Genomic DNA, 72,089 nt, shown 5'->3' on the forward strand with positions numbered 1-72,089 from the left:
ATGAGATCAGGCTGGCAAGGTCATACAGCTCAGGACCACTAGGGGTGCTCACATCACAAAAAATAGTTGTAATTTCATTAAAAAAATTCAGAAGAGATATGCTTTTCATTATCCCCACTTCAAGATAGTTGATACTGATTTGGAAATATGTTTCAGGATCATTTTGGGGTTCATGGATTTCACGGGGAGGATTTTCTAAAAGAAAATAATAGCTTTCTGGAGCAGCTATTTCTTTTAAAGCAAAGGGCCCCAAAATTACAGGTAAACTGGTCCTCCTGGATCATACCATTTTGTTGAGGCACTTGGAGGAGGCATAAGTAGGTATCAGGGGATGCGTGCTGAACTTTCCTAATTTCAGGTTCTTTTCTCCTTTGCTCTTATCCCCTGAAAAAAAGTATCTCAAAATTCCTACCAGGAGAAGGAGGCATGACTATTGTATAGGATGCATGCTGTTTCTCATTCCTCTCATTCTCCTCCTGGGCTATGAAGCTGTAATGTTTTGCTCGATTTCAACTGTTGCATTAACCCCCCCCCCCCCAAAAAAAGCTGTTTTAAAATAATATTGGTGGAAGAATTTCACGTACATCAGCTGTTGCCTTCCACATTCTTCTGATGGTCCTTTTGAAACATTACCCTGAAAGCAGATGGGATTCCATCTCGGGTCAAGCAAATTTGATGAGCCCATCAAAGAAAAATAAGCAAATAAAATCACAATGAGGTACTCTGGGAAGCCTGTCTACCTAAAGGCGTGTCTGCCCTGACATGGATGGCCCAGGCTAGCCTGATCTTGTCAGATCTTGGAAGCTAAGCTGTGTTGATCCTGGTCAGTACATGGATTGGAGCCCACCAAGTAAGTCCAGGGATGCTACACAGAGACAGGCAATGAAGAACTACATCTCCTGCCCTGAGAACCCTATGGTGTTGCCTTAACTTGACTGTAGCTTGACAGCACTTCCCACCACCACAAAGGCTTGTTCTGTGACTCCCTGAGATCACCTCCATGAGAGCCAGAGTGGTGTAGTGGTTAATAGCAGTGGACTCTAATCTGGAGAACAGAGCTGGATTCCCCACTCCTCCACATGAGTGGCAGACTCTAATCTGGAGAACCGGGCTGGATTCCCCACTCTCCCACATGAGCGGCAGACTCTAATGTCATGAACCGGGTTGGTTTCCCTCTCCTACACATGATGCCAGCTGGGTGACCTTGGGCTAGTCACAGTTCTCTCCCAACTCTCTCAGCCCCACAAACCTCACAAGGTGTCTGTTGTGGGGAGAGGAAGGGAAGGTTTGAGACTCCTTAAAAGTAGAGAAAATTGGGGTATAAAATCTAAGTCTTCTTCTTCTTCTAAGTTAGTTGACAAAGCAAAGACCATCTTTGGACTTTGGGGTTGGACTAGATGACCCTGGCGGTCCCTTCCAACTCTATGATTCTATGATCTTCTGTTTACATAGCCCAGATCATTTTTTGATGATACAATTCCTACTTCTGTTCCAGGAGCACACAACCACAATGCCCACCATTTTTTTTAACATACCAGCTTTCAGACATGACTCTCCTTTCTCTTCATTCTGTCTCCTTCTACTATATGGTCTTCCTCTTGCTACTCTGCATCTTTCTCTAAAACCTCAACCATTCTTATTTACTGTATACTTCCCTCCCTTCCTGACATCTCCTTCTCCCCTGGAGTTCTCTTGCTGAAGTCCTGATCAACCCATATCCTCCTCCTGTTGCCCATAGTGCTCATTTCATCCCCTCACTGGTTCTCTTTCTCAAGCCCTTTCCCCCTTCTCTGGGTATCATGTAGATATGACCAAACACATTATTCTATGGTATAATTGATGTGTTGGAAGCATCTTAATTTGAGTACTGGTCACACTAGGAAATTCTTTCCTTGAATTTCATTTTAAAGTTTTGTGTCTCTTTTGCGATTTTCGATCTCTTGCACATCGTCAATAAATTCCACTTATAACCTTCAGAATTGTCTCTTTCCTGATATTACTCCAAACCATCCTTAGCTATAGAAAGACTTACAGTTCTAGAATGCTAGAATGGGATGTTCTTGTGCAGACACACTGCCATATATGACTTTGTTTCATGGATAATACCACAAGGATGTCTATTTTGATCACTGTTTTACTCATTTCTAATACTCATTTCCAACACATTTGAATTGGAACCAGAGGTGTGCTTTTCAAAAAAAAATTGTGTTGGGATTTCACAAAGGCCACGTTTTCATTATACCAGAATTACAGATGCATTGATACTGTTTTGGAAATACATTTCAGAGAAATACATTTTTCAAGTTCTGAAATTTAATGGCATTATTTCCCAAAAATAATATATTTTCATAGAATCCTAGAGTTGGAAGGGACCACCATGGTTATGTAGTCCAACCCCTGGCAGGGGTCTGGCCACCCATCCTTGCACACAAACCCCTTAATCTTACATATGTTGCTTTCTTAATGCCTCAGAAAAGGAGAAGAAGGGTGTGGTTTTTTTTTTAGCTATATTGCCTATACAGTTACTGGCTCAGAGAGACCTTGGGTCCTCAGGAGTGAACTTGCAATGCTCTCAAAAGAAACAAAAGCTGGTATGGTGTCAGGTGAGGAAAACAAGCCAACCTGCTTGACCAGATTAGCATCCACCGCTCATGTGGAGGAGAGGGGAATCAAACCCAGTTCTCCAGAGTTCATTGCTCTTAACCACTGCACCATGTTGGTTCTCGAGATTAGAGTCCACCGCTTCTAACCACTACACCACACTGGCTCTATCTTCCATTACTTGACATGGTGGGTTGAGGTTAGAACACTCTTAGTGCTGAGTAAAAGCGACCAAATATTCGGTTGTTTTAAAAGAATGTAGGGGGTTAGGGCATGGGTTTTCTACTCATGTGCAGGAGAGAATATAGGTCAACTACTACTGCTGAACATGGTAGAGATGCCCAAATGTTGGCAACTACTGGGCTGCCAGGTCTCAACCTGCCCATGTCTCCATTTGGTGGTGTCACATGGACTGTTTCCATGAAGCCACTCAATTCTAGTTTCCCACATGCTGACTTGGAGCACAATCCTGAAGTGGGGGCCAAATCGGCACAGGAGCTGGTATGACTCTGCGCTGGTGTAAGTGCCCACTTATCCTGGGATAAGGGGGACTTACGCTAGCATGGGGGGGCATTCATGCTGGCCCCAAGACACCACACCACTGTGCGGGGATCCACTGCTGTCACTGCTATATGTGTGTGTGTAAAGGGCCGTCCAGTCGCAGTCAACTTATGGCGACCCCTTCTCGGGGTTTTCATGGCAAGAGACTAACAGAGGTGGTTTGCCAGTGCCTTCCTCTGCATTGCAACCCTGCTATTCCTTGGTGGTCTCCCATCCAAATACTAACCAGGGCTGACCCTGCTTAGCTTCTGAGATCTGACGAGATCAGGCTAGCCTGGGCCATCCAGGTCAGGGCTGTCACTGCTATAGCAACAGCTAAATCCTGGAAGTGGGAGCCCACATCGGCATGGAGGAAGGGTTCCGTGGTGTTCCAAGGGATGGAGCAAATATTAGTCAGCTTTCCCCTTTCCCCTTAACCCCTTTCGCCCCGGGTACACCGGCTTGAGCAGTGGCGTTGCTACACCACCTTTTTTGGTGGAGTAAATGGTAAAGGTCCCCTGTGCAAGCACTGGGTCATTCCTGACTCATGGGATGACATCACATCCTGACGTTTACTAGGCAGACTTTTTTTTACGGGGTGGTTTGCCGTCGCCTTCCCCAGTCATCTTCCCTTTACCCCCAGCAAGCTGGGTCCTCATTTTACCGACCTCAGAAGGATGGAAGGCTGAGTCAACCTTGAGCTGGCTACCTGAAACTGACTTCCACTGGGATCAAACTCAGGTCGTGAGCAGAGCCTGGACTGCAGTACTGCAGCTTACCCCTCTGTGCCACAGGGCTCTTTGGTGGCGTAGCCCATTTGATTTCTATGGGGGTATTTTCTTTTTGGAACTTTAAAATTGTTCTATTTTCCCTATGGCAGCTGGGAGTGGTGCAGCCGCACCACCTTCTCAGAGATCGTGGATCTATCCCCCCCCTTCAGGGATGGGATACCTGTCTTCTGAATTAACCTGTTGGCTAGAATCATGTTTGATAAGGTTTAGGACACTGCACAACCTGCTTTTGGGATAGCAGAGCCTCAGGATTATGACTACTACTTGAAGGTTGACTACTACCTTGGTATGGCAATGAGACCTTTCTTGCCAGAGGTAGTGACATTCCTCAGTAAATGTAACTGTCATTCCAGTTACATGGATTGTGTTTTAGATTGAAAACTGACGGTGTTATAATTCAGTGGAGCACATGTATCTGAGAAAAATAGGGTGAATGTGACATTTTTTGGGAGAAGAAGCAAAGCTTTTAATTGTTGAACACATGAAGCTGCCTTATACTGAATCAGACCCTTGGTCCATCAAAGTCACTATTGTCTACTCAGTCTGGCAGTGGCTCTCCAGGGTCTCAGGCAGAGATCTTTCACGTCACCTACTTGCCTGGTCCCTTTAACTGGAGATGCCGGGGATTGAACCTGGGACCTTCTGCATGCCAACCAGATGCTCTACCACTGAGGCACGGCCCCTCCATCTTGAGTTTTGGTAAGCCAGTCCATGGATCCAAATTAAAACAATCCTCTAAGTGCCCTCTGGCCAGATGTGGGAATCACACAGTTATCTGTAGAACACTGGCTTAGTCATGCATTACATGAGTTAATTCTCTTGTGGACAATATGCCCCTAGCTGATGAACGCATACCAGAAAATAGCACATTATTTATAATAATACTTTGTTATGATGCCTCACTTCCTATGGGAAAGGTGCATGCAACTTTATAAAAGGGCTCACAATCCAATAGCTCTTCGCTTGCTTAACTAGGTTCATAAGCCTGCTAAGTTTCTTCCAGTGAAACGAGGTAGGTACGTTCCATGAAATTTTCCACTATTTATCTTGTTATGTATCAGTGTGTGGTGTATTTGTTGTCTAAGTTCTAATGCTAATAATCTTATAGCAAAATGTTGCTTAAATGGGTTGCTTGCTACAGACCAATTTAAGGTCAGCACATGGTTGTCCTCATGTCCAAAGGGAATCATCCCACTCCAAAGTGATGATTGTGTAAACACTCAGGATAATATTGATAGGAGCATAATAGAACTTAGGAGTGAGGGTAGGATGGTGAAAGAGAAGAAGAAGAAGAAGAAGAAGAAGAAGAGTTTATTTCACTTTTTAATAGATAGCCACAGATTCCTTTCATTTTCCTGTTTCTTTTTTGAAATCAGGATTTCTCTTTGATTTCTCTTTCCAAAAAGAATCGGATTGAAGTGGACTCCAGATTCCTAAAACAAAAAGAAATGAGGGTGGTCCAACGGTGGAATGCGCTGCCTCAGGGGGTGGGTGGGTGGAGTCCCCGTCTTTGGAGGTCTTTAAGCAGAGGTTGGATGGCCATCTGTCAGGAGTGCTTTCATTGTGGGATCCTGCATGGCAGGGGGTTGGACTGGATTGCCCTTGAGGTCTCTTCCAACCTTGTGTGATTTTGAGTCGCTGAATTTCAAGAAGTAACTGGGTAAAGAAGATTTAAGAGAACAACTTTTCGCAGTGCTGCCAGGCAGCCAACCTCGACTGTAGTAGAGCTTTGGTGGGCAGCTATGATTATAGGCCTCTTATGGCTAAGCAGTTTCCAATGAAAAATGAGAACAGGATCTGGGTCATCAGCCCCCACTTTCCCCCAGTAGCCAAAGGATGCCAGTTGCAAGGGAATGCTTAAAAAAATTCTATATAATATTCTCATACTAAAGCAATAAAGCAAGAGCCATTTTTTAAAACGCAAAAGGCCTTCCATTGGCATGGGGTTGGAGGAGACAGAATGACACGCACAGGGATCTCCCTTGTGTGGCTCCATCATTTCAGCTAGGTTCCTCTTCACCACCAGCGGGAGGTTTTGGGGGCAGAGCCTGAGAGGGGCAGGATTTGGAGAGGGGAGGGACTTCAATGCCATAGAGTCCAATTGCCAAAGTGGCCATTTTTCTCCAGTGGAACTGATCTCTATCGGTGGGAGATCTGTTGTAATAGCAGGAGATCTCCAGCTACTACCTGGAGGTTGGCAACCCTAATTTGGGCTGTAAAAATGTTTACATTTGCAGTGGCAGAGAGAACCTTGGGAGGATTCATCTTCATGAGGGGAGGGGCTGTGGCTCAGTGTTAGAGCATTTGCTTGGTATGCAGAAGGTCCCAGGTTCAATCCCTGGCATCTCCAGTTAAAGGGACTAGGCAAGTAGGTGATGTGAAAGACCCCTGCCTGAGACCCTGGAGAACCACTGCCGGTCTGAATAGACAACACTGACTTTGATGGACCAAGGGTCTGATTCAGTAGAAGGCAGCTCCATGTGTTCATGTGGGAGCAGCCCAGCATACAATCCCCCCAGCAGTAATGTGTGAATTCTAGCTTCAAAACATGAACACGGAGACAAGCTGACTTCACCCAAAACCCCGATCTCGTAGTTTTAAATGTCATTTTGGCTCTTAAACTCAAGGTGCCTTTCATGTGTTTCAGCCTCCCTTCCCCGTAGACAATGTCATGCGGCTGCGGGGGTAACGACAGCGACTCGACCATCCTCTGCATCCCCTGCGGGAACCAGGGTTGTTGCTGCCAACCTGGCTGCTGCTGCCAGCCTTGCTGCTGCTGCCAGTCCCGCTGCCAGCCGTGCTGTTGTCAGTGCAAGGAATGCTGTTGAAGAACTCTGAGCAGTCCTGATGCAAAGTGGATGGTCCAAGACCTGAAACAAAACCGGCATGCTGAGCATCTTTGGGAAGACCTGCCTATCGGAATTCCGAGCTCCTTATTTATTTTGTCGAAGTTTTGCACCTGCCTCCTTTCCTCCATTCAGCTTCTTTTCTTCCTTGCTTTACTCCCTGAAAAAGTCTCTCATAAGAACATGAGAAAGGCCCTTCTGGATCACACCAAGGCCCATCAAGTCCAGCAGTCTGTTCACACAGGGGCCAACCAGGTGCTCCATCGGGTTGCCGGGTCCCTCTTCACCACCGGCGGGAGGTTTTCGGGGCAGAGTTTAAGGAGGGTGGGGTTTGGGGAGGGGAGGGACTTCAATGCCATAGAGTTCAATTGCCAAAGCAGCCATTTTCTCCAGGTGAACTGATCTCTATCGGCGGGAGATCAGTTGTAATAGCAGGAGATCTCGTTGTAATATCAGGAGTTCTCCAGCTAGTACCTGGAGGTTGGCAACCCTAAGCCTCTAGGAAGCCCACAGACAAGACGACTGCAGCAACATTTTCCTGCCAACATCTCACAGTCACAAAGTCGTCTTTGATGTATTATTTATGGCTGTAATTTTCATTTGTAAGGACGCCTTAAACAAAGGAAGAAGTTTTGCAGTTTTATATGTTAATTGTGATTCTGCAAACACAACGCACATATAGTCACAAAGAATTTTAGTAATTTGATGTATATTTGTAGTATGGAATGGTGATTGTTTAGACCACTGAAGAAGACAGTATGGCCGAAACGTGTATGGTCTGAGTTTCATTGTATGATTCCATGTATAATTGTGTTATATCAATCAATCAAGTTTTATTTAGATACAAAATCAGCTCTGGATAAAAATCCATTGTGTTATATGAGTATATTTACTTGGTAGGCTTTTGCAGGGCCGTTTATGTGTTATATGTGTTATTAAATTTTAACCTGTAATAAATTTATATAGACATTGTGCCCTGACATAACCTTTTAATTGTTTTATTATTAAATGTATAACTTTTGACCTTGAAAGTTTCTTTCTTTTTTCTTGACCTTTTGGGTACTTAATTGATGATCTGGTAGAGACCTGAATTATGGCTCTCACATTACCGCCACACTTGTATAGTCATGACAGTGTTCACTTCTCCATCAACAGATGTGACATCTTTCTGACATATCTTCATCATGGCCTGCATGGCATTATATCCAACAGGAGGGACAAGGGGTTGTTAAACTCAGTAGAGTTGTGCAGCATTTGGGGGGCGGGGGAACGACATTTTTTGGGTTCAGGTATAATAAACCTGGAAATTTTCAAAAAAATCCAAAAAGCCGAACATAATGGATTCGGCTTTTATGTTAAACCCAAACCTGAAAAAAAATCTGTGGCTCAGAGCTGAGCACTGAGCCCAGCCCAGAATTAAGTTCTGCACTGCTGGAGGGGGTCAGATCAGCGCTGCTTGCTGGCAGCAAGGGGAGGGAGAGGGGAACTTTTGGTGGAGCCAAAACAGCCCTAAATAATGCTGGAAAAAAACAATATTATTCGGATCTGCCTTTTGGGCTCCCTTTTATCACTGCCATTTTTTTTACCAGTAAAAAATATCGTAGCAATAAAAGGAGCCCAAAAGGCGGATCTGAATAATATCAATTTTTTCCAGCATTATTTTTTACCAGTAAAAAAATGCTGGAAAATCCTGAAAATGTTTTTGGGGTGGAAAAGTTCTGTTTCAGGTTTACTGAATGCACAACCCTGAAACTCAGTTAATCCCTCTGTATAGCAATGAACTGGTGGATTATTTAATATTGGTCGAGCAAATTGGGAGTGCCCTGAGACGCTGAATGAAGGAGAGTCATTCTCAAAATATCCCATCTTTCGTTACTGGGCAGGGTGGGTTGGGGTTAGAATGCCCTTAATGCTGAGTAACATCAACCAAACCATGAGTTGTTTGACAAGCATGCTGGGGAAAACTGATGAGGTTTGGTACTTCTTAGCACTTCTTAGTTGGTTTTTATATGCCAACTTTCTCTACCACTTAATGGAGAATCAAACCGGCGTACAATCGCCTTCCCTTCCCCTCACCACAACAGACACCCTGTTAGGTAGGTGGAGCTGAGAGACCTCTGAGAAAGCTGTGACTAGCCCTAGGTCACCCAGCCGGCTTCATGTGCAGGAGCGGGGAAACCAACCCGATTCAACAGATTAGCATCCGCCGCTCATGTGGAAGAGTGGGGAATCAAACCTGGTTTTCCACTGGGCTGCCAAATTCCAACCTGCTCATAAAGAAGAATTATATATGAGGAGGCAAATCAGCTCTTGAATAAACAAGTTGAACCCAACTCTTGACTCTATTTGGTCCTGCTACCAGGAATGTTTTCCTAAAGCCACTCATTTCTCATTCCCCATGGGCTGACTCGGTCCTCTGAATTAACCTCTAGGCCTGACCCTTATTTGGAAAGGTTGATGACATTGCAAAGCCTGTTTCTTGGATAGTAAAGCCTCAATATCATTATGTCTGTGCCTTGAAGATAGCTCTACCTTGACGTGGCAATGAGACTAGGGCTGTTGAATTTTTTTTTTGGTAAAATTCAGATTCAGCAAAATTTGGCCTGTTTTTATTCAGGAAATGCCGAAGTCCGAACTCCCCCGCTTTGGGTCTGTGCAATTCGGCATGAGATCTGGAGTTCGGGGAAAAAATCGGCTGAATAAAGCCATTTAAAACACAATCGCGCCTTTCTGCGGCTCCGGGGGGGCATTTTTTGGGGTAGAGGTCCCAAACTTTCAGCGTAGCTTGAGGGGACCCTTCTTGCAAAAATCCCCAAGTTTTGTAAAGATTGGGTTGGGGGGGCTGAGATATGGGCCCTGAAAGGGGTCCCCCCTCCTTAATGTGCATCTCTGACAATGGGGGTTTGCAATTAGCAGAGCTTGCTGCCCACTCCCGAAGCTCCCAGCCCCGACAAACAGCTGAGCTGCAGGGAGCAAGGGCGGGGCAGGTGCGAAGAAGTTTGCAAACCATGCAAAGCAACACGTTTGCAACCATGCAAACCATGCAAAGCAACACGTTTGCAACCATGCAAACCATGCAAAGCAACACGTTTGCAACCATGCAAAGCAACACGTGATGCCTGGGAGTTTGCAAACCATGGAAAGGGACAGAGGCAGGCTAGCTATGCATAAGGAGCAGGAGGGGGCAGAATTTCCCCTTTTGCATTGGACTCAGGACCAGGCAAATGCATTCTTTAAGTCACAATTTGAAAACCAGTTTTGAGCAAGCATCAAAATAGACCTAACCGATCTTTGAATGAGGGAAAACCTGAGGACACACAACTGAAGCCCCCCCCCTCAAACCAGGGAGAGAGAGACTCAGGGGGCACCCCCCCCCCGCAGAACAGGCGAAAGCCCCCTTTGGCTTCCCCCCACCCACAGAAACTGCTCCCTCCTCACACACACACAGGCTCTGCTTCCCCCCCACACACACACAGGAGAAAAATTATAGAGAAAAGCCCTAAAATGGGTCTTACTGTGGATGTCTTCTGTTCCATCTTCTTCGCACCTGCCCCGCCCTTGCTCCCCGCAGCTCAGCTGTTTGTCGGGGCTAGGAGCTTTGGGCATGGGCGGCAAGCTCTGCTAATTGCAAACCCCCATTGTCAGAGATGCACATTAAGGGTGGGGAAGAAGACCCAGCTTGGTCACCGATTGGCCACAGGAGAATGCTGCTTACTAACTGCGCCGAACCCCGAATTTGCTGAATTTATTCGCCGAACACCCCAAACTCGCTGAATTCGGCTCCCCATTTTCCCGCCTTTTTTGAGTTCGGTTCCATCTAAACTAAAAACCGCCGAATCAGGGGAAATTCGGCTGTTTTTCGGTTCGGGACGAGCCGAATCGACAGCCCTAAATGAGACCTTCCTTGCCAGAAGTAGCAACATTCCTTAATAAACATAACTGTCATTGCAGGCACATGGAGTGGATGCTGGGCTTTGAAAATGACTTTGTGATCACTTGGTGGAACATATGTAACCAAGCAAATGTGGATGAATCTGACATTTTTGATAATCAGAAGCTCATATTCAGTTCCCGGGCTTTGCTAAAGTAGTCCAGGGATCAAAATTAAAGTAATCCTCTAAGTGCCCTCTGGTCAGATCTGGCAAACACACAGTTATTTGCAGATCACAGGCTTTATAATGTGTTTCGTGAGTTACTTGTCTCGCGGGCAATATGCCTCTAGCTGACGGACACGAATGAGATGATATCACGGTGTTTACCATAGTGTTTTGTTCTCTAACAAACAGTTTAATGTTTTGTTGGGGATTTCTCACTTCCTCTGGGGAAGGTATAAAAGAGGATCACCAACCAAGAGCTCTTCACATGGATTGTATTTTGGCCTTGAACAATGACTGCATGAAATGTATTTGTATGTCATACCCAGCAGGTGGAACAGGGGTTGTTACGGTTAGTTAACCCCACTGTGCAGCAATAAGTGGGTGGATTGCTCAGTATAGGTAGAGCACATTGGCAGTACCCTGAGACATTGATTGGAAAAAGGAACATTCCCAAAATAGTCCATAGAATCATTGAATCATAGATTTGGATAGGGCCATACAGGCCATCTAGTCCAAACCCCTGCTCAATGCAGGATCAGTCTAAAGCATCCCTGTCCAGCCACTGCTTGAAGATTGCCAGTGAGGAGGAGCTCAGCTCACCACCTCCTTAGGCAGCTGATTCCACTGCTGAATTACTCTCACTGTAAGGAAAAAAAACATATTCCTAACATCCGGTCGGTACCTTTCTGCTCGTAATTTATACCCATTACTGCGAGTCCTAAGCTCTGCTGCCAGCAGCTCCCTGCCCTCCTCTGACTGACAGCCTTTCAAATACTTAAATGCAGCAATCCTGTCCTCCCTGAACATCCTCTTATCCAGCCTGAACATTCCCAAGTCCCTCAGTCTTTCCTCATATGGCTTAGTCTCCAGGCCCCCGATCATCCTCATCGCTCTCCTCTGCATCTGCCTAATTCTGTCCACATCCATCTTGAAGTGAGGCCCCCAGAACTTCATATGGTACTCCAGTGCAGCCTAACCAATGTGGTGTACAGTGGGACTATGACATTTTGCAGTTTGGATGTTATGCCCCTGTTGATACACCCTAAGACTGCATTAGCCTTTTTTGCTGCTGCATCACACCGACTACTCATATTCAGCTTACAGTTTACCCGTACCCCTAGACCTTGTGAACACAGTGTTACCCAGAAGTGTATCCCCCATCCAGTAAGTGTGCTTCTCATTTTTGCTATCCAGATATAGAATTCTGAACTTGTCCTTGTGGAATGGCATCTTGTTCACATCTGCCCACTTTTCCAATGCATTCAGATCTTGTTGAATTCTATCTTTATCTTCTGGGGGGTTTGCTACTCCTCCCAATTTTGGTGTCATCTGGATATTTAATGAGCAGTCCTTCCACATTCTCGTCCAGATCATTTATAAAAAGTATATTCATTACTTTGCATGGTGGGTTGAGGCTGGAACACTATTGAGTATTATCAACCAAACCATGAGTTGTTTGAAATGTGTGTTGGGGGTGAGGGAATGGGTTTGGTACTTCTTGACACCACGCATGTGCTGGAGATGATATACAAGTTCCAGGACTACTGCTGACCATGGTAGAGATGTCCAAATGTTGGTAACTACTAGGCTTCCAAGTGCCAGTCGGCCCATAATGGAGAATTATATATGAGGAGGCAAATCAGCTATTGAATAAGAAATTTAGCCCAACTTTTGACCCAACTAAACCAACTTTAGTTGTCTTGCGTCTCCATTTGGTGTTGGTACAAGGACTGTTTCCCTAAAGCCACTTAGTTCTCATTCCCCACGTGGCAACTGGGTTTTCTGAATTAATCTTTAGGCCAGAACCTTATTTGGAAAGGTTAATGACATTATACAGCCTGTTTTTGGGATAGCAGAGCCCTGTTATCATTATCAATATTATTTGAGTGATACTCTATCTTGACATAGCAGGGACACCTTTCTTCTCAGAGGTAGCAACATTCCTCAATAAACAGAACAAACTTTGCATTTACATGGCTGGAGTTTTTGGCTTAGAAAATGTCTGCGTGATCATTCGGTGGAACACATGTAACCAAGCAAACGAGGGTGTATCTGACATTTTTGAGAATAAGAAGCACAGCTTTCATTTCCTGGGTTTTGCTAAGCCAGTCCATGGATCAAAATTAAAGCTCTCCTCTAAGAGCCCTCTGGTCAGATCTGGCAACCACATTCGTTTGTAGATCACATGCTTTGTAATGCATGATGTGAGTTAATCTTTTCATAGGCAATATGTCCCTAGCTGACGAACAAGCACAAGAAGGAAGTACGTTGTTTACAGAAATCCCTTGTTACCTAAAAAACAATGCATGGTTTAGTTGGTGATCCCTCACTTCCTCTGGGGAAGGTGTGCGGAGTGGTATAAAAGAGGTTCCCCTACCGAGAGCTCTTCACTTACTTAACTAGGTTCATAAACCTAACAAGTTACGTGCATTGAAACCAGGTATGTATGTTCCCTTCAATGTTGCAGTATGAACTTTATCTTGTTAGTGATCTGTTTATAATGTATTTTGTCTAAGTCAAATATTAACAGTCTTATAGCAAACTTTTGCTTTTTTCAGTTGCTTGCTAACCAGCATGATGTAGTAGTTAAGAGCGGCGGACTCTAATCTGGAGAACCGGATTGGATTCCCCACTCCTCCACATGAGTCGTAGATGAAAGCTTCTTTTAATTTACAAATAGTTCTTTTTCATCTCCCTTGATTTGGAAGTTAATTCATAGCTACTAAGATACCAGGGTGTGATGAGAGGGTTGTTGAAGTATCTGCTTCTGCCAGCGTGGTGTAGTGGTTAGGAGCGGTGGACTCTAATCTGAAGAACCAGGTTTGATCCCCCACTCCTCCGCATGAGTGGCAGACTCTAATCCAGTGAACTGAGTTGCTTTCCCCACTCCTGCACATGAAGCCAGGTGGGTGAGTTTGGGCCAGTCACAGTTCTCTTCGAGCTCCCTCAGCCTCACCTACCTCACAAGATGTCTGTTGTAGGGAGAGGAAGGGAAGGAGATTATAAGATGGTTTGCTTCTCCTTAAAAAGTAGAGAAAATTGGCACATAAAAAACAGCTGTTGCTCCTCCTCCTCTTCTTCTAAAAAGGCAATTTTAGGTCAGCTTGTTGTTGCCTTCATAGGCCAAATTTGGATTTTGAGGGATGCCAGCTAAAACAGCATGTTCAGCAGTGAAATCGGCAGCCTAGGGAGGTGGCAAGTTCCTATGAATTTCCTATAAATTGTGAATTCAAAATACGAACAACGAAACTGGTTGGTTTTAACCAGAGCACTGAACGTTTCCCCCCAAGTGTCATTCTAGCTTTTAAGCAAACTCAAAGGTGCCTTTCCTCTGTTTCAGCCTTCCTTTCCACAATGTTGTGTGATTGTGGGGGTTCCTCTAACGGCGGCTCGACCATCATCTGCATCCCCTGCGGGAACCAGGGTTGCTGCTGCCAATCCTGCTGCTGCTGCCAACCTTGCCGTTGCTGCCGGCCATGCTGTTGCTGCCACCAATGCTGTTGCCCGTACAGGAAGTGCTGATGATGAACCTTTGGAGCTCAGGGAAGTCCCGAGACAACGTGGACTGTCTGAGACCTGCGACAAAACCAGCACTATGGGCATCTTTGGGAAGACCTGCCTATTGGAATACTGAGCTCTTTCTTTCTTGTCGAAGTTTTGCGCCTGCCTCCTTTTCTCATTTCAGATTCTTCTCTCCTTTGCGCTCATTCCCTGAAAAAAAAAAGTCTCTCCAAAATTCCTGCTAATAGGAGGAGGCATGATTGTTGTGTAGGATACATTTTGCTTTCTCATTCCTCTCATTCCCTTCCTGGGCTAGGAAACTATCTCGCTTTTGTCTACTTCAACTGCTGTGTGTTTAACAAACTTTATTGTTTAAATATTGATGGAAGAATATCACTAATTCTGTGCGGCTACTTCAGCTGTTGTCTCCCAACAATCCTCTTGAAAGGTTACCCTGAAACCAAAGTACAGAGAAGTCTCTGGTGTAGCAGAAGGACTCCATCTTAAGTCAAGGAATTTTGAAGGATCCATCTCAGAAAGATATCAGTGAGGAAATCAGGGGAATATGTCCACAGAAAGGAAGCCATCCTCAATTTGCAAGACCTGAGCAAGGCTGTTAATGATAGGATGTTTTGGAGGTCATTAATTCATAGGGTTGTCATGAGTCAGAAGTGACGGCACTTAATATTTATACAACAATTTGCCTGCCATCATATGGATGGCCCAGGGTAGCCTGATCTCATCAGATCTTGGAAGCTAAGCAGGGTCGGCCCTGGATAGGACTTGGATGAGAAGTCCAGGGTTGCTACGCAGAGGCTGGCAATGGCAAGCAACCTCTGTTTATCTCTTAACTTGGAAACCCTATAGGGTCACCTTAGTTGGCCGCAGCTTCACAGCACTTTCTACCACCACAAAGGTTTTGTCTTTGGCCTCCATGAGATCTTCCTCAATCGAGACAAATAGAATGACTGGAGCTGGTGATATAGTTTCCCACATGTGTAGCGAATTAAAAATGAAACACTGAGCCATCAGATAGCCTTCCTGAGTTAACAGCCAAAGCAAAGATCATCTTAGGGGAGGGGCTGTGATTCAGTTTGCAGAGTTTTTAACAGTAAGGGTAGTAAGGGTAGTTCAGCAGTGGTATCGGCTGCCTACGGAGGTGATGAGCCCCCCCTCACTAGCAGTCTTCAAGCAGCGGCTAGACAGACACTTGCCAGGGATGCTTTAGGATGATCCTGCATTGAGCAGGAGGTTGACTAGATGGCCTGTATGGCCCCTTCCATCTCTATGATTCTACTGTGTTTTGTGAGCATTTGAGAGGTAAAATCTATCCATCTCTGTCATCAGAAGAACCAGCCTGTCAGTTCTATAACACTAGGAAGCTGTGTGACAGATCTGAGTCAAATGTGTGTTTGTTTTTCTTTTGTTATATCCCCCCCATTGGTTGTTTCCTTGCAGGTTTGTAAGGTAGGATATTGTTAACCTTGGGCTGTGTGTATGCACCTGTTTGATTCTTAGTGTGGCTCTCACTGTTTCTACTTGCTAATTTCCCAATAAATTTCATTTTGGTCTATTTTCTGCCTGGCTATTTCTGAGAACTTTTCTATTTCCCACACTCTTAGTGAAGCCCTATTCAAAATGAGACACCCCCTCCCCGGTCTATACCAGACAGTGATCCCTTTAAAATGTTATGCCCGTGTTTGTACATGAACATATAAAGCTGCCTTATACTGAACCAGACCGTTGGTCCATCAAAGTCAGTATTGTCTACTCAGACCGGCAGCGGCTCTCCAAAGTCTCAGGCAGAGGTCTTTCACATCACCTGCTTCCCTGGTTCCTTTAACTGGAGATGCCGGGGATTGAACGTGGGACCTTCCGCATGCCTAGCAGATGTGAGCCAGAGCCCCTCCCTTCATGTTTGGACTTGACATGTAAGGGGAACATTCCAAATGTTGAGGACCCTACACATCTACCCCGGTTGGGAAACAACCAGGTGTGCGCATAATGAAATACCAAGGTGAAGATACATATGGAAATTGCTGTTTGGGGTTGTTACTGTGAATGTTCCAGAACTTAAGAATCCAGGATTCTTAGTGAAATGAAACTACCCACCCCAAAGAAATCTGTGCTTTTTAAAAAAAAAAAAACTTCGGGTGCTGGAGTGCTAACAGGCAATATGCACTCATATCCTTCCTTGATTCTACTGATTTCTCAAGGAATGGCTTTTCTCCCTTCCAATTGGATCCTTGCAGTGGAGAATAGGGTTGCCAGCTCTGCGCTGGGAAATACCTGGAGATTTTTGGGGTGGAGCCTGAGGAGGGTGGGGTTTGGGGAGGGGAGGGATTTCAATGCCATTGAGTCCAATTGCCAAAGCGGCCATTTTCTCCAGGTGAACTGATCTCTATTGGCTGGAGATCAGTTGTAATAGCGGGAGATGAAAAGTTCATTCAGCACAACCACATCATCCATATGCTCCCTTAAGATTGTACTTCAGGGTTCACCCATGCTGACATTATCTTTATAAACAGCTGCCCCAGACATTTCCTATTGAAAATCATGGTCCCAAACTCCAAAACTATGTGACTTGGAATCCTGAAATGGTAATGTCCTACCTAAAAATAAGCCCTCATGGTAAAAATTCCACCCCTCCCAAGCCCAGATCCAAAGTTATATTGAATTATTTCTCACCATATACCCCTGTAACACCTGTCAGTTAGCGTGGTATAGTGGTTAAGAACAGTGGATTCTAATCTGGAGAACTGGGTTTGATTCCCCACTCCTTCATATGAGCGGCGGACTCTTATGTGGTGAACTGGGTTGGTTTCCCCAACACATGAAGCCAGCTGGGTGAACTTGTGCTAGTCACAGTTTTCTCTGAACTCTCCCAGCCCCACCTACCTCACAAGGTGTCTGTTGCAGGGAGGGGAAGGGAAGGTTATTGTAAGCTGGTTTGAGACTTCTTAAAGGAAACCAGGTCATGTCCAAGGAAGATGTAGTGGAACTGATAGGGTTGGAACCATTTTACAGACTTGTGCCTGAAGAACATACATGAACTATCAAAGATAACAAACCTGTCTCAGTGGCAAAGGCCACAGCGATTATAGACAGTATTGAGGTGGAAATGTGCAGGTATAAGTTGCCCTCAGGGACCAAAAATAAGCAGACATTTAAGACAAAGGAAAATACTATCCCTCAAAAGCCCAGTACAGAGAGGCTCATTCGTTGTGAGGTGTTTGACAAAGACAGAGGGCGAAAACACATGGTCGCTTTAGCCTCCTTTATTCCCTGTTTCAGCCAGGATTCAGCCAGGATCGCATGCGTTTCACTGAACCCTGGCGATCAATGGGGTGACAGATGTCGGAGCCAGATTGCCCTCCCATCCATGGTGGCAGACAAATGAATAATAAACAAAAAAGGGGGGAAGATACCCAACCTTAAAAACATGAAAGCTGGGTACCCAAGGTTGGGAGGAGAAGGTAAAATGATATAATCGAGAGATATTTGTATTTTAAGGTGCTTATATCAGGGTTAAGGTGCTTATATCAGAATTAAAACATTAAAATGATAAGGCACAATGGCAACTCATAAGGTTGTTAGATGTAAACCACACACCATAAGCATTTCGGCCAAGAGGCCTTCATCAGTGGTCAAATAAAAACCCATATAATGCACACACAAGTAGTATACAAATGTATCACCATATATTATGCCGCACCGGATTTCCAACTGAGATTGCGATTTGGGGCACAACTTTATCTCCCTTTTTGTTTATTTTGGTATGGTCTGGACATGTCCCCAAACTTAGTCCTTTCAGAAAAGTGGGGGTAGAATGTAGAAAAAAGCACACACAATAAAAAAAAGGAGAGGAGAGGGGGGGAAAGGGAGGGGGAAATGGCGGGCGCAGGATGGCTCGGACAGAGCCCGACACAAAAACCAGCTTCGTCTGGACCCGCTGAAAGTCAGGGGAGCCCAAAACCCATGGACCTTGGAGAGGGGGAGTTCCAAATTTGGTTCTTCACCCCCAGGGGGCCTAATTCAATTAGACTCCCCTCCTGCAGATAAGTGCTGAGAGCAGCTCAGTGAAACTGTGCTGCTCTTCGGCTGCGTCCACCGGAAGTCTGCTCTATCTCCCTTTTTTAATGCAATGACTATTGCAAGTGTGTGGGGTGAAGCGTTTAATAAGCAATGAGCTACCAAATTCCGACCTGTCCATAAAGAAGAATTATATACAAGGAGACAAATCAGCTCTTGAATTAACAAGTTGAGCCCAACTCTTGTCTCCATGCGGTGATGCTACCAGGAATGTTTTCATAAAGCCATTTAGTTCTCATTCCCTCATGCTGACTTGGTCTTCTGAATAAACCTCTAGGCCAGACCCTGATATGGAAAGGTTCATGACATTGCACAGCCTCTTTCTGGGGTAGTCATGTCTCAATATCATTATGACTGTTACTTGAAGATAAGTCAACTTGACATGGCAATGAGACCTTTCTTGCTAGAGGTAGCCACATTCCTTAAGAAACATAACTGTCATTGGGGTCACATGGATTGGATTTTGGGCTTGGAAAATGACTGTGCAATCATTTGGTGGAACACATGTAATCAAGCAAATGAGGGTGAATCTGACATGTTTGATAATAAGCACCTATTTCAGTTCCTGGACTCTGCTAAAAAGTCCAAGGATAAAAATTAAAGTAATTCTACAAGTGCCCTCTGGTCAGATCTGACAATCACAGTTAGTTGTAGATTACAGGCTTCATAACATGTTACTTGACTCAATTGTCTCATGGGCAATATGTTCCTAGATGATGAACACGCACGAGAAGATAGCACGTTGTTTACAGCAATGCGTTGTTGTCTAATAAACAGTTTACTGTTTTGTTGGCGATGCCTCACTTCCTCTGAGGAAGGTGTGTGGAGTAGTATAAAAGGGGATCCCCAACTGAGAGCTCTTCACTTACTTAACTAGGTTCATAAGCCTTTCAAGTTTCTTCCACTGAAACAAGGTATGTATCTTCCTTTCAATTTGCCAGTATGAACTTTATGTTGTTATTTATCTATGCATAGGTGTATTTTCACCCTCTTAAATTCCAATATTAATAGTCTAATAACAAAAATAGTATTAAATTGTGGAACCCGCTGTCCCAGAATGTGGTGATGGCTGCCAACTTGGAAGGCTTTAAGAGGGGAGTGGACATGTTCATGGAGGAGAGGGCTATTCATGGATACTAGTCATGATGCATACCTATTCTCTCCAGGATCAGAGGAGCATGCCTATTATATTAGGTTCTTTGGACACAGGCAGGACAATGCTGCTGCAGTTGTCTTGTTTGTGGGCTTCCTAGAGGCACCTGGTTGGCCGCTGTGTGAACAGACTGCTGGACTTGATGGACTTCAGTCTGATCCTGCATGGCCTTTCTTATGTTCTTAACTGTTGTTGAATTGAGTTGCATGCTACAAACCAATTTAAGGTCAGAACGCTGCTGCCCTCATAGGCCAAATTTGGACCTCTGAGAGACGGCAGGCAGAACAGCACACGCTGACCCAGAGCTAAAAAATGGAAGAGTTTTGAAATAGTGGATACTTTGGAGGAAAATAAAACCCTTGCTCTACCTCCTCCATATTCTTTCAGTATGTCAGCATGCAATGTGTATTCATCAACTATTAGTACTATTAATTGCCAAAAGAAATCTTGATGAAAACCAAACAGATTTTAACATGGAGGGCATACCTTTTAAATGCCAAAAAATGTATTTTATTTGATTGGAAACAAACTCAAACAGTTAATTGGAGACTCCAGGGCTTTTTGCACATGAACAATTTGTAGTACTGTTAAGGGGAGAGGAATTCCTTTTTCTGAAATTACCTTTTTCAGATATAGCCATTGATTCTTCTTATTCTCATTTTTCTCTTTTGAAAGTGGGGTTTCTCATTGAAGAGAAATCAATGCAAGGGGAGGGGCCGCGGCTCAGTGGTAGAGCATCTGCTTGGCATGCAGAAGGTCCCAGGTTCAATCCCCGGCATCTCCAGTGAAAGGGACCAGGCAAGTAGGTGATGTGAAAGACCTCAGCCTGAGACCCCGGAGAGCCACTGCGGGTCAGAGTAGACTATACTGACTTTGATGGACCAAGGGCCTGATTCAGTATAAGGCAGCTTCATGTGTTCATGTGTACTTATTTTTTTTTTAAAAAAAAAAACATTGATGGAAAAATATCCCTAATTCCCCAGTGTGTATGCTCCATTGCTGCTGGAAATGCAGCTACATTAGCAGTGGCTGTGAGTGCCCCGGGAGAAATCATCTCCCTGTGGAAGCAGCCCAGAATACAACTATTTTCCTATAAATTCCTTTCCTTCTTTGCTTCTATGACCCATAAGTCCTGAGCAGTTATTTCTTAGAGGAAAATAAGAGGGAGAGATATTTGGCCATGGCCAGTGTTATATTTGGATCTCTATTCATCAGCAAAAAGGGGACTATTTTGGCTCTTGTGATGGGGGCAGCAATTCTCGCCAATATGAAGGTGATCCGTTTATCTCGGTGGTGTTTAAAGAGGGGGCATTCCATCCTCTTACAAGATAATGTGTCAATTATCTTTGAATTGCATGAGCAAAGTCTGTTGGAGTATGGTAGATTTCCATATCTTCCATTTAATACTGCTGAGGGTGCAGCATTTAAATGGGCGAGCATAAAGGATCTTCGGAAGGAAGGGACTGCCAGGTTGTAAAAGTATAGTGGAGTTAGCAAAGGGGGAGGAATGCCAACGAATTGAGTTGAACATACTCTCCGAGGTTTCCTATAAATTGTGATTTCCCGATTCGAAAGATGAACCCTGAACCTAGTCGATTTTACACAGAGCCCTGACGGTGGTTTGAAACATCATTCTGGCTCTTCAGCCAACTCAACGGGCCTTTCCTCTGTTTCAGCCTCCCCTTCCTTTCCACAATGTCGTGCTGCGGTGGTGGTGGTAACGACGACTCGACCATCATCTGCATCCCTTCCGGGAACCAGGGGGGCTGCTGCCAACCTTGCTGCTGCTGCCAGCCTTGTTGCTGCTGCCAGCCGTGCTGCCAGCCATGCTGTAGCCAATGCTGCCAATCCTGCTGCCCGCCCTGCTGTTGCCAGAAAAAGAAATGCTGTTGAGGAACCCTCAGCAGTCCTGAGACGACGTGGACTGTCCGAGACCTGCAACCAAACCATCTCTCTGAGCATCTTTGGGAAGACCTGCCTATCCAAATTCTGAGTTTTTTCGTTCTTGTTGAATTTTTGCGCCTGCCTCCTTTTCTCATTTCAGTTTCTTTTCTCCTTTGCTCTCATTCCCTAAAAAAAAGTCTCTCAAGAATTCCTGCTAACAAGAGGAGGCATGATTATTGTGTAGGATGCATGTTGCTTTCTCATTCTTCTCTTTCTCTTCCTGGGCTAGGAAACTGTCATGCTTTCTTCTACTTCAACCGCTGTGTTAACAAACTTTATTTTTTAAATATTGATGGAAGAATATCACTAATTCTGTATGGCTATGTCAGCTGTTGTCTTCCAGTGATCCTCTTGAAATGTTACCCTGAACCCAAAGTGCAGAAAAGTCTCTGGTGTAGCGGAAGGACTCCATCTAAAGTAATATTGATGGATCCATCTCAGAAAGATCTCAGTGAGGTAACCAGGGAAATATGTCTACCTAAAAAAAGCTGTCCCGTGGTGCAGAGTGGTAAGCTGCAGTACTGCAGTCCAAGCTTTGCTCATGTCCTGAGTTCGATCCTGGCTCAAGGTTGACTCAGCCTTCCATTTTTCTGAGGTCAGTAAAATGCATATCCAGCTTGCTGGGTGTAAAGTGTAGACAATTGGGAAAGGCAATGGCAAACCACCACATAAATAAAGTCTGCCTAGTAAATGTTGGGATTTCATGGCAGTAATGACCGGTGTTTCCTTTTAAAGGAAGTTGCCCTCAGCTTGCAAGACATGAGCAAGGCTGTTGATAGGAAGTTTGTAGGGTTGTCATAGGTCAGAAATGACTTGATAGCACTTAACACATACACAACAGTTTGTCTGCCATCACATTGATGGCCCAGACCAGCCTGATCTTGTCAGATCTTGGAAGTTAAGCAGTCAGCCCTGTTTAGTACGTGGACGGGAAGTCCAGGGTTGCTATGCAGAGGCAGGCAATGACAAATTACCTCTGTTTGTCTCTTGCCTTGCAAACCCTATGGGGTCACTCTTAGTTGGCAGCAACTTGACAGCACTTTCTATCACCACAAAGGCTTGCCTTTTGCCTCCATGAGATCTTCCTCAATCAAGACAAATAGAATGACTGGACCGTTTGCTAAACCATCCGCCTTATGTAGCAAATAATAATAATAATAATAAAAACACCTGAGCCATCAGATGACTTTCCTGAGTTAATTGACAAACCAAAGACCATCTTCTGTATAAGTTAACATAGCCCAGAACATTTCTTGATGATTCTTCTTACTTCTGTTCCAACCACAAACCCCACAATGTTATAAAATACCAGTGTTCAGACATGACTCTCCAATCTCTTAACTCTCTCTCCCTTTGCTATATAGTTTTCATCCCTTTCTCGATTTGTGTCTTCCTCTTCCCACTCTGCATCTGTCTCTGAAGCCCCAACCAACACTTCCTTACCTTTCTGGACCCAACTAATTCATCCTGAGGTATCCTTCCCCCCTGTGGTTCTCTCGCTGAAGTCCTGATCAACCCAGATCCTCCTCCTGTTCACTATGGTGCTTATTTTACCCCTAACAAGTTCTTTTTGCTCTTTCTCAAGCTCTTCTCCCTCTTTTCTGGGTATCATGTTGATGTGACCGCACCATGTGACTCTATGGTATGATTCATCAATGGGACACACTAAAATTTGAGTACTGATTACACAGTGAAATGTTTTCCTTGAATTACATTTACATTTTACACTGAATTATATTTTACTTTGTCTCCTTTGCTTTTATCTCTTGTGCATGGTCAATAAAATCCCACTTTAAACTCTCAGAATTGTGCCTCCTCTTTCCTGATATTTCTCCCAAACGTGTTTCTCTGTAGAATGACTCGCTATCCTGAAATGGGATGTATTTCCTGATATTTCTCCAAAACACGTTTCTCTATAGAAAGACTTGCAATCCTAAAATGGGATGTATTTGTGAAGGCACCTTGACATGTATGACTCCGCAGTTGCCTGGATAGCCTGAATTTCTATGAGCTTTCTTTGTGCTGATGTCTATTTCAGTGAGCTTTTCACACACTTTCAATACTTTTAAAAACATCTGTACTAGGTTTGTGCACTTCGAAACATTCGTTTGGGATTTCAGAAAGGCCGTCTTTTTTGTTTTGCTAGAACTGCAGGTGTATTGGCACTGTTCTGGAAATACACTTCAGGGACATTTCTCAGGTTCTTCCGTTTGGGGGCAATATTTCCTATGGAGAATCAATTCGATTTACAAAGCAGTTTTTTAAAAAAGAAAAAGAAAAAAAGAAAACAACACCAACGTTTCAGGAAAACTAGTCCTCCCTCTCTACTAAGTGAATTGGACAAAGGTGTACAGTTTGATATATGCCCAAAGAAGGTACACCCAGCCTTCCTCTTCTGAGACCACAAGGACGTGATGTGTGCGACAATGAGGGTCCTGTGTGTCAGTATGGGATGTTTTTTTATTATTTATTTATTTATTGCTCTTATATGGCAAGACGGGCTCAGGGCAGCTCACAACACAATCAACCTCATGAGTACAAGAAAACAGAAGAAAGAGCAATAAAATGACACTAAAATATTACCAGTCGATTAAAAACAGGCCCTTTAAAACAATCATCATTTTTAATTAATAATTTTAAAAACTCAGGTAATTCAGATGGCGTCAATCACAGAAATATGCACTCCCACAGGGCTTGCGAGCAGTCAGGACCCCCCGAATGATTAATATTCAACATTAAATAGACTGAAAGTAAGGGGGAATGCAAAAGGGACACCAGCACTGATGGTAAACCATAGCTGCCCTCAATAGGGTTGCCAGATCCCTCTTAGGGAGGTGTTTTGGGCGGAGCCTGAAAAGGACAGGGTTTGGGGAGGGGAGGTATTTCCATGCCATAGAGTCCAATTGTCAATTGGTGAAGAGGGACCTGCGACCCTAGGCTGGAGATCTCCCACTATTACAACTGATCTCCAGGTGGTAGAAATCTGTTCCTCTGGAGGAAATGGCTGCTTGGGCAATTGAACTCTGTGGCATTGAAGTCCCTCCCCTCTCCAAACCCCACCCTCCTCAGGCTCCATCCCCAAAATCTCCAGGTATTTCCCAACCTGGAGCTGGCAATCCTATTTTAGTTCCATCGCATCAATTAAGAAAGACTTAAGACTCACAAGAACCACAAAACAATTTTATTAAACCTTGAAAATAACCTAGGGGTCCCCCCCCCCAGCACCCTCTTGTACTTTTTTTTTAACCCCAGGCCCCATCCCTAGTAACAAACTGGAGTAAAAAAAGAAAATAAAATTTCCCATGAGTTGTTTTCCCATAAATCATTGCTTCAGGACAGCCTTCTAGGGTGCTCTGGAGAAATGTAGCCCTTCATGACAACTAGTGATAGTTAGTCATAGTTGGTTTTTAAATACCTTGGGGTTTTGCGGATTAAAATAAATAGTTGTGGGGGTCCAATGTGGAGTTTGGTTCGGGTAATATGATGGGCAATGTCTGGTTCTGCTCTTCGAGAGTCACAGCTGGACTAGGAAAGTGTAGGGACTAGACAGATAAGGGCCATGCTTCCAGTATCCCTATCAGCATGGTGAAGGCAATATCGAAAGAATCAGAGATCCTGGTGTTTAGTGAGCATTTCTCAGATGAAATCCCTCCATCTGTCCTCCAGGATACCCAGCCTGTCAGTTCTATAACGCTCAGCTGATGTGTGACATAGAACAATTCCTAAGAGAATTGTAGGCCAGCTTAACCGTGAAAACACTTGTATGAATGAACAATGAAACCTGAGCTGCCACCCGTATGTCCTCATAGTAACTTTAGCAAGTTATCCATCTTTGGTAAAAATTTGGATTTATGTTTATTGATCACTCACCAACAAACATTTACTGTATGCTACCCTCCACTAGCCAGCCATTGGGGATCATGATGGATTGGGGGATTGATTGAGAACCCCGCCCATCACTGGGAAATTGGTGTTAGCGGGGAAGTCCAAATTTTGGGTGGAAATCCAGGGAGGAAACGCTGACGTTAGTTCTGAGGTCCAGTTTGTTTTCTGGCTAGACTACGTGAAAGCGAACACCTTTCTGAGATAAAGAAGAACACTTTGCGAGTTAAACTACGTCAGGATGCCTCCAAAATAGGAGAAAGGATAGAGTTGTCAAAATTGTCCCCAAAAGAAAAAGAAAAAAAAGAGAAATAAGTTTCCCTCAGAGAAAAAGAGAAAGAGCCTGCCTTGGGGGGAAAGCGTTGGTATTCACTCTGAGAGAAAAACAGAGGGAGAGAGAATTGAACCTGAATTAGAAGTTGCAAGGCACAACCCTCGTGTAGGAATTCTGAGTTAAGTTATAGAGCCTTACCTGAACCAAACCAGAGCCATTTTTTATGCTTCAGGCCTGACCATGCTTGCACTTTTGTTTCTGCAAAAAGGTCTGCTTCACTATTGACAAGGCACGTTGCTGTCAATGACACACATCTATCAGCAAGGACATAGACATGTTTGGGTAAAATTCTTATCGTTTTGATAAGACACTTCTCCAGTGCCAAAAAGTACCAGGAAAAGGAAATGGCAAAAACAGAGCAATAAGCTGGCTGAACAGGAGCATTCCAAGAGGAAGACTGACCCTGAGACCGCCCAAGAAAGGTGGATCTGCCCTTCTCCTGGATGACCCTAACCGATGATTCATAAGAGTTGGGCGAAGTAGAAAGGGGGTATAAAATATGGCATGCATGCTGGGAGAGGTAGGTGGACAGGTGGGCCTGATTCTCCATTGCGCACCTCAACAAAGCTAGTCAAAATTGGAAAGATTTCTATGTTGCACTCTATGCCAGCATGAGTGAACCCTGCATTACATTATTTGGGAGCATATGGATCATCTGGGTGTGCTGAATGAACCTTGAGTTTATTCAGTATCATTAGCTGCTGTTCTGTCCATGTGTAATCATCATATTGTGTACTCAATAAATTATATTAGCATTCAAGACTTGTGTGTATTGGCCATAATTCTGTTCAGCCAAAGAGAGCAAGAGCCCAGTAGCACCTTAAAGGCTAGCAAAATTTCTGGTAGGGTATGAGCTTTCGTGAGCCACAGCTCACTTTTTCAGATTCACCTAGAATGTGAGTCCATCTATCCTTAAGTACAGGGACAGTCTTTAAGGTGTCTTTAAGGTGCTACTGGACTCCTGCTCTTTTCTACTGCTACAGATATTCTAACACAGCTACCCATACTGATCTAACAGCCAAAGAGAGAATAATCTCCTTTCTTCTAAAAGCCTGTGAGACCTGACCAACCCTACAGAGCTTTTGAGAAGAATTTAATTCTTTTGCTCAGAGCATACAAATTCCACAAACCAGAGTTTCTGACAGCTTCCAGTTTTCATATCTAACAAAGGAGCATGAAATTGAACTACAAAGGAGGGAAACTGAGGAATGATGAGTTAGGTCAGAGAGCAGAGAACATCAGAACCTTCAAACGTGTCATTCATGGTTCACCTCCAGTTCAGATGGACTGAAACATCCAGACATTAGGATTTGCAATGTGTAAAAGTAGCCCAATTTTCCTGATACTTTACTAGCATGTCATGCCACCTGCTGCCCCTGTGACATTACATTACTGGAGTAGACTCTCCCAGACCTCTGCAAAAAGAGCACCTGTATGCAGATGAACATTTTAGGCGTAACTTGGTTATAACTTTTGGCGTATCTTCAAGGCAGCTGTTCAGCAATAAACTACAGACCGAGTATCAGCCATGTGTTTACCAGACAGGAGATCAATTAAATGATAATCATGAGAACAAACAGGAAAGTGTGAAATCAATGGAGTGATAAAAGACGATCTTAAGGAAGAATATAAATCACAACTGAATAAAAAATGGGGAAGTGTTTCTGTCTTTGCCTTACCTCTACTCTAATCAGATCTGAGTTGTATGATTTCTTTGCCCTTCTTTTATTCCCCCGCTGGTAGTTTCCTTGTAGGTTTGTTCAGTAGGATATTGTTGACCGTGGGCTGTGCGTATGCCCCTGTTTGATCATTAGTGTGCCTCTCGCTGTTTCTACTTGCTATTTTCCCAATAAAGATTTGCATTTGTGTCTATTTTCTGCCTGGTGATTTCTGAGAACCTTTCTATTCCGAATACCCCTAGTGAAGGCCTACTCAAAATGAGACACCCCCCTTTATAATGTAATGCCCATATGTGCACTTGTTTGGACTTGACATGTAAGGGGAACATTCCAAATGTTGAGGGCCCTACACATCTACCCCAGTTAGGGTTGCCCGGTCCCAAAGAGTAAAAACTGTGAAGGGAACACAAAGCAATTCTGGCAAAGAGAATAAAGTCTTAGAACTGATGAACACACTTAAAATTGACAGAGGCAGCCTGGCAAGCCCATAGACCCCTCCCCTAAGACTCAAAAACAAAGAGGAAAAAGAAAAAGAAGAAGAAAAACTGACTGCATATACTGGCTCCCCATCTTCTCAGTAAATCCCAAATATTTCCAGTTTTTTGGGGGACAATTTTTTCAGTTTTCTGAAAAATTCCCGGACATATTTGGGGTGCTGAATATTCCCTAAAAATACCAGTATAGTATATTCTCGAAGGCTTTCACGGTCAGAGTTCATTGGTTCTTGTAGATTATCCGGGCTGTGTAACCGTGGTCTTGGTATTTTCTTCCCTGAGACACTGTCCTTCAGTGTTACTCCTCTGAAGATGCCTGCCACAGCTGCTGGCGAAACGTCAGGAAAGAACATACCAAGACCACGGTTACACAGCCTGGATAACCTACAAGAACCAGTATAGTATATTTGGTGTATATTTTAGGCTCTGCTGTATCCAAATTCACACCCCTAGTAGCCACAGACATTGTTGAATCTTTTCCACCAGCAACAAAGAGGGGATTAAATGTGTATTGCCTCTGGTTGGTCCCCTGAAGCCATTCTTACTAACATTAAGGCAAGCATTGTGGCTGATAAACTAATCCAGATGTTCTGCTGTACTGGATTTCCAACTGATTTGGGAAACAACTTTAGTGACTGATTTGGGAAACAACTTTATATTGCCCCCACTAATGCTACGACTATGGCAAGTGTGAGAGGTGAAGCGTGTAAAAACTTCAGCATCATATCCAGAGGCCAGTGGTCTGCTGGAAAGATTCCAGCCCACACTGAACCATATGATAAGGACCCACATCAATGTACATCCAGGCGACTGGGAGGTCAGCTTCCAGTAACTGCTGTTTGCTTATAACCCAAGAATATACCAGATTCAACCCATTTGAGCTTTTGAATGGCTGAAAAGTATGAGGACAATTGGAGTATCAAGGGAGGACTGCAAGGACACAACTTGAGACGACCCCACAAGCATTGTGGAGTTTTTGCCTTGGTTGCAGAATACCCTGAGAGAGATCTCAGAATCAGCACGAGTGAAATTGCAATGAGCTCAAAAGAGACAGAAAAGTTGGTATGATGCAAAGGTGAAGAGAACCATCTACAAGCCAGGAGAAAGGTGCTGGTTCTAAAAGAGTAGAAAGGGCATGAATTTCAGGCATCATGGCATCCACCTTTCCAGATTGTTCCCTGCCTGTCATATGGGAGGTAGAAAGTGGAGACTGATTGCCAAGAACTACATTACTATGACAGGGTCAGAATGGTGATGCATGTGGGTAAGAAGAATACTGAGTGTATGTTGGAGGGATGGGGGTACTGTACTGGGAGCTGTACTGGGAGTGCTGGTTTGCAGGAGATTGGGATTTTGCTTTTCCGTAATGTACATCAGGTAAAAGTGAAGCAGTCGTTAAAGAGATGCTGCAATGTATTGCTCACATGCAGGGAAAACTTGGCAGCACAGAAAGGTGATGCTGGCAGTGCTTCTCCCATATCCATTACCCTTTATAAAGTGACTGGAGAGACTCTGGCTATAAGCAAAAGGTGTTTGGAAAAGGGACATCAAATTCAGTATGATAATGGGAAGCTAAATGCCCAAAATGAAGGGAATACAGACATACTAGCCAAAACTATCTTCAGGATCCACCCCCACAAACATTTCCCCCCCACTTTGTAGTAGGTAGGGGGTATTTTTCAGGTTCAGGTTTAATAAACCCAGATTTTTTTGGGGGGGGGAAACCTGATAAAGCCGAACGTAACGGATTTAGCCTTTCGATAAATTAAAAAAAAATTCAGGTTTATTAAGCCCGAAAAATACCCAGTGGAGAGTTCTGCACTACTGTGGCTTTCAGATCCAAGCTGACTGCATGGGAGGTAGTTGTGAATTTCCTGCATTGTGCAGGGGGTTGGACTAGATGACCCTGGTGGTCCCTTCCAACTCTATGATTCTATTCTTTGATTCTATGACTGCAGGCTCGGACCTCCCTGTGGTTCTGACTCAGATAATTAAGGGGGGAGGGAGGGAAGAGGGGGCAAGGAGGGGGGAAATGGCGGCAGGGCCAAAGTGGCCCCAAATAATGCTGAAAAAAATCAGCATTATTCAAGATCCACTTTTTCAGCTCCCTCTATTGCTGCTATATTTTTTACCAGTTAAATCCCCCCCCCTCAAATACTGAAAAGGTATTTTTCAGGGAGTTTTTTTTTTTCTGTTTGGCGTTAGCCAAATGCACATCTCTAGTGGTGGGCATAACTCACCAGAAAATCAAACAAGTTATTTGAAAACAGGCCAGCTACATCAGCATGCTTTTAGGAACCCTACTGGAATCTTCACGCTGTCATGTAAGTTCGCTGGGTGATCTTGGGCCAGTCACAGGACCTCAGCGTACACAAACTCATAATGTTGCTTACAGAACAAAATGGAGGAAAGGCAAATGATGTAAGCCATTATGGGTCCAAATGGGTGGTTAATTCCTCTATTTACAATGGAAGTGGTGGTTGTCTGTTTGAACCAGGCATAAGTCATCAGAAAATATGTGAACGCAGCGAGGTAAGAATGAGTGAGTTGGGCCTGTCATGACAAAATCCTTGGGAAAATGTGTGCTTTCATAGTCAGCATCTATTGGTATGTACTCAGGGCATACAAACCTACCATTTGCTGCCTTTATTTGCCATGTGTTATAATGTAGCATTTAGCCGGAAGTGTTTTTTTGTTTTCATGTAGATGATCTGGTGGAGACCGGAGGTCTGACTCTCACGTTACAGCCACACTTGTATAGTCATGACATTGTTCACTTCTCTACCATAGGATGTGACATCTTCTTGATGTATCTACATCATGGCCTGTAGGACATTATTTCCGACAGGAGGGAAAGGGGTTGTTAAGCTCAGTTAACCCTGCTGAGTAGCTATAAGGGGGCGGATTACTCGGTAGAGCAAATTGGCAGTGCCCTGAGACACGGAATGAAGGAGGGTCATTCCCAAAATATCCCATCATTCATTAATTGGCAGGGTGGGTTGGGGTTAGAACACCCTTAGTGCTGAGTAACACCAACCAAACCATGAGTTGTTTGAAAAGCGTGTTGCTGGAGGTTGATGAAGTTTGCTGACCTGGGTGGAGATGACCAAATGTTGGTAACCACAGGGACGCCAAATGCCAACCTGCTCATAAAGAAGAATTATATATGAGGAGGCAAATCAGCTCTTGAATAAAAAAAAGTTGGACCCAACTCTTGTCTCTGTTTGGTGATGCTACAAGGAATGTTTTCATAAAGCCACTTAGTTCTCATTCCCCACACAATGACTCGGTCTTCTGAATTAACCTCTAGGCCAGACCCTTATATGGAAAGGTTCATGACATTGCACAGCCTGCTTCTCAGATAATAAAGCATCAGCATCATTATGACTGCTACTTGAAGGTAACTCTACCTTGACGTGGCAATGAGACCTTTCTTGCTAGAGGTAACACATTCCTTAATAAACATAACTGCCATTGCAGTCATATGAATTGTTTTTCGGGCTCGGAAAATGACTGAGTGGTCATTCAGTGAAAAATGAAGGTGAATCTGATATTTTTTTGGAATAAGAAGCACGGCTTTTAGTTCCTGGGTTTTGCTAAGTCAACCCGTGGATCAAAATTAAGGTAATCATCTAAGTGCCCTCTGGTCAGATGTGGGAATCACACAGTTATTAGTCGATCACGGGTTTAGTATTGCATTATGTAAGTTAACTCTGTCATGGGCAATGTGCCCCTAGTTGACAAACACGCACGAGAAGGTGGCACATGGTTCACAATAATGCTTCATTGTCTAATAAATAGTTGACTGTTTTGTTGGTGATGCCTCATTTCCTGTGGGGAAGGTGTGTGGAGCGGTATAAAAGGGGGCCACCAACGCAGACTCTTCACTTACCTACCTAGGTTCACAAGCCTGTCAAGTTCCATCCACTGAAACAAGGTACGTATGTTCCCTTCAATTTGCCAGCATAAACTTTATCTTGTAATTTATCTGTGCATGGTATATTTTCCCTCTAAGAGTCAATATTAATTGTCTATAGCAAACTGTTGCTTAATTGAGTTGCTTGCTACATACCAAATTGATGTCAGTGTATTGTGGCCCTCTTAGACCAAATTTGGCCTTTGGGGATGACAGATAGAACAACATGCACCAACAGAGGTAAAAATGGAATAGTTTGGAAAGAGCAGATACTTTGGGAGTAAAATAAAACTCTTGGTCCACTTCCTCCCTATTCTTTCAGTCAGCATTGAATATTTATCAACTATTAGTACTGTTCAATAAAGAGTGAAGATTTATTGGAAGGCAGCTACAGCAAAAACATAGGGTGCTTAAGAATAACAGTACTTTATCTGTTTTGAGGGAATTTTTCATCCTCTAGGGACACAATAGAGATCTATTAAAGTATAAGGAGGAAGAGTATTTACGTAGGAAATGGGAATGCCTAATCCTAGTTGTAAAATCCAAAGTGCATCATTCTGGGCTATTAGAGCCCATGATAGCATTCCTTTTTGTATTCAATCAGAAGTTTGGGAGTCATATTTGTAGGGTGTGTTTGCTACCTCTAGGGAATCTTCTACTCTTGAAATAGCTGAACCAGTTGGTCCTCTCTCAGTTTGGCCTGAGGTGACCCCCTTACAAGTTGAAGGTTTGATCCATTGCTTCTGCTTTGGGCGAGTTGCTGGAGTAGATCTTATCCCAAATGAATTAAATCTGTCTTGGTGGTCTTTGCTCCCAGTTTTTCACAGATAATTTTTGGGGGATTATCCCAACACATTGGAGGTATACAATATTAGTTCCAATTTTTAAGAGGGGTCAATGTTTGGATCCAAGTTGTTACCAACCAATCAGTCTTTTATTGTGTTGGGGTAAATTATATTCTTCATATTTATTGGGATTTTTAATCGATAGGCTTGGACAGGGTGACAATTTGGGCCTGTTAACAATGCCAGCCTCCTCTCCAGAAGAACTTGGTGGACAGCTACAATGATAGGGAGATTCTGGCTCACCAGTTGCTACTGGAAAGTGCTAGCAGGAATCCAGACAGAATGACAGTTGAGCCAGCTTGATTTCCCGCAGTAGTCGAGTGAGTCTAGTTGCAAGGTTAAATTGTGGAACTCCCTGCCCCAGGATGTGGTGATGGCTGCCAGCTTGGAGGGCTTTAAGAGGGGAGTGGACATGTTCATGGAGGAAAGGGGTATTCATGGCTATTAGTTGGAATGGATGCTGGTCATGCTGCATACCTGTTCTCTCTAGTATCAGAGCATGCCTATTATTTTGGGTGCAGTGGAACACAGGCAGGATGGTGCTGCTGCAGTCGTCTTGTTTGTGGCTTCCTAGGGGCACCTGGTTGGATGCTGTGTGGCTGCTGGACTTGATGGGCCTTGGTCTGATCCAGCAGGGCCTTTCTTATGTTCTAAGGGCCAGTGCATGCACACACACAAAAATAGTTCCATCTCTATAGCACTCTGATTTGAAGGGCCCAGGCTATACCGATCTTACCAGATCTTGGATGCCGAGCAGGGTTGGCCCTGTTTAGCACTTGGATGGGAGACCACCAAGAAAGTCCAGGGTTGCTCTACAGAGGCAGGCAAAGGCAAACCACCTGTGTTTGTCTCTTGCCCGGAAAACTCTCCGGAATTGCCACAAGTTTCAACTTAACAGCCCTTGGTGGCCCTTTCCATCACCATAACTCGATAGCATTCTTTCATCACAGAGATATAGTGAACCATTTAAAAGAAGAAGACGAAGCAAAGGCCCTCTGTCAGTACAGGGTGGGGGAGGGAGTTTTATTTTTATTTTACAAACATTGGTGGAAAAATATCACTAAGTCCCCAGTGTGAATCCTCCATTTCTGCTGGAAATGCAGCTACACTGGCAGTGGCAGTGAGTGTCCCAGGAGAAATCATCTCCTCGTGGAAGCAGCCCAGGATGCAACTAGTTAAACAATGCATAGTTAAATTGTGGAACTCCCTGACCCAGGATGTGGTGATGGCTACCAGCTTGGAAGGCTTTAAGAGGGGAGTGGACATGTTCATGGAAGAAAGGGGTATTCATGGCTACTAGTCACAATGAACACTAGTCATGATGCATGCCCATTCTCTCCAGGATCAGTTGAGCATACCTATTATATTAGGTGCTGTGGAATACAGGCAGGAGAATGGTGCTGCAGTCGTCTTGTTTGTGGGCTTCCTAGATGTCAGGAATGGCCCGGTGCATGCTCAGGGGACTACTTTTTTTTAAAAAAATGACTGTAAATAAAAATTTGATTTGATTTGATTGAAAATACGAACAACAAAACTAGTTGGTTTTAACCAGAGCATCGATCTTTTTTAAAAAGTATCATTCTAGCTTTTAAACATACTCAAGGTGCCTTTCCTCTGTTTCAGCCTCCCCTTCCTTTCCACCATGCTTGCCAGCTATGGTCGTTCCCGCCGCAACCGCAACCGCACATCGGTCATCTGCATCCCCTCCGGGAACCACTGCTGTTGCTGCCACCCTTGCTGCTGCTGCCAACCTTGCTGCTGCCAACCTTGTTGCTGCCAACCTTGCTGCTGCCGACCTTGCTGCTGCCAACCTTGCTGCGTATGCCATCCGTGCCCCTGCCAGCCGTGCTGCTGCCACTGCTGCCCCTGCCAGCCGTGTTGCTGCCACTGCTGCCCCTGCTGCTGCCAACCGTGTTGCTGCCATTGCTGCTGCTGCCACCACCCCTGCTGTTCCGAATACCTTGATCTCGACGAACCTCTGGAGGAGTGAAACGACATGGGTGCCGTCAGCGTTAGCGCGAAACTAACACTATGAGCATCTTTGGGAAGACCTGCCCATGGAAATTCTGAGCTCCTTCCTTTTTTTGTCAAAGCTTTGCACCTGCCTCCTTCCCTATTTTCATATTCTTCTCTTCCTCGCTTCTACCTCCCCCCCAAAATCTCTCGAAAATTCCTACTAAAAAAAGGAGGCATGCCTATCATGTAGGATTCACGTTGCTTTCTCGTTCGTCTCTTCTTTTTTGTCGAAGCTTTGCACCTGCCTCCTTCCCTATTTTCATATTCTTCTCTTCCTCGCTTCTACCCCCCCATATCTCTCGCAAATTCCTACCAAGAAAAGGAGGCATGCCTATCGTGTAGGATTCACGTTGCTTCTCATACTCGTCCTGAACTTTGAAACTGACATGATGACTTGTAATTCAAATAAGGCATGAAGAGCATTCATTTAAAAATAAAACATTATAGAAGAAGAAGAGTTGGTTTGTACATGCTGACTTTCTTGACCTTTTTAGGAGAATCCAACCAGCTTACAATCACCTTCCCTTCCTCTCCCCACAACAGGCAACTTGTGAGGATGGTGGGGCTGAGAGAGTTTGGAGAGAACTGTGACTAGTCCAAGGTGACCCAGCTGGCTTCATGTGTAGCAGTGAGGAAACCAACCCAGTTCACCATATTAGAGTCCACCACTCTTAGCCACCACACTACGCTGATGGAAGAATACTTTCAGAGGGTAGCCATGTTGGTTTGTAGAAGAAGGGAGCTATGAGTTCATCTCCATTTGATGAAGGGAGGTTTGACTCTTGAAAACGTATGCCCCCAAACTCTTGTGAGTCTTTAAAGTGCTCTAAGAATCTGCTGGAAGCATATCACTCATTCGGCTCTCATACACTGGTTTTCCTACATCAGGTGTGCTCTTCCACATTCTTCTAGTGATCCTCTGAAACCGTATGATCCAGGTGCCAGACAAGACTCAATGTTAAGCACTGATAATCGACCGTTCTCAAAAATAAGAGTGAAATCATTGAGGTCTCAATGAGATAACCAGGGAAATGCTTCTACTCAAAGCCTTGTCTTGTGACTCCAGGAGATCATGTTGAGTCCAGGTGAACAGAACGACGAGGGCTTATGATACACCTGCTTCCCTATGTAGCAAAACATCCAAAAGAATACCAAGCCATCAGAAAGCTTACCTTAGTTAATTAGCAAAGGAGCTCATCTTCTGTCATAAGTCAGCATAGCCCACAGCACTTCTTGATGATCTAATTCCTACTCCACTTCTGGCCTCACACAACCACGAAACCTACAATTTTATGTATTGTAGGTTGCAATACATATTGTAGGTTGCAATACACAAAACACCTGCTTGCACGCAGGCAAACTAGATTCAGTTTCCCCCAAAAACTAACTCACAAGCACCTGAACTACACTCATGCTTCATGATCAGGCATCATGCGACCTGACTCTCTTCATTTTACCCTTTCACTCTCTTCATCTTACCCTTTCCCTCTTATATGTTGTTCTGCCCCCGCCCCCCACATCTTTCTCCTCCCATTCTGCAGCTGCCTCGGAAATCCCACTAGCTTCACTTACTGCCTTCCCTTCCCATGCCCAGTTAATTCATTCTTCCCTCTCCTTGGAATTATCTCCTTAAGTCCTGATCAACCTAGATAGTCCTCCCCATGGTGGTCATTCTTCACCTCACCAATTCGCTTTCTTGAGCCCTTTCCCCTCTTGTCGAGGTACAGTGCAGATTAGAACACACATGGAACTCTATGGTATAATTCATCGGTGGGACATATCTAAATCAGTCACACGAGGAAGTGCTTTGTTAAACTTACATTTCAACTTTGTCTTTTTCTACTTTGCCTTTCTCTATGTCCTGTTCAAAGTCAATAAAATTCCACTGATAACTCTCAGAATTGTCTCTTGTCTTTCTTGATGCTTCTCCAAAACAAAATTATTTATAAGAACAGTTGCAATCCCTGATGGGGCTGCCAAGAGCCACTACCGGCCCCCAGACAGATTCCATCTGCCCACTATTCAACCCTGATTCAAACCAAATATCTTAACAAAACAAATCACTTGGCTTCCTGATACCATCAACAGAATAACAATTGTTCGCTTTGTGTAACAGTAAAGGAAAATGGAAGGAACTTGTAAAGGATAGATTTACTTCACTTATTAGTTATACTGTGAGAATTGCAACAGGATAGGGCACAAAAAAGAAATGAATAAGGAAAATCAGAAAGACTCCCCAGCCAAGGTACCTACTCAGAATAGTGAAGTGTGCTATGAATTAAATATAGACACGACAGAAATCACACGGGAATAAACCCAACAGAACAAAGTGAGACATCAGTCTCTCTCAAAAGGTACTCAACTTTTTTTGGGGGGGGATGTTAAAATATTTCTTGTCACTCAAAACAACAACAAGAAGAAGAGTTGGTTTTAATACCCATATTTTCTCTACCGAAAGGAGTCTTAAACTGGCTGACAATCACCTTCCCTTCCTCTCTCTACAACAGACACCTTGTGAGGTAGCTGAGAGAGTTTGCAGTGAACTGTGACTAGCCCAAGGTCACCCAGATGACTTCGCGTGCAGGAGTTAAGAGACCAACCTGGTTCTCTAGATTAGAGTTCACCATGCTTAACCACTCCACCGTGCTATCTTTCAACAAGCTCACAACGACATGAAGATGCTTGATGGGGGAGGAAAATTGGGGGGGGGGAGTATGGTTGCCAGGTCCTCCCTAGCCACATGCAGGGTTGTGGGGATAGGGTTGCTAGGTCCAGGTTGGGAACTTCTAGATATGCCGTAGAGTCCACCCTTCAAAGCATCCATTTTCTCCAGAGGAACTGATCTCCGTAGTCTGGAGATGAGTTGTAATTCTGAGGGATCCCCAGGTCCCACTTGGAGGCTGACATCCCTAGGGTGAAGTGAAAAGTCAGTCATATTCCATCTATTCCTTGAGATACCCTTCATCACTCCTGGGTTTTCCCTGGAGTAGAATCATAGAATCATAGAGTTGGAAGGGACAATACGGGGCATTTAGTCCAACCCTCTGCTCAATGCAGGATCAGCCTACAGCATCCCTGACAAATGCTTGTCCAGCTGATGCTTGAAGACTGCCAGAGAGGGGGAGCTCACCACCTCCCGAGGTAACCAATTCCACTGTTCAACACTGAACACATGAACACATGAAGCTGCCTTATACTGAATCAGACCCTGGGTCCATCAAAGTCAGTATTGTCTATTCAGACTGGCAGCAGCTCTCCAGGATCTCAGGCAGAGGTCTTTCACAGCACCTGCTTGCCTAGTTCCTTTAACTGGAGATGCCGGGGATTGAACCTGGGACCTTCTGCATGCCAAGCAGATGCTCTCCCACTGAGCCACGGCCCCTCCCCACCGTTGAACAATCCTAGGGCTCCACTAGGTAGTTCCCTCAGTATAGCCTCTGCCCTATCTTGCCTCCACCACCTCATATTCCCAATGATGCTTACTGCCTGCCCAATGGACTTTGGCCTACAACCATGGTGGCAGTGGCAAGAGGGTAAGGAAACTGGCCAGAAAAGAGGTTTTTGGTGGCAATGTTGCCATTTCCCCTCTCCCCCTCCTCTTTTGTGGGTGCCAGGATTCTCTCCAAGATCCTCACCTACTGTGGCATGTATAGTGGTGAGAACGCATTTGAGAGAAAAGCCATGTGTTCTGCCTTGAGGAAGGTTCTCAGAGGAAGGGTGAAATAAATGTGTTATTGTCCTGCAAGCCTGAGTCATTACTCATATCCAGGATGTAAGGACCTTTGAAGGACAACACGAAAGAGCCTTGATTCATGTGCTCCTTGGGCTCTCAGCAGCCATGCCGCTTCTTCTTTAAAGCACCTGGGGAAATAAATAAATAAATAATAATAAGTTTAATATGGCCCAAGACCAGCAAATAAAAGATATACATAAATATACATATGCATACATAAAAAGGATAGCAAGTATATACCCCAATAAATACTTGTCCCTCATAAAAAGCCGTTGAGAGCATGATTTTAAAATATAATACATAATTGGAATCAACATAAATATAAGACTGAAATCGCTCAGCCATTGAGTTCAACCTATGCACGCCTAGTCCTCATAGCTAGCCATCCAAATTTGGCAACTTTAAAAGTTAGCTCCATGTCCTTATCTGAGAGCATGTTAGAGAGACGGATTGCTCTGGATCTCCCTGGGAAACCAGTTATTACAGAGGAAATGGCTTCTCGTATCTTACTATAAATTTTACAGTCAACATGTCAAACATGACATGTTCGAGGGTCTCTATACTCCCATCAGAACAGGGGCATAAACGTTCACCATAAGGTAACTTTTTGTATCTCCCTTCCAAAATAGCTGAAGGGAGGACGTTACATCGCATCAAGGTGAAGGCCCTCCTGTAGTCTAGATTATCCAAGTGGTTAAGATAAGATATCGAGTGCTGCAGTTGTAACACACATTTTAAACTCTATTTAGGTCATGCTGTCTTTCTACATCCAGAACTCTTTGCCTTATCAAGGCCTTGGCCTGTAAATAGTTCATTGATAGGAGCAGATGTTGTGAGAGACCATAGTAGCCTAGTTTGTTCTTCAGGTTTCTCAACCAGGGGGAAACAAAAGTATTATGCAAAATTAAATTAACAAGTCCTTTAGGATGTAAAGCTATTTTAAGCCAATAGGAGATCGAAGCAATCCATATCCTTGCTTCAATTGTGACCTCCCCCGTCTCCATTTGAACTGCAGCATTGGAGACGCTGGGAGGGACTTGTAAAACAGCTCTCAGGAATTTGGATTGGATTTTCTCCATCATGGAGTTGTTTGCTGTAGTAATGAGCGGCACCCCATATAACATTTGGGAAAGGGTTATAGCTTTAAATAACTTGACAGCAGCTGTGACTGAACGTCCTCCCTTAGTCTCCTGGGGAAATATGTGCCTTAATCGAGAGACCCTGCTTTGAGAAGAAGAAGAAGAAGAAGAAGAAGAAGAAGAAGAAGAAGAAGAAGAAGAAGAAGAAGAAGAAGAAGAGGAGGAGGAGGAGGAGGAGGAGGAGGAGGAGGAGGAGGAGGAGTTGGTTTTTTAAATGCCAACTTTCTCTACCACTTAAGGAAGAATCAAACTAGCTTACAATCACCTTCCCTTCCCCTCCCACAACTGATACCCTGTGAGATAGGTGGGGCTGAGAGAGCTCTTAACAGAACTGTGACTAGCCCAAGGTCACCCAGTTGGCTTCATGTGGAGGAGTGGGGAAACCAACCTAGTTCTCCAGATTAGAGTTTGCTGCTCATGTGGCGGACTGGGGAATAAAACCCGGTTCTCCAGATCAGAGACCACCACTCCTAAGATGGATTCATCCATTCCCCCGAATTTAGAAGACAGAGGCCTTTTATGCATGGCTTCTTCCTCACGGTTCCCCCCTCCCAACTGCTTCGGGGCTTTGCTTTGATTATGCATGCCTTTCCTGACCGTCAGAGGTCGCCTTGCTCTCCCCATGCTTTTCCATGCATTTTGCCCATGTTTTCTGGATGCTGGCTGAAACAGCATCCAGAAATCACAGGCAAAAAATGCAGAAATGCGTGGGGAAAGCGAGGTGATCTCTGACGGTCGAAAAAGGCATGCATAATCAAAGCAAACCCCAAAACAGTCAGGGGGGTGACTGCGAGGGAAGCAGCCTGGCATAAAAGGCCAAAGGGAACTAGGGGTGCAGGAGATATGGGTCCCAGTGAGATGCCCAGAATGAGAGGTGCACTTTTTCAAGAGGCGCAATGATCACTGTGAAAATCAGTGCTCCCCTGCAACTTAATACCAAACCTCACCGAGTTGATTCACTCGATGGGATTGCATCCCTGTAATCTTATTCTTAAACTAATCTTCTTCATGCCTTGTAATCTGGTCAGTTTTGGAACTACGGTATTATGAGCTGAAAGCACCTTTAATCATATCCCACAAGTAAAAGGACAGTTTCATTTAGATGTGAGTAAAACAAACAAACAAAAAACTCCAGCAATGTCCAAGCCGGAAGATGGTGCAGCACATAGAATTATGCTTGGGTATTTGATGCCAGAGTTTGCCGTTCTTTGGAGATGCCTCACTTCCTCAGTGAAGAGCCCATAAATCTCTATAAAACATCTTCTGTCTGAAAAAGAAATCTGCACATCTCTGTTCAGGAGCATTGTCTTCTTCTCTTTCCACTCTGGCACAAGGTACGTTGTTTTCAGCTTGTTATTAATAAGGGGTAATGCCTTTTTTTAAAAAAAAAATTAGGACTACAAACTTTAGTCAATTAATCAGGTAGCTATCTTGATTTGGATTTTTGAAATGGACCAACCAAAAAACTGCCATTTGTTTTTTTGGGTGGTCAAGGATGCAGTGGGAAAAAGTAGGATAATCATTCTGTAATACTCTGTTCTGTCCGTAGGGCATGAGGGTGAGAAATAGTAATCAATAAAATAATAATGGTGCTTGTATCCTAAGATCATTATCTAATGGCAAAGGCTATGTCCTTTGCAAGATGATTTGCTGTGGGAGAACATGCCTCTTCCACCAGACAAATACTCTGTGAACTAGTAGAAGGCTCCATGTTTCACAGAAAGGCCCTATCATTGGGGAGAAGATCTCAGGTTCAACACCCAGCATCTCCAGTTAAAAGGACCAGGTAGCAAGTGATGTACAGAGCTCTACCTAAGACCCTGAGGAGCTGCTGCCAGTCTGAGTAGACATGGACTAATTAACTGATTCAGAATAAGGCAGTATAAGGCAGCTTCATATGCATATTTGTACCATTAGCAGTCTAAGAAATATAGGGAAGCCCATGAATAGTAATTCCAGCAATATTTACAAAGGACCGTACCCTGAGCCATTTACAATCTAACAGTCCATAGGGGAGGGTCCAGAGCAGGAGGGGAAAAGACAGAATGAAAACAGGGGGTTGAAAAGTAGGGTTGCCAGGTCCCTCCTTGCCACCGGCTGGAGTTTCGGTGTATGGGGGATTTGCGTCACACCAGGAAGTGATAGGGATGCTCTAGCATTGGTTCTTGTAGGTTATCCGGGCTGTGTAACCGTGGTCTTGGTATTTTCTCTCCTGACGTTTCGCCTCCAGACTAACAAAAACTACAGTCCACAATAGCCATGCGGATTAGCCTTGGATTCCACATGGTAACAGATCACTTCAGGATACAGTGGTTCCACACTAACATACCACACCCTCATTAGCACATTATCTTGATACTTACAGGACAATGATTTGCACATTACCTTTAATACTTTGCAGGACAATGACTCAGCTCAAACCCAACCCCCTTCTGACTATATATTACTCTTCCTACACAACTGACACTGAGAGACACTGTCCTTCAGTGTTACTCCTCTGAAGATGCCTGCCACAGCTGCGGGCGAAACATCAGGAAAGAAAATACCAAGACCACGGTCACACAGCCCGGATAACCTACAAGAACCAATGAACTCTGACCGTGAAAGCCTTCGACAATATTATGCTCAAGCATATTTCTCCAAATATTCTACGGTTTTCATAGAGTTTTTTGAGGGATGTGCTAGAGCATTCCTGTCGCTTCCGGGTTTACCCCAGAAGAAATATTATTGTGTCATGCCACACCATGCGTGAGGGGGGATTGTCCCCACTTTAGCTGGCCTGCTTCCCTTTCCAGCCAACTGAGGTGTGTTGGCCATTCCTGTTAATTGGCCACCCTATTGAAGAGTCTTTAATATCAGTTTCCATACAGGGTGAGAGAAACTGAGACCTAAGCCAAAACCTTTACACCATGCTGGCTCTCAGTTCTTCTGATTCCCAATTCTTCTAATCCAAGAGCCTTATGTGCTCCTGCCAAATATATACACAATCTAATCGAAATATGTTGGGTCAGTTTCTCAGAAAACCTCTCTGTTTTTCTCTCCCCTTCAGCTCTGCCACTAAACCCCTGAGATGAGCTGCTCTGGCTGTTCCTGTTGCTCTGAAGGACTTTCACATGGCAGGGTGATCATGGTACCTTTCACTGTCATCCAGAGGTGCAGACTGACCAAGTGTGGCACTGTGTATTGTTCTTCATATAAACTCCCTTGCTTCAAATGTCTCTCACTGTGCCCGTCCTCCCGAATTCCATGCTGCTGTATTTCTCCAAACCATGTCCCATCTAGCTACTCCCCTGGTTGCTGCTGTGTTCCCCAGGGGTTCGCCACCTGCTGCAGGAATGAGAAAACAATGTGCAACCCGGCACAACCCTGTGGAATGGTCCAGCAATCAAACTGCGTGGAACCTATGCAATCCTCTGGCCCATCCCAGCAATCCACCAGTAGTGATCCCATGAAATCCTCTGGCCCATCCCAGCAATTAAGCTACGGGGCCCCTATGCAATCCTCTGGGCCATCCCAGCAATCCACCAGTAGTGACCCCATGAAATCCTCTGGCCCATCCCAGCAATCCACCAGTAGTGATCCCATGAAATCCTCTGGCTCATCCCAGCAATCAAGCTGTGGGGTCCCTATGCAATCCTCTGGCCCGTCCCAGCAATCCACCAGTAGTGATCCCACAAAATCCTCTGGCCCATCCCAGCAATCCTCCAGCAGTGACCCCATGAAATCCTCTGGCCCATCCCAGCAATCAAGCTGCGGGGCCCCTATGCAATCCTCTGGCCCATCTCAGCAATCCACCAGCAGTGATCCCACAAAATCCTCTGGCCCATCTCAGCAATCCACCAGCAGTGACCCTATGAAATCCTCTGGCCCATCCCAGCAATCAAGCTGCGGGGCCCCTATGCAATCCTCTGGCCCATCTCAGCAATCCACCAGCAGTGATCCCACGAAATCCTCTGGCCCATCTCAGCAATCCACCAGCAGTGACCCTATGCAATCCTCTGGCCCATCTCAACAATCCTCCAGCAGTGACCCCATTAAATCCTCTGGCTCATCCCAGCAATCCACCAGTAGTGATCCCATGAAATCCTCTGGCCCATCTCAGCAATCCACCAGCAGTGACCCTATGCAATCCTCTGCCCATCCCAGAAATCCACCAGCAATGACCCTATGCAATCCTCTGGCCCATCTCAGCAATCCACCAGCAGTGACCCCATTAAATCCTCTGGCCCATCCCAGCAATCAACCTGCGGGCCCCCTATGCAATCCTCTGGCCCATCCCAGCAATCCACCAGCAGTGACCCCATTAAATCCTCTGGCTCATCCCAGCAATCCACCAGTAGTGATCCCATGAAATCCTCTGGCCCATCTCAGCAATCCACCAGCAGTGACCCTATGCAATCCTCTGGCCCATTTCAGCAATCCACCAGCAGTGACCCCATTAAATCCTCTGGCCCATCCCAGCAATCAACCTGCGGGGCCCCTATGCAATCCTCTGGCCCATCCCAGCAATCCACCAGCAGTGACCCCATTAAATCCTCTGGCTCATCCCAGCAATCCACCAGTAGTGATCCCATGAAATCCTCTGGCCCATCTCAGCAATCCACCAGCAGTGACCCCATGAAATCCTCTGGCCCATCCCAGCAATCAACCTGCGGGGCCCCTATGCAATCCTCTGGCTCATCCCAGCAATCCTCCAGCAGTGACCCCATGAAGTCCTCTGGCCCATCTCAGCAATCCACCAGCAGTGATCCCACAAAACCCTCTGGCCCATCCCAGCAATCCACCAGCAGTGACCCCATGAAATCCTCTGGCCCATCCCAGCAATCCACCAGTAGTGATCCCATGAAATCCTCTGGCTGGCCCTAGCAATCCACTGGTAGTGAACCCATGAAATTCTCTAGCCCATCCCAGCAATCAATATGCAATACTATGGACAGCCCCAGCAATCAAACTGCAGTGCCTCCGAGCAATCCTGTAGCCCATCCCGGCAGTCAAATTGTGGCCAATCCCAGATATAAACCTGTAGGCCCCCTGTGCATTCCTGAGGCCAGCCAAAGCAACCAACCTGGGTGTCCCTTGTTCAAACTTTCAGCCTCTCCCATCGATCAACCTGTTCTTCATCGCAGCAATCGACCTTCCAGGTCCCTCTTCCATCCTGCACTGCATCGCAGCAACCACCCTGTTGCATCCCTGTACCATCCTCTGGTGCGCTTGAGCTATCCATCCCAGCAATCGAGTTGAGATGCACTCCCATGCCATTCTGCAACCCATTCGGCAATCAACATGAGATATTCCCATGAAAACAAAAGTGTCTCAATGCAATGTACAGTGTGGAATATGTCTCCTATCTATTAATGCAACAGCTGCTGATCTGAAGACACAACAAGTCTTTATTCACCTAATTTTATGTCTGTTCCTTTGTTCTCGCCTCTGTTCTTTCAGTGTTATTGTTCTTCCTGTTGCTTTACATTTTTTAAAGCCTTCCAGCTAGTAGTGAAGGTGTGCTCGGTGTCTAGATGTCATTGGTGATATGGCCCTTTCCTCTTTTTTAAGTATCCTTTTCAGGGCAACCCTGAGAACATAAGAACATAAAAAAGGCCCTGCTGGGTCAGACCAAGGCCCATCAAGTCCAGCAGTCTGTTCACACAGTGGCCAACCAGGTGCCTCTAGGAAGCTTACAGGCAAGATGACTGCAGAAGAATTATCTTGCCTGTGGTCCACAGCACCTACCGTGCTCTACTGTGTGCTGAAGTTCTACTAGGGTTGCCAGCTCCGGGTTAGGAAATACCTGGGGATTTTGGGGGTGGAGCCTGAGGAGGGAGGGATTTGGGGAAGGGAGGGACTTCATAACTATAGAGTCCAGTTGCCAAAGAGGCCATTTTCTCCAGGGGAACTGATCACTCTCGCCTGTAGATCAGTTGTAATAGCGAGAGGTCTCTCGCCACCACCTTGCAATTGGCAACCCTAAGTTCTACCCAGAATTCTACTGAGCTTACTCAATGCGACTTACTCCAGGAAAGTATTCTGCACGGTCTGTCTTCATTCTCCACTTGAATAAAATCTCAAAATCTTGTCAGATTGTTTCACTTCTGTTTTCCCCCGTCTCCCACCATGATTCTCTTCATGCTTCCCATGGTTTCAAAGAAAGGAGATGGAACATCTCCCCAGACTGTTTGGAGATTCTTAGAGGAAAGGTTTTAGACCATAGCCATGTTGGTTTGTGGCTAGATTCTCTTCAACACTCCTCCCACCTTCTGATTGGGAAATAAGGACTTGGATATCACCATTCCAACTTGTATCTGACAAAGGCATCTTTGACTCTTGAAACCTTATGCTCAAAAACCTTTTTGGCCTCTAAGGTGCTACTGGACTCAAATTTAGGGAGGACAGGGTATAAGCAAGAGGTTTGTGACATTATTTATGGAGTGGAGAGCGAACAGAGAGGTGGAACATTTTGCTCCCTCTCTAATACTACTAGAACATGGGGAGGGTGTGTGCCAAATGAAGCTTATGGGCAGTAGGTTCATGATACTCTATGGGAGCAATCCCAAGCCAGTCTACTGAAAAGTAAGCCCAGTTTTATCCATTGGGGCTTACGATTACAACAAAATGGAAGTACTTTTTTCAGTATATAATTCAGTACTTTTTTCAGTATATAATTAACTTGTGGAGCTCACTGCCATGGGATGGTAGTGATAGATAGCTTTAAAAAAAGGGGTTTAAGAAATTCCTGGAGGATAGGTCCATCAATGGCTGGTAGATATGATCATCAACTAGAACCATGAGTCCTCTGAATACCAATAGCAAGGAACAATAGCCAGGGTACCCTTTGGCTTCTGACCTTGCATCTTTCTAGAAGATGGATTAGCTGGTAGATTGGTATGATGTAGTTAACAAGTTAAGTCAGAGTTGAATAGCTGAGTGGTTGTGGTGGTAAAGTCGAATCAGGTTCTGGATGTCCTGATGATGGAATTCTTTGTCCATTGCACCTGGACCTAGAAACCACGAAGATATCCTCTGTCTCTCAAGGCTAGGGATGAGTGGATGTTTACTTTCCCATTTACATTTACATGTGCTTAAAATTGTGCGGCAGTTAGAACATAAAAAAGGCCATCAAGTCCAGCAGTCAGGTGCCTTTAGGAAGCCCACAAACAAGACGACTGCAGCAGCACCATTCTACCTGTGCTCCACAGCACCAAATATAATAGGCCTGCTCCTCTGATCCTGGAGAGAATAGGCATGCGTCATGACTAGTATCCATTTTGACTAGTAGCCATGGATAGCTCTCTCCTCCATGAACATGTCCACTCCCCTCTCCAAGCCTTCCAAGTTGGCAGCCATTACCACATCCTGGAGCAGGGAATTCCACGGTTTAACTATGGGTTGTGTGAAGAACTACTTCCTTTTGTCTGTTTTGAATCTCTCACCCTCCAGCTTCAGCAGATGACCCCGGATTCTAGTATTATGAGAGAGGGAAAAAAGCTTCTCCCTGTCCACTCTCTCCATACCATGAGTAATTTTATAGACCTCTAACATGTCTCCCCTTAACCACTTTCTTTCCAAGCTAAGCAGCCCTAAGCATTTTAACCGTTCCTCATAGGGCAGTTGCTCTAGCTCCCTGATCATTTTGGATCAGTTTTTGGTTTCTGGTTTTCACTTCTGGTTCAGTGGATTTGTTTGTGTTATGGTCTTGTGTTGTACTGCATTTATATCTATGTATTATTTATGCACTTATACCTTGTCTCCCCCACTCCCAATGAGGACCCATAAGGTCTTACATTACTGTCCGCAACTCCACTTTATTCTCACAACAACCCTGTGTAGTAGGTTTAGCTGAGAGTGTGTGGGTCACCCAGCAAGCTTCTATGGCAGAGCGGAGATTCAAATGTTGGTCTCCTAGATCGTAGTCAGACATTTTAACCATTTCACTCCACTGGCTCTCAATCTAAGTGGTATTTATAGATACATTGCATGGGTGTGTAATATATGCAGAATTTTTTTAATCACTCCAGTGTGGAGTAGGAATTATAATACTATGGGATGAATGAAAAAGACTACTCATGTATTATAACTTTTTCTCTTCTTCTTCTGTCAAGTCACAGCTGACTTATGGCAACCACTTCTAGGGTTTTCAAGGTAAGAGATCTTCAGAGGTGGTTTGCCATTGCTTGCCTCCACATCATGACCCTGGTATTCCTTGGAGGTCTCCCATCCAAATATTTTCCAGGGTTGACCCTGCTTAGCATCTGAGATCTGACGAGACCAAGCTAGCGTGGGGCTATCCAAGTCAGCACAGTAAAAAAGAAAAAGGGGGGAAAGGGCATATAAACATGCAAATAATGTAGAAGATCTAATGTGACATTCAAAACATTAACACAATTAAATAGCCGGTTGTTGGAAGGATAAAAAAGAGGACAGAAGGATGCTATTGTAAGCTCTGTTGTGTCCCCGTGGGAAGAAATCTGTGATTTAAATAAACATATTACATAGTAATAAGATTCAAAAATGCATTTATTCTACAAGATACATTTGGTGTAATGATACAGAAAATGGAGAGGAAATAAAGATTTGTTGGTTCAGTTTGCACAAGGATGCAGCAAAATTGATATCAGAAGGTTGAAACAGAAAGGACAGGAAGTCCCTTTTCATCCCTATTCAGGAGTAAGGCTGCCTTGTTCCTAGAGGGAACAAGGGATCCCTTGCCTCTGTATCTCATTTCCCACCACTGCTCCAAGCGATAGTGAGAGAAAAATAAAAGTGTTGTGTGAGGTGCCATATCATTTCTAATAAAATCCCCGAAGTGACATAGAGTAACTCTAGGAATCACTGGAATCACAGTTATTCCTAAAGCTAGCCTTCATCACTTCCAGGTTTTTTTTACCAGAAGTGATGTAGCGCTACAGCCAGAATCATGCCCCCTGATGTCACAACCCACAACCCTCCCAGCAGTAGCCAGACATTGCCTGGCAAAGCTACTCAGAAGTACAGCCGGAACTGGGTACCTGTATCTATAAACAGTCTAGAAGAAGAAGAGATGGTTTTTATACCCCGCATTCCTCTACCTTATGGAGTCTCAAAGTGGCTTACAATCACCTTCCATTCCCCTCCTCACAACAAACACCTTGTGAGGTAGGTGAGGCTGAGAGAGCTCAAAGAGAACTGAGACTGGCCCAAGGTCACCCAGAAGGCTTCATGTGAAGGAGTGGAGAAACCAACCCATTTCACCAGATTAGAGTCCTCCACTCATGTAGAGGAGATGGGAATCAAACCCGGTTCTCCAGATAAGAGTCCCTCCGTTCTTAACCATTACACCACACGATCCCTAACCTCACTTGCTGAAGTCTATTATGAAGGTGGCGGAAGCTGCTTGCTTCGCTCCCCAAAGAAAGGCTGTTGAAGTTGTTCTTAGTGTTATTTTAGAAACACCTGCGAGGCAAGAGTGACCTGTTGCTCAAGCATCCAGACTTGAAGAGAACCGTATTGTGGCCTCCAGCCTTGCTCTCCTCATTTCTGCATTCCTTGCCAAGCTGCTGTTTCCTTCTCTGGTCCCATTGTGCTCCTCTAGATCCAGCTCTTAGGCTACCCTGGTTTTCTGAGCTAGCATCCCTGATCATAATTGTTCCACCCCAGGGGGAAAATGCTGAGGAAACTTCAGCAGTACTCATGAAGACTACACATTTCCAGCTCAACAGCTGGGAGGAGAATCATATCATTAATGTCTTTAGTTGGAAGATGTGCTGGTCTACTTCCGGCACTACTCTGGCTTAAGATACACACACACACACCTTTATTGACATATAAAAGGAAGAACATACGTTAGGATAAATCTGAGTACAAATAAATAAAAATGGATAAAACTATCCCAAATCAGCTGTTAAGGAAAGCTGCACACCATTCACGATATCTAATTGCTAACTGTAAGAACCTTGCAACTGATTAAATTATTTTTGGGGGGTTGTATGGTCATAAGATAGGATGTCCTGATCTAACCAGAAAGCCATTCCCTGTTTACAAACAGCGGGTCAATGAACTGGGATCGGCTACAAGAGTAAAAGGATCAATTAAAAAGGACATTTCCAAGTGATTCATAGAATCATAGAGTTGGAAGGGACCACTAGGGTAATCTAGCCCAACCCCCTGCACAATGCAGGAAATTCACAACTACCTTCCCCCACACACCCAGTGACCCCTACTCCATGCCCAGAAGATGCCCAAGATGCCCTCCCTCTCATCATCTGCCTAAGATCATAGAATCAGCGTTGCTGACAGATGGCCATCTAGCCTCTGCTTAAAAACTTCCAGGGAAGGAGAGCTCACCACCTCCCAAGGAAGCCTATTCCACTGAGGAACTGCTCTAACTGTTTTCCCTAATGTCTTGACGGAAACTCTTTTGATTTAATTTCGACCCACTGGTTCTGGTCCAACCTTTCGTTTCTACTCTTGAAGCCCTTTAACAGTTTCCAGTAACTGAAGGACAGATGGTCTCATTATCCTCTTGGTATGGCAATCCCAAAACTTAAAAGACCAGTGTTTTTACAGTCGCCAACCTCCAGAGGGGGACTGAAGCGCTCCCAGAATTAAGACTGATCTCCAGATCACTGAGATCCATTCCCCTGGAGGAAATAGAAGCTTCAGAGGGTGAGCCCTATGACGTCACATCCCTTCTGAGCTCCTTTGCCTCCCCCAGCCTCCCCATTCTCTACCTCCAAATCTCCTGGAATTTCCCAACCCAGAGATGGCAACCCTTAGTGTTCTAGATGACATAAGTATGACACCGCCTGAAACAGCCATGTTGATCAGCTTGAAGGAATTTTAATTGTTCTTATACGGACAATTAAATAGATTTTTCTTGTTCCTTATGTGACTCATTATCAGGAAACAATGAAGCTTTAAGATGATGCATCTTGGAGCTCCTGACTCACCGAGATACCCCAAAGTAAATAATAGCATACAAGACCAGCACCCTACAAAATAATCAAGGCCATCAGTAAAGTATCCAAAGAATGCAAAACCATCAGTCTGAACAATCAGTGGACCTTGCTGGCTAATTACCCAACCATTTCATGACACAAGTTAGCATAAACCCCACAATCCCTCATGATGAGGGAATCCCTGCCCCCCTTCCCAAATCATGTGACAGCCCCCGAACATCAGAAATAAGCCAGGAGACCCCTCAATGAGTCCCGTTTTCCCCAAGACTGGCTTCCACCACCGTGCTGAAGAACCTGAGCACTGAAACCATGCTGAGAGCTTACAGATCTGGACAACTATGGCCCTTCTCTCGAACCTTCGATCCCATTTTTCCCTTCGTCTTTCAAACACTCCTTGCTTATAGGGTTGCCACTCCCATGCTGGGATATTCTTGGAGATTTGGGGGTGGAACCTGCCTGGGTGGACTTTAGGAAGAGATTGGACTTCCTGTTTGTTTATTTGTTTGTTTTTGCTGGTCAGTGACCGTATTAATAAATTATTATCATTGGACCTCAGGGGAGTGTAAAGACATAGAATCCACCCTCCAAAGCAGCCACTTTCTTTAGGGGAACTGCTCTCTGTGGCCCGGAGATCACCTGTAATTCAGGGAGATCTCCAGGCTGCACTTGGAGGCTGGGAACCTTGCTTTGCCAGCTACCTTTCTTTGTCCTTGGATATTCAGGCCCAAACTACAAGATACAAGTTTTAATGAGTTGGGTTGGGATACCCAGCCCAACTCACTTTCCCCTCAGTCACACAGCAGCGGCGGGGGACATCTCTTATCAAGCTTGAAGGAGTCAACTTAAGTCAGGCTAGCAGGGGGGGGGGCAGATCTGTACCCCCCTTGCCACCTTTCTCCTGTTGTTTATGCACAGGAGTTTTACCTGAAGTTTGTTGCTCGCTGGAGCCACACTTTCCTGTTGGGGGTCTATACACCAGCAGTCTCCAAGCTCAAATCAAGTCCCCGCCCTTTGAAAGGCTGCTTTGTAATTGGCTTACTTTGTAGAGCTTACTGTGAGAGAAAATCCCCCCAAAAAACCTAATTGCCACATAAAAAAACATTTTAAGAACAAACAAACAAACAAACAAAAAACCCCTGAGCAATCTGAAAGGAGGGGGAATCCAAACCTTGGTTTTAAAAAGCATTTCTTCTGCTCAGAAAGAGCTCTCAGGAAGCTGGAAGTGTTTGAATCCCTGCCTCTGGACCTGCTGCTTTGTAATTGGCCGTGATTGAAACCAAGCTTGCATGTCCTGCACTTTGCCTTAGGCATGGGGATTTCACCCGGGCTGAGCTCAGGGGAGAAGGAAGAATCGGGTTAAACAGAGGAACGGGAAGTCCCAGGATTTGTGAGGGCTGGAAGTGAGGTCATCTCTAATGGATGGAAAACTCATGCATAACTCCAAGAAACAACCGAGACAGACCGGGGGTGAACATGAGTGAAAGTACCCATGCATAAATGACTTCTGAATCAGAACAGCTCCAGTGAGGAGTTATTTCCATAACTTTAGAGCTTCATCTCCCCCAGGATAGCCTTGAGCAAGATGCTGCTTCCATGAGTCTAGTAGAGGAGACTTCCTCCTGGGAACTCTCTGCCCTGTTTCTCGAGTAAAGTCCCTAGTCCTGGCCTCAGCTTGGTGGTGCCATATTACAAGTTGAATGCCCCTCCCTCCTCCTTTCCTCTCCTCTTCACACTACACAAAGTGGGCAGCAGACCATGCCAACATTTAAGGCTGGATGAAGTGGGTGACAATCTAGATTTCCTTACCTATCTCTGTGCTCTTTACAAGGAGAAATTCCTAGAGTCCCACTCGGTGGAGGCCATTTTTTTCCTCTCCCTCTTCAATATCTTAAGGGTGGTGCAATCGTTTGGAGCGGTGGACTCTAATCTGGAGAACTGGGTTTGATTCCCCACTTCTCCACATGAGCGACAGGCTCTAATCTGGTGAACCGGGGTGGTTTCCCCACTCCTACACATGAAGCCAGCTGGGTGACCTTGGGCTAATCACGGTTCTCTGAACTCTCTCAGCCCCACCTGCCTCACAAGGTGTCTGTTGTGGGGAGAGGAAGGGAAGGAGATTGTAAGTCGGTTTGATTCTTCTTAAAAGGTAGCGAAAATTGGTATATAAAAACCCACCTCCTTCTTATTTGAGGCTAGGGATGTAATTACCCTCTAGGGGCAGATAATGGGAGACCTAGCCATGGGATGTGGTGATCAGCACTGGTTTAGTTGGTTTTAAATCTACGGAAACATTTCCACCAATTGTTGTTGATCTCAGTGCTAAAAATGGAACTGCCATGTTCAGAGGCAGAAAACCTCTAAATACCAGTTCGACAAAAGGCGAAAGTCTTTGGCCTCTCTGCCCTGTCTCATATGTCTTCCAGGTCCATCTGGCTGGCCTCTAAAAACAGGATGCTGGAGTAGATGGACTTTTGTTCTGATCCTGCGCCTAGGGTTACCACCCTCCAGGTAGTGGCTGGAGGTCTCCTGCTATTACAACTGATCTCCAGGCGACAAAGATCAGTTCCCCTGGAGAAAATGGCAGCTTTGGAAGGCGAACTCGATGGCATAATGCCCTATTGAAGTCCCTCCCCAAACCTCACCCTTCTCTGGCTCCACCTCCAAAATCTCCAGGTGATTCCCAGTCTGGAGCTGGCAACTCTACCGGCACCGTTGCACTTGACGTTCTTCCGTCAAAGAACTTCTTGTTTCTTTTTATCATTTCTATGAGGTCATTGCTGTTGTTGTGCTCTTATAGTATAGTTCTCTTATCTGTTTTTTTTAAATCACATCTCACATGTTGTAGCTTTATGTGAAAACCCAATATATGGTACACATAATGCACAAAAAAGTGGGTATTAATATCTCAAATTAGTTCACTGGTTAGAGACAGAAGAACGAAAAAAAAAAACAATGATATATCGGTTTCATGCATTTAGAATTTTATTATTGCCCATGTAGCTTGTTAGAGAATATCGGAAACATAAATGAGAACCCTAGACACCAAGAGGAAAATGTGAACACCCTCTATCATACAGCAGAACAGGCTTGCCTCCTTCCCTTAGGATGACAGCTTCTATGGAATAAAGGCCAAGGAAGGAGAGAAAAAAGAGAATCTAGCAAGTGAGTGAAGGAGGCAGGTGCATAGCTTCAGGTCTTGCATCAAGTAGCATCGCTGGGCCAACCAGTGTTGTCGGTGGGGATGTAATTATAGCCGTCACATCGGCACCTTCCAGACTCATGGGTACTTCTGAAGGCTCCTTAGCATTTCTTTGTGCCACCCTTGGTTTGGGAAGCACAACACGATTGAGCCGTGCCACCCTTGGTTTGGGAAGTGCAACACGATTGAACCGGGGGAGCACAGCACGGAGTACAGGTCTGACAGCAACCACTGGACTTGGTAGAACAGGTAGACTGGCCGCCACAGGGAGAGCAGCAGGAGGATTGAATGCAGCAGGGGGAGCAGCTGGAGGATTGAATGCAGCAGGGGGAGCAGCTGGAGGATTGGCCGCAGCAGGGGGAGCAGCTGGAGGATTGGCCGCAGCAGGGGGAGCAGCTGGAGGATTGGCCGCAGCAGGGGGAGCAGCAAACAGGAACACAGCAGCAAGGGACACAGCAAGGCTGGCAGCAGTGCCCGCAGCAGGGGGAGCAGCACGACTGGCCCCTATGGCAGGACACGGGACAGCACATGACCGTGCTCCCGCTGGACGACGACGAGCATCCGCAGACCATCTTTGCAGAGAGGAGGCAGAACTGAAAGAAAGAAAGACAAATCTAACACGGACCCAGTGGCGGATCTACATTTTTTGGGGCCCTGAAGCTTGAACTGTTATGGGGGCCCTTTCACAACCAGCAATAATAGGGCAACATCCAATAATAATAATAATAATAATAGGGCAACATCCTAGCCCCAGTCTGATGGAATGTTCTTCCAAGGCCTGTAAAACAGAGCTATTCCACCAGGCCTACAATTGAGGGCAACCACAGGTTGTCATTGTTACTGGCCTCCCTCTCCTCTCCCTCGGGGCTTCTGATATGAGGATTTGGCTGCTTGGCCAGGCCTCCAATAGCCCTGTAATTATATGAGTACCATCTTGTTAACTGTATTGAATGGTTTTATGAATTTTATTACTTATGAATTTTAGATATATATGATTTTATCATGATTGTTGTTTCCTGCTGTCAGGTAAGAGAGAGGAATGGGGATCTTCAGTAGCTGCCACCACTCTGGTGTGAGCCTAACTCAAGAAGGCCCAGAGCACCCTGGCTGCCCCTAGCTGCCCCTTCTCCCAACAGGGCATACTTTCTAGGTGACCAAATGAGGCATGAGGACCCAGGGCAGAGTAACAAACAGTTTATTAAAAAGGTCTAATAATAATGATAACTCAAGCCACAATAAGATGACAAAACCAGTAAAGGCAGGCAATCAAACAAATAAAAACCCTAACACATCTATCTTTACTGTCCCTAGCCCTCTCCTGGCACTGGGCCTCAGGCTAACTCACCTCTTCCTGGAGGAGGGATCCCTCCATCTGCAGCAGCCTCTCCCCAGCCCTGCTCCCTAGGGGTGAACCCCCTCCCTTTACAGGCAAGGCATTTTATTCCTTCTCCCCAGGCACCACTCCCTTACCCCTGATTGGCTCTAGCCTTCCCTCCAAATCCTCTTCCATCAATCACAAGGCTTAGAGGGTACCTGGGAGATGTAGGCCTGGTAACTACTTTAATATAGGCCTCCCTAGGGCCTGTAGGCTGCACTTGAGGACTAGGATCATGACACCCACCCTGAGCCCGGCTTTGACCTGGAATGAGGGTGGGCTACAAATTTAACTAATAAATAATAATAATAGGGAGGGGGTCATCAGAGGGATAAAGAGGTGAAAATCTGATGTTTTGGTGTTAAAATGCACTAGCGAGACGAATGCAGCCTGAATTGAGAATTCAGATGTCTTTTTATGGTTCCGATTGGCTCTACCCCAAGGGCTGAGCTATAGAACTATTAAGCCGTGCACCAACGAAGGATTTGAGGATCCAGCTGCCAAAATGTAGGCTATGAATAGATTCTGGTGAGCTCAGTGAGCCCTTGCAGCTGGGGGTTCGAGCACTGCAAGCCCCCAAGAAAATTTTGAAATTTAACCACATAAAAGGGACATTTTGAGGCCATGTGAGCATGTTCTAAAGTCAATATTAAGTACTTCAACCCATTGGCTTATGATTCTATCACTAAAAAACTCCATTGATTTTGTAGAGAAATTCACTCATTAAAAAAAAAAAAGTTGCTTTGGGGGCCCCTCCAGGATTGGGGCCCTGAAGCTTAAGCTTCATTAGTTTCACAGTAGATCCGCCTCTGCACGGACCCATTGTGTGGGTGTTTGCATTTGCAATAGCGACAAAGGGGAGAATGGCTTGAACCATCTCTAAGGGCACAATGGGAGGATCTGTGTGAAGATGAGCTGCCTTCAAGCGTTTCAGATTTCAGGGCCCACCTTAAACATAAGGTGCAGAGTGACGAGGATGATCAGGGGCTTGGAGACCAAGCCCTACCAAGAAAGGCGGAGGGACTTGGCAATGTTCAGACTGGAAAAGAAGAGATTAAGGGGGGATATAGAATCATAGTATCATAGAGTTGGGAATATAATTGCTCTCGTTAAGTATTTGAAAGGCTGTCACTCAAAGGAGGGCAGGGAGCTGCTCCTGTTGGCAGCAGAGGATAGGATTCGCAATAATGAGTATAAATTACTGGCAGAAAGGTACCAGCTGTACATTTAGGGTTGCTAGGTCCCTCTTCGGCACTATCAGGAAGTTTTGGGGCCAGAGCCTGAGGAAGGCAGGGTTTGGGGAGGAGACCATAGAGTCCAATTGCTAAAGCTGCCATTTTCTCCAGGTGAACTGATCTCTATTGGCTGGAGATCAGTTGTAATAGCAGGAGATCTCCAACTAGTTCCTGGTGGTTGGCAACTCTATCGACTATAGGATTATTATTTTTTACAGTGAGCGTAGTTCCGCAGTGGGGGTCACCCTAAGTCAGTTGTGACTTGACTGTACTTAGGTACATAAACAAGCCGATCAAGACTAATAAGGCAAGTGCAATTTTAAAGCACCAAAGCATCATCAGAATACAGAATATTCCGAGCAGAAACTTTAGAGCAGGGGTGTCAAACCTAAGGCCCAGGAGCTGGATCCAGCCCCTTGAGAGCGCTTATCCAGCCCACAAACCAGCCATGGCAGCCATCCCCTACTCTCGATCTGGGATGGGTGGTCCACTGCAGTTTCGTCAAGGAGCCACCTCCCCCCAGTTCTGATCTGGGCTGGTGAACCTGCCACTGGCTCGCCAGCTGAGGCAGCCCCCACCCCCCACCCCGCTCCCGATCTGGGCTGGCGAGGCCTTGGCCGGACCAAGTGACATTTATGTCATATCCAGCTCTCGTAACAAATGAGTTCAACCCTCCTGCTTTACAGTCATTGTTCCAGCCAGCTATTTCCATGAACATCTCAGAATTTTCAGGACAAACTTTATAAAACATCATTATTACCCACTAACATTTTGTAAAGACCAGAAAGAACGCCTTACCTTGCTTAGAAGTGATGAATCTTAAGGACAACAAGGTGAAGTGAATGAAGTGTTCTGGGACAGTGGGCCTTTTATACAGCTCCGTGCACCCTTTGTTGAGGAAGTGAGCCATTGCAAAAGATCGGCAAACTCTTCATTAGCCATTGCACTGCATTTCTAGCCCCTGCGCCATTATCCGGTTCATAATCCTCATCTTGAGTAGTCTTTGTGAATGAGAGAGTAGATTGGGTCTTGTATTAATGCTCACTACATTTAATAATGCTGTAATTCAGCAGCAAAGACACTTATAGGATTACTTTTAACATTCAGGTAATGTAATGGGGTTGAACTTTGGTATTCAGTAACTTAAGTCCCTGATTGTCAAGCAAAAGGTCTCACTACTTACTCATTCCACCACGAGTTCAGCTGTATTGAGTCTCCATTTTGTTAAATTCTGACATAGAATTCACATGGTATTAGTGCAAAATGGACAGAGTTTTAGCAAAACTTTAGTACTGGATTTCCTGTACAAAGTAGGAAGTTGGACAAGGCAGCCACAAGGCCCTTTGGGACTCTTTTCTTCTATAGGAGAACTGGGTTAAGAGATTTTGTTCTATCTGCTGATGGCTGAATTTCCCTTCCTAATGCTAAGAATTCTTGGGGAATGGAACTGATATCTGTAAGGGGTAATGGTAGCTGGTTCTCCCTGTTTGGTTCTTCAAACAAAACATGAACACCCATCTTTCAGGGATGCTTTAGTTTCTCTGGATTTCCTGCACTGAGCAGAAGAGTTGGACCAGAAGGCCTCTTTCAGTTCTGTGATTCTAAGATCAAGTTGGCTAATGGTTTTGGGTAAAGGAGGGCTGGGTGACATAAAGTATATGCAGAAGAAGATTGATTTCCTAACTAATCCATTGAAAGATCCCATCAGAGACCTTACAAATAGCTAATCTCTAAGGTAGCACTTTCTCAGAAGAGAATCTCCGGCATCTCCAGTTAAAGGGACCAGGCAAGTAGGTGATGGGAAAGACCTCTGCCTTGAGGCCCTGGAGAACCGCTGCCAGTCTGAGTAGACAATACTGACTTTGATGGACCAAAGTTCTGATTCAGTATAAGGCAGCTTCATGTCATGTGATTCATGAGAAGATCATATCAGGAGAAAATATATATATATATGGGAGTGGTTTGATGTACATCTCTCCCTAGAAGCTAAAACGACTAAACTGAAACTATTGCACTTTGGTCACATTATGAGAAGACAATAGTCAATGGAAAAGACAATAATGCTAGGAAAAGCTGAAGGCAGCAGGAAAAGAGGGAGACCCAACATGAGATGGATCCGCTCAATCAAGGAATCCATGGCCCTCAGTGTGCAAGACCTGAGTAAGGCTGTTAACGACAGGATGTTTTGGAGGACATTCCTTCATAGAGTCACCATAAGTCGGAAGGGACTTTATGGCCCTTACATACACACACAGAGCAAGCTTTTCTGCTGGTTGAAAAGGAAGGGGTGGGGATTCTTTATGACTACCAAGAAAGCCTATACTGAGCATCATGGGACATGCAGGTACAAAAGCCATGTGGAATGGGGACTGTAGTAGGGAGGAATTAGGTGAAATTGGCTGGATCCAACCAAGTTCCTAGGCGATAGGGTGTTATAGGCAAAATACTTACTTCCAATGATTTGACTAAAGAGCAATAAGTCGTGGGTCTTTCATGCATTGGCACTTTGTCATACTTTATCTGCCGGTCCGACTTGGTTTTTCATTGGAGTTATGCATGAGTTTTCCTTCCCTTAGAGATGACCTCACGCCCAGCCCATGCAGTGTCCGGGTCTTCCCGATCCTGTTGTAACACAATTATTTGATCTCCCCTGAGATCAGACCAGGTCAAATCATCCCAATTTGCATGCATAAACCAATGCACGGGAGAAGGGAGATGGGGGGGGTGACCTTTTTCTCACAGTAAGCACTACAGTCAGTTACAAAGCAGCATTTTCAAGGGGTGGGGATTCAGATGCTTCTGGATGTTTGCTGGTGATTCTGCAGTACTCCGTAAATCCCAGGACTTTCTCCAGGGCAAACAGCAACATGCATAGCATTTTTGGGATTCAGAATAGAAAAGTGTGGTTCAAGAGAGCCTCGAATCCCAGGTAAAACTCCCATGCCTAAAAGACCCTAGACAACTCAAAAATTAGACAAATATCAGGCTATAAAGGGGACGAGAGCATTCACTAGGAATGTTGTGAATATGTGTGATTTTTCTCTTTTCACTATTACATAAAAGTGTCCCAAATGTGCAAAAGGTTACACATTTGTTACAGTGTTTTTCCTCCCTAGTAGTCTATGTGTTTTGTTAAGTACATTTGCGTGTGTAAAGTGCCATCAAGTTGCAACTGACCTGTGGCAACTCAGTTGGGTATTCAAGGCAAGAGACGAACAGGGGTGGATTTCCATTGCTTTCCTCTGCATAGCAACCCTGGTATTCCTTGGTGGCCTCCCATCCAAGCACTAACCAGGTCTGACCCTGCTTAGCTTCTGAGATCTGATGATCAGGCTAGCTTGGGCCATCCAGGACAGGGCTAACATAATAACATAAGAAAGGCCATGCTGTATCAGACCAAGGTCCATCAAATCCAGCAGTCTGTTCACACAGTGGCCAACCAGGGGCCTCTAGGAAGCCCATAAACAAGACAACTGCAGCAACATTTTCCTGCCTGTGTTCCAATGCACCTGATAGAATAGACAAGCTCCTCTGATCCTGGAGAGAATAGGTATGCATCAAAACCAGTATCCATTTTTACTAGTAGCCATGAATACCCCTCTCCTCCATGAACATGTCCACTCATAACAACAAAAGAACATAAGAAAAGCCCTGCGGGATCAGACCAAGGCCCATCAAGTCCAGCAGTCTGTTCACATAGTGGCCAACCAGGTGCCTCTAGGAAGCCCCCAAACTCCCCTCTTAAAGCTTTCCAAGTTGATTTACCAAGATTTACTGAGGAGCAAAAGAATTAATGTTTTTCATGCATGGGTATCTGGCTATGCAAATAGTAAGGAGCGAGGTACTAATCTTAGCCATTAAACATCTGTGTACTAGTTGTCGTGGTCTAAAAATAGTCCTTTCATTGCCCTTTAAGTTTGATGAAGGATTATGCTATTGTTAGCTGGTCATACCTTCAATCATTCATAGCATGAGCCAGATCTTTTAATGAGAGATGTGAAGTTAGTAAAAAAAAAGCATGAACTGGATAATGAAGACTCCACCATTCTTTGGCGGTGTCTCATTTCCTTGGTGAAGAAGGAAACAGAGCTCTACCACCACAGCTACTGCACAGCCACAAAACTGTTTGGGAATTGCTATATTCAGAGAGTGATGTTCAGATAAATTAAGAGATTCCATGGCTTGGATGGAAAATGTTGAAAATAACATGTTCACTGTGTTCATGGCACATCAAATTAACAAGATCCTGCAGATCAGTCTTTAATAAAAGCTAGAGCCAGTGTGGTGTAGTGGTTAAGAGTGGTGGACTCTAATCTGGAGAACCGGGTTTGAATCCCCCGCTCCTCCATGAGAGTGGCAGACTCTAATCTGGTGAACAGGGTTCAATTCCCCACTCTTACACATGAAGCCTGCTGGGTGACCTTGGGCTAGTCACCGTTCTCTCTGAACTCTCTCAGCCCCACCTACTTGACAAGGTGTCTGTTGTGGGAAGAGGAAGGAAAGGCGGTTGTAAGCCACTTTGAGACTCCTTAAAGCAGGGGTGGGGAACGTCAGGCCCGGGGGCCGTTTAAGGCCCGCAAAACCATTTGGTCTGGCCCTTCGTGGGTCTTGGCAGATCTCTAGCTCAGAAGGATCTAAGACTGGTGATCCACCCCTGCCAGGACAGGAATAGCCTCTATTCAAGGCAGATGTGAGTTTGTTTTGCCAAGAAAAGGAACATTTCCCCCCCCTTGCAGAAGAGTCGTTAGCTATGGAGCTGCTAGGACAGCCCAAGATGCCACTGGTTGGATGCCTGCCTACTTTCCCCCACCGGGGGGGGGTGTCCTCTGGGGCAGCTGCCTGCTTGGGGTTTGGTCGACCAATTTTTAAGTTGATAATTTTGTATGGCCCGTGAATGATGTTATGAATATCTAAATGGCCCATGGCGGAAAAAAGGTTTCCCTGCCTTAAAGGAAGAAGAAGAACAGATACCCTGTGAGATATGTGGGGCTGAGAGAGCTGGAAGAGAGCTGTGACTAGCCCAAGGTCACCCAGCTGGCTTCATGCGGAGGAGTGGGGAAACCAACCCAGTTCACCAGATCAGCCTCTGCTGCGCAGGTGGAGGGGTGGGGAATCAAACCCGGTTCTCCAGATTAAAATCCACTGCTCTAAACCACTGCTCTTAACCACTGCGCCACGCAGTCTGTCTCCACACTCTCCACTTTCTTACTTCCCCCTTTCCAAGAATTGACCATCCTCTTTTTCTTCTCTTGCCAGACTACACCTTGCTAGACATCACCTCCCACTAGATGGCAGTATTTCTAAACCATGGCCACCAATCCAGTGAAACATTGTAATAACAAGTAGATAACAATCTAAAGCCTAATATACATATAAGGTAAACGTTGTTTGTATGCCTGCATTTTTTAAAAAATAAATATTTTTATTGGTTTTCATATTTAGTGGGGATACAGAAAAAAGGAAAAGGGGAAAAAACTTTTGATTAAACAATATTTTACATTAACAGAAGAAAAGAAAAAAAAGTATTGGTAAAACAAAATGCATAGTCCTCCCCCTTGTAAAGCTCAATATTACACTCAAAAACAAAAGACAAAAACATGATACATTTGATCATTCACTTAACTTTCACCTATCTTCTAGTTTTGTTTTGTTTTGTTTTTTGTTATTTTTTAGTTTTGAGAAGCATCCACATCTGTTCAGTTGTACTGGTACTACTGAACAAAAAAACCCCACTTCAACAGCCCTGAGAATTTATTTGCATCTGAGTTTCTTTCTCGCCTCTTTCTCTTCTGTTACCCCTCCCCAGCATAAGGAGTGAAGCGACTAAATTTAACAGACTTCCATATAGGGTCCCCAACCCCCAGGTACTAGCTGGAGATCTCCCGCTATTACAACTGATCTCCAGCCGATAGAGGTCAGTTCCCCTGGAGAAAATGGCCGCTTTGGCCATTGGACTCTATGGCGTTGAAGTCCCTCCCCTCCCCAAACCCTGCCCTCCTCAGGCTCCGCCCCAGAAAACTCCCACTGGTGGCAAAGAGGGACCTGGCAACCCTAATTCCATAGCTTCCAACATGGACACAGTTTAATTTTAGAAGTTATTTTCCCTACTGGCAGATGTTTTTATTTCTTCCAGATAGGCTTGCCAATTGCCCAGTGGGGATGGCCAAAAGCCCCCCAATCCACTGGGCTGCCCATTGCCCCTCAGTTGGTCTCTCTTTTTCCTGTGATTGTTTTTTTTTAAAAAAAATAATCAGTACATTACTGAAAATAGTTGCCATTCATCATCTTATCTTTAAAAAACCTTCCAAGAACTGACAATAAGTAAAGGGATTGGGCCTATTGTGTTGTAGGAGAAGTGTTCATATCCTGGGTTATCCCGGTCAAGGCACAAAAATATCATTTATGTTTACATATTGTCTCTGGCACATGTACCACTTTGATCAGTGTCACTTATTTAGTCCAAGGATGTTGCTTAAAAGACCTCAAAAGTTGATTTTACTGGTGATGGCCTGCGTCGTCACACAGAGGCCTCCTGCTCCCCCCCCCCCTCCGGTTTGCCAGGTCCTTCCTAGCCACCGGTGGGAGGTTTTTGGGGCAGAGCTTGAGGAGGGTGTGTGAGCAAATGGGTTGCCAATCTCCCGGACTGGTCATGGCAACCCCAACAGATGCGTGCCACCACCGTTCCAGACGTGTGTCAAGCCCCAAACGCAATGGGGAAGGCTCCCGCACCATCCAGTGAAGCCGGCAAGGAGGGACCACGGGCAGAGAAGCCTCTCAGGGAGAACCAGAGGGAATCCCTTTTCTCTGACCCAGTCTCCAGCAAGCTGTCATTTTGCAAGAGCTGCCCAGGCACGCACGCAGTCCTTCCCCCCCCACCCCGGCATCATCGGCATGATTGATGGCCCATCAAAAGCATCAAGATAGCAGTAACGAAGGATCGCTCCCCCGGCTATGCAAGATCCAGCCATACGCGTCTTTGTTCCAGCTCATTACGAACGACTCCCGGTCCTCCCAGAACTGCGCAAATCAAAAGGAATAGAATAGTTTGTTTCAATTGCCCTGTTGCCTCTCCCCGGCAGCCGATTAGTCTTTTTGTCACCTTTTGTTTCACACGGGAACCATGAAGGGGTAATCCAATCGCCCCCGGAGAAAGATATAACTGGGGTCTCCTTTAATCCATACCTTACCTTAGGTCTTCCCCTTGCATACTTGCTGTCACTCTGTCGGTCTGGGTAGCAATGCCAGACCACCCAGCTCTCCAGCCTCACTGGGTAAGTCACAGGAATCCATACCCCTTCCCCCTCATTTAACCGCACGGAACTCAGGACATCTCTGCTTCTGGACAGGTGCAGTATTACCCGTCTTCAAAGGGCCTGCCACATTGGTAAATGTCTCTACTCTGACACCTTTGATTGCTAGACTCTGTATGTTGTGTGATGTGCATGTGTAATTTTGTGTGTGTGTGTGAACATATAATTCTTTTAAACCTAATTCCATTGCTTCTGCCTCCTTTTCTGGTCATGGTATGGACTCTGTTATACAAAGGTTGCATCCCTGCTTAAGCTACGTCTAGTGCCGGTTATGGAACACTAATTCCCCCATATAATAATTCGTAACCGGGCATTTTGGCTAACAGGTGGGGTTTGAGGAAACTATGGAGGCAGCTTACATGGAATGATATTTTACCGGTGAGTTTCAGTGTTCCACTTGTCTTTGGAGAAAATACAGTAAGTTTTCCATAATAAATAGGGTTGCCAGCTCTGGGTTGGGAAATACCTGGAGACTTGGTGGGGGGGGGGGAGTCTGGAAAGGGTGGGGTATGGGGATGGGAGGGACTTCAGCAAGATAGAGTTTACCCTCCAAAGCGGTCATTTTCTCTGTGGGAACTGATCTTGGTCATCTGGAGATCAAGTGTAATAGCAGGAGCTCGCCGGGTGCCACCTGGAGGCTGGAAACCCTAATAATAAACCCACTGTGGACAAAATATAACAGTCACAGCAGCAGTGTTATTAGTAGCAGTAAAAGGAGGAGGAGAAGGTGGTGGCGGTGGCAGTAGCAGTAGTAATAGTAGTACTTATACAGCCTTCTTAGCATTTTAAATGTTTCATATATACATTTTTTTGATATAACTTTAAAGTTGGCCAGTATTATTATCCCTAGATTGCAGGTGGGGGAGTGAGGCTAAAAGAGAACAGCTTCCCTAATGACTTTTAGTGAGTTCATGGCTGAGAAGAGATTTGAACCCGAGACCTTCTGGATCAAAGGCCAGTCTTTCGGCCACTATGCTACCACCCCCCAGCTAATTCAGAAAACCAACAGTTTTCATCCCAGTGGAAGTTAAAGTTCATTGTCCAGGGAGAAAGTGAGCATATTGCCAATAAAGGGTTAATTTGTGCAAACCCATTACTCCACTTCCTTTTCCGTAGCTTCCTTTCTTATAGATTAATGCGTGAAGAAGAAGGAGAAGGAGAAGAGTTGGTTTTCATAACCTGTTTTTCTCTATCTTTAAGGAGTCTCAAAGCCAGTGTGGTGTAGAGGTTAAGATCTAGCGAACCGGGTTTGATTCCCCACTCCTCTACATTAGCAGTGGACTCTGATCTGGTGAACTGGGTTGGTTTCCCCACTCCTCCACGTGAAGCCTGCTGGGCGACTTTTGGCTAGTTACAGTTCTCTCCCAACTCTCTCAGCCTCACGTACATCAAAAGGTGTCTGTTGAGGGGAGAGGAAGGTGATTGTAAGCCTGTTTGATTCTGCCTTAAGTGGTAGAAAAAGTCAGCATATAAAAACCAACTCTTCTTCTTCTTCTTCTTCTTCTTCTTCTTCTTCTTCTTCTTCTCCTCACCTTCCCTTCCTCTCCCCACATCAGGCACCTTGTGAGGTAGGTGGGGCTGAGAGAGTTCAGAGAGAACTGTGACTAGCCCAAGGTCACCCAGCAGGCTTCATGTGGAGGAGTGGGGAAATCAACCCGGTTCGCCAGATCAGAGTGCCGCTCTTAACCACTACACCAGGCTGTGGACTGATTCTGTTGCACAAGAGGGTGTCGCCGTTGCTATCAGTTGATATCAAAGCAATCTTTCGGTGACTGGAAGTCTACTGTGGAAGCTCCACCAGGGCTTCTAATTGCTAGAGGCTTCCATTCGTGGACATCACCCCCTCTTCCACCCACTCTCTGCCAACTTTTGCTGCCTCCGCTGCCTGTCTCCACCTGCAGCGTCTATCACTGCTCTCCTCCGGAGCAGCAGGGTGGATTGGCAGGCAAATTGCCTGCCGAAACCACCCACCTGGCAACCCTACCAGGAATGCCTTTTACTAGCCTCGACTGATCAGCAAAATGGGGCCTTTCCTCGGCAGGAAAGAACAAGCTACTGTGATCCATGCCCTCTTTGCCTCTATGATAGATTACTGCAATTTAATATACATGGGGCTGCCTTTGAAAAGTGCTTGGAAATTTCAATCTCCAGCCGACAGAGGTTGATTCACCTGGAGAAAAATGACAGTTTTGGCAATTGGACTTTATGGTATTGAAGTCCCTCCCCAAACCCCGCCCTCCTCAGGCTCCCCCCAAAAAACTTCCCACTGCCCCCAAACCTCCCGCCAGTGGTGAAGAGGGACCTGGCAACCCTAATTTTGGGGGGTAGGCCAGCTGAAACAAAAAAGGCTTCACGGCTGATAAAAGACACCGATAGAGGGACACAGGGCGAAAACGCATGGTCGCTTTAGCCTCCTTTATTCCTTGTTCCAGCTAGGATTCAGCCAGGATCGAACGCATGCGTTTCCCCAAACGTGCGTTCGATCCTGGCTGAATCCTGGCTGAAACAGGGAATAAAGGAGGCTAAAGCGACCATGCGTTTTCGCCCACAGATGAATCTGCCTGAAGGGGAAGTTCCCAAAAAGAGAGAACTAGCCCTTTCTCCATTTTTCTGGAACCAACAGCTTTGATGTACTGGGATTACATACCTGGCCAGGAATTTTGTTAGTCTTTAAGGTGCTACTGGACGCCTACTCTTTTCTACTGGGATTACACTGTACAAAATCAGATTAGGATGCTCTGATTCTCTTTTTCTGTGTCACTCCTCCTTGATTATATCCGCACCTTTCATTAAAAGGGATTTGCTCCATATTTCTAAAGCCAGCGCCTGATAATAACAGTGTGGCTCGTGCATTTAACAGGAGGCAACAATAACAACAGAATTATAACCATCAGGATATCTAGCAGCAAATTGGCTGGGCCCTGTATGGGTGATGTAACCTGCAAAGACAACGCCCCAGTAGCAGCGGAAGCTGCCCGCTGCTGTGGAAAGGTGTACAATTTATGGAACAGATCAGTAAAATCCATCCAATTGCAAATCTTTTTAGAAAGTGGGTTGGGTCGAGGGTTCCCAACCGCCAGTTAATAGCCGGAAATCTCCTGATAATACATGCGATCTCCAGCCAATACAGATCAGTTCACCTGGAGAAAATGGCTGCTTTGTCAATTGGACTCTATGGCATTGAAGTCCCTCCCCTCCCAAACCCTGCCCTCCTCAGACTCCACCCCAAAAATCTCCCAGTGGCGAAGAGGGACCTGGCAACCCTAGTTGGGTCAGGTGGGGCTTTTGCCTGGCAGGACAACTGTTTGGGCATGTGTTATTGTTGTATTTTAAGTTTCAGTGGAAGAAGCAGCAGCATGCTGGATCAAGGTCCATCAAGTCCAGCAGTCTGTTCACACAGTGGCCAACCAGGTGCCTCTAGGAAGCCCACAAACAAGACGAGTGCAGCAGCACCGTCCTGCCTGTGTTCCACACCACCTAAAGTAATAGGCCTGCTCCTCCGATCCTGGAGAGAATGGGTATGCATCATGACTAGTATCCATTTTTACTAGCAGCATGGCCTTTCTTATGTTCTTATGTTCTTATTTTGACCTGCCGATTGCCCACTCTTCATTCTACCTGCACAGCTGAATTCCCAGTCCCTGCACAGAGTTCATATAAAGACCAGGGATTAGGAAGGGGAGGCTGCTTAGCACCTTGGCCAGCAGTATGCCCCTTCCTCATTCCACCTATAGAGCTGCAACTCTGTCCCCTGCTTAGAGACGATATAAATCAGGGGCGCCAACACTGTTGAGCTCATGGACACCTTATTAATTCTGACAAACTAGCATGGATTAAAGGAACAGAGTTGTCAAAACACCAGAGGTGATAGTACAGTCATAGGGTTGCCAGTTATGAGTTGGGAAATATCTGGAGATTCTTGAGGCGGAGCCTGAGGAAGGCAGGTTGTGGAGTGAGGAGGGACTTCAATGCCATACAATCTAATTGCCAAAGTGGCCATTTTCTCCAGGTCAACTGATCTCTATTGGCTGGAGAGCAGTTGTAATAGTAGGAGTTAAGTGGGGCTAAGAGAGTATGACTAGCCCAAGGTCACCCAGCTGGCTTCATGTGTAGGAATGGGGAAACAAATCCAGTTCACCAGATTTGCCTCCGCCACTCATGTGGAGGAGTGGGGAATCAAACCCGGTTCTCCAGATCAGAGCCCACCACTCCAAACCACCACTCTTAACCACTATACCACACTGGCTTTCCAGCCAGAATCTGGAGGTTATGCAATCGCAAAATGGCTGCCATGAGAAGTAGAGCCTGAAACACACACACACATTGGGAAAGAGAGGAAAAGAGAAAATAAAGCAGCTACTGTAGCCTGTCGGACTATCTCCAGCCAAGGGGATACCATTTTGCCCCAAAGTTGGCAACGAGCAGAACACTGCTCCACAGAGATGAGACAGACTAATTCAGAGGACTCTGGGATGCATCTCTGTGCGTTTGCTGGTCCTAAGCTGGAAGAGAGCTGACAGCCGGACACTTTCCCAGCTCAAGGTGTTACCCAAAAACTGTCCCTAAGGTGATGTAAAAATGATCTGGCGATAGGGTTGCCAACCTCCAGGTAGTGGAGAATTAATAAGCTTGGACCGCAAATATTTAGTTAGTCAACCCTATGCAGCCACAATGGCAAAAAATTATTTATATAAAAAAATACATTAGATGAGCAGAAGAATTACTTTTTTTATCTTGGAACTTATATATACATCAACTGAAGAAAAATTAATTTTGAAACAGGACATTCTTACCGGATACCTGTCTTGATTTTGGTTGCATTATAGTTATTGGTTGCATTATAGTTCCTTTAAAGAACTATCTACATGGACTTGTGAAGTAACAAGTATTTATTTATTTCTTGCTGCAAATGTGTCTATGAAAATCATTTATATGTTTATGTGAAGCAACAATATATCATACAAATGGTTATATATGGTATGGATTTATTTTCGGTGTTTTTATATAAATAATTTTTTGCCATAGTGGCTGCATAGGGTTGACTAACCTCCAGGTAGTAGCTGCAGATCTCCTGCTATTACAACTGATCTCCAGCTGATAGAGATCAGTACACCTGGAGAAAATTGCTGCTTTGGCCATTGGACTCTATGGCATTGAAGTACCCCCTCTTCCCAAACCCCGCCCTCCTCAGGCTCCACCCCAAAAACCTCCCGCTGGTAGTGAAGAGGAGGCTGGCAACCCTAGCACACTGGCATGACAGAGAGTAGTTAAATACTTGATGTATCAACCAGAGATGTTGTGAAGTGTAAACAGAGAGGTTTGGTGTGCTCTCAGGGTGCATGGGAGAGTTTATATGGTCTTCTGATTGATTGTTCGATTGCATCCTTTTGTGTATGTCGGGGCGCAAAGGAAATGTGACTCCCAGGATGGACAGCAGGTACATCCCAGCCATGTTTCTGATCTCCCTCCAATCTGATGGAAGGTTCTGATGGGAAATCAAGAATCCAAGAGCATGTTTGAGTGATCTTCTTGAATAACTTTAATTGCCCAAGGAGGGTGCAATCAAGATGGGAGAGATGGCTTGTCCGGAATTGCCAATTAAGTCACCTTTTGGTGTGGCGGAGGGATGATCACCCTTCTCCAGCTATTTGACACATAAATGACCTAAAACAACATAAATATTATTTTTCCTGAGCCTAAACACAGCACAAGTTCTTTGATTCTACCATTCCTTGGGGCAAGGAGTTCAGTGGGTGTGAAATAGGATGACCTGCTACACCGTTCTAATACCTTCCCTAAGGTATCAACACATGTACTTTGGATGATGAATTTCCTTGTGATGGGAATAAAAGATGGAGGAAGAAGAAGGGAGACACCACACAAACCGTTGCAAGATCAGAACATTTTAATACTTGAAACACAGGCACTTACTACAGTATAAACATAAATTGGTTCTATACCATGATTTACATTCAGGCATCCTGGGAAATGTAGTTTGATGAGGGTTGCTGAGAGTTGTTAATTAGCCCTCATATACAGTTTAAGAACGAAATGCATTATGATGAAACCCGTTTAAGCGTGTAGTGTGCGAGCGTCCCAGGAAAAGAGTTACTGAAGAGCAGCGGGACAAAAAAAGGAACCTCATTTCAAGAAGGAAACATAACTAGTTGTCCTTCAGGGCTCTGAAATTCTTAAAAAGTGATTCACGGGAGAAAGTTCAGGGAAAGAACCAAAGATGTGCAGATTAGCAGAGGAGATGGGAAACATTGCCGGCTTTTATCTCAGCAAGATGAGTGTAGGAGGAAGTGAACCGGCAGGTCTTCAAAGTGCTGTTGTCAGGGAGGTGGAACTTCTCCTCGATGTTCAGCTGGAAGACTGCAGGCCTCTTGCTTGCCATGAAGAGTTTCCCTAGCATTTCTTCACCTGGCTGTATTGGCCGTAGCAGCAAGGGCGTGCTGGAGCGCAGCAGCTTCGTACTGGGACATAGGAGGGGGCATAGGTGTACCGGGGACAACAGCAGCAGGAAGCGACAGGTCTCGCTACGTAGTAGACCACTCTTGGCCTGGCTCTCCGCCCACAGCAGCAGCTGCAGCCCCGACCTCCACAACATCTACAGCAACTCATCTTTACGGATGGAAGGCGAAACTGGAAAGAAGACAAAGAGGCTGTCGGTGAAGGAACCTCAGCTTATAAGCACACAATTCAGATGATGTTTTGGGAGCCACCACACTGAATGTTATACACCAACCAGGTCTGATGGCCAGCTATGAGCTCATGGATAGAACTAGGGTTGCCAGGTCCCTCTTTGCCATTGGCGGGAGGGTTTGGGGGCAGGGTTTGGGGAGGGGAGGGATTTCAATGTCATAGAGTCCAATTGCCAAAGCGGCAATTTTCTCCAGGTGAACTGATCTCTGTCGTCTGGAGATCAATTGTAATAGCAGGAGATCTCCAGCTAGTACCCGGAGGTTGGCAACCCTACTCATGGACAGGACGATCTTTCTGCTTGTGGGGGACCGAATTACCTGGCTGGGAAATACCTGGAGATTTTGGGGGCGGAGCGTGAGGAGGGCAGGGTTTGGAGAGGGGAGGGATTTCAATGCCATAGAGTCCAATTGTCAAAGCTGCCATTTTCTCCAGGCGAACTGATCTCTGTTGACTAGAGATCAGTTGTAAGAGCAGGAGATCTCCACCCACTGCCTGGAGGCTGGCAACCCTATACTGAAACCACCATCACGGGTAGTGGGATGGGGGTTAGGGTTTCCAGATCCAGTTTGGGAAACTCCCAGAGATTTGGGAATGGAACCTGGGGAGGACAGGGACCTCTGTGGAGTACAACGCCATAGAGCCCACCCTACAAAGCATCCATTTCCTCCATGGGAACTAATCTCCGTAGTCTAGAGATGAGCTATAATCCCAGGAGATCCCCAGGTCCCACCTGGATGCTGGCATCTCTAATCAAGGGGGTCTTGTGGCAGGCCACAATAACTGTCCTATGGACAGCATTTTTCTTTATTTGATTTAAAACATTTATTAGCCCCTTTTCTTTCTTCCGGAGCTCGAGGCGGCTTACAGCGTCGATAAAACACATAAAATAAAATATGTGAAACTGATTTAAAAAAACTACATTTCAAATCACAGTTCATTTCTGCTAGTAAACTTAACCAAATGCAGCCCTAAATAACATTGTCTTCATCTGCCCCCTAAAGATTAAAAGTGAGGGAACCAAGTGCACTTTTCTGGGGAAGTTGTTCCATAATCGTGGGACTGACACTGAAAAGGCCCCACTCTGTGTACCCATCAAACAGGCTTCTCCTTGTGATCTTAATGCTTAGTCTTACATTTCTTGATGACTCGTTTTTGCAAGTCTTGTTACTCTTTAGGTTTTCCTTCCCTTTCCTTGACCTGTCCTTTTCTAATTCCCTCAACAACTTTCTAGTGATCCTCCTCACTGTTTTTTTCCTCCTTCGTTCCTTCTTCTCACAGTTTCTTGTACTAAGCCAGTGTGGTATAGTGGTTAAGAGGGGCAGATTCTAATCTGGAGAACCAGGTTGGTTTCCCCACTCCTACACATGAAACCTGCTGGGTGACCTTGGGCTAGTCAGTTCTTTCCAAACTCTCTCAGCCCCACCTACCTCACAAAGTGTTTGTTGTGGGGAGAGGAAGGGTAGGTGAAACTGGTTTGAGATTAGAGGTAGGGGGAAAGTGGAGTATAAAAACCAACACTTCTCCTCTTCCTCTTCCTCTTCCTCCTCCTCCTCCTCCTCCTCCTTCTTCTTTTAACTCAATGCTGATTCTACTTCCTGCACATTCCCAAGTATGAACTTCCATTATCAACTTTTCTCCTCTAGAATTGTCCTATATCTTTGGGTCACACCTATGCCTTGCCAGTAGTCTCTTCTGGATTAATGCTTAACATCTGTTTGATTCCCCACTCCT

General features: G+C 45.2%; 1 protein-coding gene across 1 annotated transcript; it reads left to right on the forward strand.

Moving 5' to 3' along the window:
* Positions 1–6,598: 6,598 nt before the first annotated feature.
* On the forward strand, positions 6,599–44,469 carry LOC130480900 (keratin-associated protein 10-2-like). Its single transcript, XM_056853522.1, has 4 exons — positions 6,599–6,729; positions 34,339–34,534; positions 41,153–41,161; positions 43,885–44,469. The coding sequence occupies exons 1-4, from the start codon at positions 6,599–6,601 to the stop codon at positions 44,467–44,469; spliced, it is 921 nt and encodes a 306-aa protein (XP_056709500.1).
* The last annotated feature ends 27,620 nt before the right edge of the window (positions 44,470–72,089 follow it).

The sequence above is a fragment of the Euleptes europaea genome, chromosome 7 (genome assembly GCF_029931775.1).
Source record: "Euleptes europaea isolate rEulEur1 chromosome 7, rEulEur1.hap1, whole genome shotgun sequence".
NCBI classification, from domain to species: Eukaryota; Metazoa; Chordata; class Lepidosauria; order Squamata; family Sphaerodactylidae; genus Euleptes; species Euleptes europaea.

Coding starts and splice junctions, on each gene's coding strand:
- LOC130480900 (XM_056853522.1), top strand. CDS start 6,599: ATGTCATGCGGCTGCGGGGGTAACGACAGCGACTCGACCATCCTCTGC. Junction 6,730..34,338: donor TGCCAGTCCCGCTGCCAGCC/GTGCTGTTGTCA, acceptor CCTCTGTTTCAG/CCTCCCCTTCCTTTCCACCA.